Here is a 71,697-nt window from a genome sequence, read left to right as displayed (position 1 = left end):
CAGCACTTGGGAGGCAGAAGGATCTCTGTGAGTTCAGGGCCAGCCTGGTCTACAAGAGCTAGTTCCAGTACAAGCTCCAAAGTTACAGAGAAACCCAGTCTTGAGAAAAACAAACAAACAAACAAACAAAAATGTTAATTTTTTATGATGTTTGTATGTTTCTGCTCTTGTTTGGGATATTGTGTTCTGTATAGCTCACTTGAAAATGTAATGTATAATTAAGAAATACAGATTAATAGTCATCTATAATACCCAAACTTGTAGTCATATTAGGTATATTTTAAGGTTAAACAGATATATATTTAGATAAGTAGATATATGATCTTCACAAACTTTATTATTTATTTATTTTTCAAACACTTTAAAGATCTGCAGAATATGCCAATTGATATGTTTAATAACCTATAGCTTTTCTTTATGGTGTGACACATCTGCTCTTGACAGCACCAGTTTACTTCAAAAGATGATGGGTATTGAAGAAACTCCTTCTTACTACCCATCTCAACTGTCTGAACACACCCATAAACCCCATTTCTAACTCTCCATTAGCTTTGCATAGACCTCCCATCCTGAGAAGGGAGTGGGACCCCAGGGTCTGTGAACATTTCCTTACCTGATGAGTGATGGGAAGATATCTAAGGGACAAATATCCCTAAGGTCATTTAGTGACAGAGCTGTGGTAGGGTGCCTTGGGACAGTGCTGAATACATTAGAAACCGCTGTAAAATGTACATGAGGAAGATCTGGAGGCTAGGAATATTTAGGGACGTTTTGTTGTTGTTTTTAAAATATCTAGCCAACTCCTGAAAAAAATGAGTGGTTGTCATGGCAACCTTGGTTCCACATGGCACAGAGAAGTACATGCAAGGGGTTGTGAGGGAGCCAGAGAAAGCCGCCTGGTTTATAATTTAATTTGGGAGAATGAAATTCACCCAAAATGATTTATTAGATATGATTTATTTTTCTTACAAAATGGTTATAGTTTTTTTTTTAGTTTTTCTTTCAGTTTTGAAATTCAGACCTCTATGGATGAATTCCAGTGGAAATGCACAGAGAACTTTCCGGTCAAAGAACCCTGCCCCATTGCACAGGCATGCTCTTCAACCCCTCCTACCCTGTGGAGGGTTCTGAGGGAACGGTCCTCACTGACAGGTGTGACTGAGCACCTCTTCCCTGCCCCTTGGTGATTAGAACAGGGATTGAATGTCCTCTGCTCCCTGTGTGGTTACTCTACGAGTTCTTCTGTCCCTGTGTCTTCTACTCCCTGTATAGTTACCCTAGAAGCCCTGTGTCTTCCACTCCCTGTACAGTTACCCTAAGAAGTCCTGTGTCTTCCACGCCCTCCCTCTCCAGTCTGAAGAGCAGTCAGGATTCCCTGCCCTGTGGAAAGTCCAAAGTCCTCCCCCCTCCATCCTGGTCTAGGAAGGTGAACATCCAAACTGGCTAGGCTCCCACAAAGCCAGAACATGAAGTAGGATCAAAACCCAGTGCCATTGTCCTTGGCTTCTCAGCAGCCCTCATTGTCCGCCATATTCAGAGAGTCCGGTTTTATCCCATGCTTTTTCAGTCACAGTCCAGCTGGCCTTGGTGAGCTCCCAATAGATCAGCCCCACTGTCTCCATGGGTGGGTGCACCCCTTGTGGTCCTGACTTCTTTGCTCATGTTCTCCCTCCTTCTGCTCCTCATTGGAACATTGGGAGCTCAGTCTGGTGCTCCAGTGTGGGTCTCTTTCTCTATCTCCATCCATCGCCAGATGAAGGTTCTATGGTGATATGCAAGATATTCATCAGTATGGCTATAGGATAGGGTCATTTCAGGTTCCCTATCCTCAGCTGCCCCAGGAACTAACTGGGGGTATCGCCCTGGGCACCTGGGAGCCCCTCTAGGTCCATGTCTCTTGCCAACCCTAAGATGGCTCTCTTAATTAAGATATGTGCTTCCCTGCTCCCCTATCCAACCTTCCTTTATCCCAATCATCCTGTTTCCCCAAGTTCCCCCCATCCTCCCCTTCTCACTTTTCTCTCCCCATCTTCCCTTACACTCCTCCCAGTCCACCCCCCAAGATCCCAGATGTCATTTCTTTTAATGGCCGAGTAATACTCCATTAGGTAAATGTACCACATTTTCTCTATCCATTCTTCTATTGAGGGACATCTAGGTTGTTTCAAATTTCTTGCTATTATGAATAGAGCAGCAATGAGCATGCTTGTGCAGGTATCTTTCTGGTTGGATTAAGGATGGTTTGAGTACATGCTCAAGAATGATATAATAGGATTGTGAGGTAGATCAGTTCCCATCTTCCTGAGAAATCCCCCACATAGATTTTCAGTGACTGTACAAGTACTCTAGTCAGCAATGGATGGGTTTTTCACTTGCTAAACATCTTCACCAGCATGAGCTGCAACTGGTGTTATTAATCTTAGCTATTATGACAGGTGTAAGATGAAGTAATCTCAAAGTAGTTTTGATTTGCATTTCCATAATGGCTAAGGATATTGAACATTCTTTAAGTATTTCTTGGCCATTTGAGTTTCCTCTATTGAGAATTCATTGTTTAGATCTTTATGCAATTTTTCAATTGAATTATTTGATTTGTTGAAAGACAATGGCTCCCATAGGCTCACAGGGAATGACACTATTAGGAGGTATGGCCTTGCTGGAGGTGTGGCTTCTTTGGAGGTAGTGTGTCACTGTGGGTGGGTTTTGAGGTTACAGAAGAGCAAGCCAGGTCTAGTGGCTTGGTGACTCCTCCTGCTGACGTGGACCCAGATATAGAACTCCCAGCTACCTCTACCATGTTTACCCATGTGCCACCACGTTTCCTGCCATGACACAATAATGAACTAAACCTCTGAATTTAAGCCAGCCCCAATTAAGTGTTTTCCTTTATAAGAGTTGCTGTGGCCTTGGTCGCTCTTCACAGCAATAAAACCCTAAGACAATTTCCTTCAGTTGTCCTACTGCTCTATCTAGAACTTCAAGTTCTGTATTGAATAGAGTGTAGAGGGTAGACAGCCTTGTCTTGTTCCTAATTTTAGCAGAATTACTTTGAGTTTCTCTTAATGCTGGCTATAGACTTGCTGTAAACTGCCTTTATTATATTTAGGTACATCCCTAATCTCTCTAAGACTTTTATCATGAAGCAATGTTAGATTTTGTCAAAGGCCTTTCCTATATCTGAAGATATGATCCTGTTGGTTTTGTCTTTTTGTTTGTTTATTTGGAGGATTACATTTATTAATATATATATATATATATATATATATATATATATATATATATATATATATATATATATGGAACCATCTTTGCATCTCTGGGAAGTAAGTGACTTGATCATGGTAGATGATCTTAGATTTGTTTAGCACTTTTTTTTTTTTTTTAGAATTTTTGCATCTATCTTCATAAGGGAAATTGGTCCGTTGAGTTTTTGTGTGGCTTAGGTATTGGGGTAACTGTTGTCTCATGAAATGAATTGGGCAATATTCTTTTCCATTTTGGTTAGTAGAATAATTTGAGGAATATTAGCATTAATTCTTCTTTGAAAGTCTGGTAAAATTTTTGGTTGGAAGAGTTTTACTGCTTCTTTTTCACTAGGGGTTATAGGTCTGTTCAAATTACTTATCTGATATTGATTTAACTTGGGTAAGTGGTATGTATTGAGAAAAGTATCCATTTCTTTTAAATTTTCCAACTTGGTGGAATGCAGGTTTAAAGTGTGACCTGATGATTCTCTGGATTTCCACAGTGTTTGTTGTTATGTCCCCTTTTTCATTTTTGATTTTTGTTAACTTGGATATTCTCTCTCTGTCTTAGTAAGGGTTAGTCAATCTTACTGATTTTCTCAAAGGGCAAACTCTTTGTTTCATTAAATCTTTCTTTGTATTGTATTTTTTGCCTATTTGTTTGTCTCTAGTTTATTTATTTCAGTCATGAGTTTGATTATTTCTTGCTGTCACTCTTTTGGGGTATGATTTCTTCTCTTTGCTTTAAAGCTTTCGGGTATGCTGTTAAGTTGCTCGTATGAGATCTCTCCATTTTTTTTATGTAGGAATTTAGAGTTATGAGCTTGCATCTTAGAACTGCCTTCCTTGTATCTCTTAAGCTTGGGTATGTTGTGTATTAATTTTCATTCAACTCCAAGAAAGTGTTAATTTCTTCCTTGACCCATTTTTCACACAGTGGTGAGTTGTTCAGTTTCCAAGAGTTTATAAGTTTTCTGTGGTTTCTGTTGTTTTTGCTGTCCTGCTTTTTGTAGGAGCTAGCCATGATAAGCTAAATATGAACAGATCAACCAAAGGAAGTTCTTTACTTCCAACCATTATCACCTGCCAGAGTAGGACTCAGCCATCCATAAATTTAATGGAGGCCTGAATCTCAGTAGTTATACCTGGTTGCAGGAAGGACCATAAACTAAGATTAGCTGAGCACCATTCAAAGGAAATGCCTAAAGTTCCAACAGCTGTAGATAGGAACACCTGCCAGCACACACTCACCAGGACACCCCTAGACAAATGTCAGCCAATCAGGGGTCCTGAACCTCAGAAATCCCTCACCTCCACCACTCTAAAAACCCAACTCTAACTGAGCCCTGGGCTCTCTGTTTATTACAATACTTTGGACATGCGGAGAGACCGAGTTTGCAAAGTTGCATAAAATAAAGGCTCTTTGTTTTTACATACGGGGACTTGGTCTCCTTGTTGGCTTTTGGAGGACTTTGTGGATTTGGGCATAACACTTTTAATATATGATGGTCAGATAAGATTTACAGTGTCATTTCAATTTTGTTACATGTGTTGAGACTTGCTTTGTGTACCAGGATGTGGTCAGTTTTGGAGAAAGTTGTGTGAGGGGCTGAAAGGTATTCTGGAAGGAGGTATATTGTTTTGTGTTTGGGTCAAATGTTCTGTAATTATCTAAGTTCATTTTGCTTATAGCTTCACTTAACTCCTCTAGGACTGGGGCAGAGAGTGAGGAGAGGCCACAACTGGACGTCTGCTGAAGAGCTGCGGGTGAGACATGGTACTAGATTTGGAGAAGAAGCCTGAAAACCTGAGACTTGACCTTCTTCACTGGCCTTCTTGCTTATCTGGCAATCTTGACTGGTGGGTTCCCAGGGAGTGCAGGCTAAAGGTGGGGGCTGGGACGACAGGATGAGTGGAGGAAAAGATCTGATTGACAGAAAAGGGGGGCGGGAGGCAGAGCAGCGTGTGATTTATTACACAGTTCAGAAGACCGGCTATTTGTTTCCCTGACTGGAGTACCTGAGGGTTCCCAAGAAATGCCTGCTGGAGTCTGGGAAGAAGGGGGTCTGGAAGGTGGGAGGGTTGGGGTGTGGAGGGTGGGGGATTAGGAGGGTGGGGGAAGTGGAGGTGAGGGGGTGAGGGGGGTCTGGGAGGTGAGGGGGAGCTGGGATAATGCTATGAGTGTGGAAAGGGATTTTGGAGGGTAGGATCTGCGCCATCCATCCACTGGAGCTGGGGACAGGGTACTGTGGAGGAGAGGCCATGGCATCCTCATCCCTGCCTCACCTACTACCCCTTTCTAACTCCTCACCTTTTTATAAGAAATAAAAAGGGAGAAATGTTAGTATTCAGGCATCCATACTGGCCTGACCTTGGGGTCCTGACAAAATACCTCCTCAGCTGCAGCCACTAAGAGCACCTCCTGTGCACATTCGCTATGCACCCTTTTAAAGGGGCCCTGCCCACCTCCCATCTCTCTCTCTTTTTCTGTCTTCCCCCACTCTGCCTCTCTCTTCTCTTCTGCCACTCCTGTCCCCAGAGGCCAGTCTCTCCACCCTGCCCTTCCCTCGTTTTAAGTTCCCATTACCCTAATAAAAACCACTCCACATGAACTCTGTCACATGGTGTCTTTCTCTCTTGAAGCCCTTTTTAAATTACAACAGCACCCCTTCAAGGGCCATGAAACTGGCCTGCTTTTTTATCTTGTAAATGTATTCGAACTCTGTCTTGGGGAGAAAGACTTGAGTCTTCTGTCTCCACGCGTGCTCCCTTACAAATAAACTCCTTTGCCAAATTAGTTAGATTATTAAAGTGTGCAATAATAAAGCTGTCTGTCTTTTAAAGCAATGCATCACATTAAAATGTATTTCTAAATTTCCTGGGCCCACTAGGCTGGAGAGGTTGGATGGCTGAGCAGTTAACAGCACTTGCTGCTCTTCCAGACCACCTGAGTTCAGTTTTCAGCATCCCCATGACATGTACAAAACCTACTATAACTCCAGCTCCAGGGGATCTGATGCCCTCTTCTGGCCTTTCTGGCCACCCACAGGCACATGATGTACATGTAGAGAAACAACACACACACAGAGAGACACATATATACACAATAAATCTTTTTTAAAAAAAAGACTTAATGGGCCCATCTAAGTTATAGTGGGTTTACTGATGAAGACTTAGAATAAATGAGGAGGTACATATATATCTGTTGCAAACATAACGACTGTGGCTTTGATTCCCAGAGCCCATGTAGAAACTAGGCAGGTGTGACAACTACTTGCAACCCCAACACTTGGGAAGCAGAGTTAGGATCGCCGGGTAAGCTGGTTGTCAGTTCTGGGTTCAACCACAAACCCTGCTTTTTTGAATAAAGTATAAGGCATCTAAGGACGATACCTGATGTCAGCTTGGGCCTCCACCTACAAGCACACACATGCATCCACAGCCCCTGTGTACTCATTTGAATATGCATACATACATGCATGCATACCATGCACATGCCTACACACACACACACACACACACACACTGTGTTGTCTATTCCCTGTCTCTTCCAGTTCAGTCTAAGCAGCCAGTTCTTCCTGTTGTTCAGTGTCAAATGTTCCTTTGTCATTTTGTATGCCACCATCTTCCTTTGATTTGTTTTAAGACAGGATCTTATTACATAACTCACAGAGGTTCCCCCTGCCCTTGTCTCCTGAGTGCTGGGATTAAAGGCATGCACCCCCACATCTGGCTACAGTAGATTTTGTTTGCTTGTCTTAAGGCTATAAACTTGAACCAAGTTCCAACAGTCTTGGCAGCAGAAGTGCAGCAACAGAACAGTCCCGAGCCTTCAGTGTGGTTCAACCCTGGGAAACCAGCTCTGGAGGATTTAGGCAAGACTGTGAGTTTACAGCTAGCCTGAGCTATAGTATGAGAATTTGTGTTATAATAATAATAATAACAACAAATAACCATAAGAAAATTCTAAGTTTTATTACATTAAGTTCTATATTTCATTAAATTTATGAAATTAAGTCCTAAACATCTTCTTATTTTGTTAGTATGCATTTAAATATACACAATAATCAGTTCCTTATGACATTTTCCTACGTGTGTATGAGTTTGACCCTACTCACCTCCATTACCCTCTCTTGTCCCTCTCCTCCCACTGACCCCTTCCTCTTCCTAGTCAGATCCCCTTCTACTTTCATGTCCTGTGTGTACAGTAGGAGGTGGGGGGGACAGACAGACAGACAGACAGACAGACAGACAGACCTAATGGATTTCCTTAGGCTTAATTAAAGAGTCCACAGGTCTGTCCCACGATTCTACCTGAAGACCCTAAGAAAGTCCTATCCCGAGCTGCTGGATGTTCGGACAGCCCAACCTGGGTGCTGGGATGTAACGGGAATGCAGGGTCCTGCCCACTCTGCAGGCTGGGGATGCAGGCAGGAGTTGACATTTGAGGGTCAAGCGCCTGGAATCGCTGTCCATATGAGGGCGTAAAGTCCATGATGTAAGCTGCAATTCTACCCGGTTTCACCAGCGTGCCCCTTCCGATACCCTGCATGCTTCAGAGAAAGCTCAAAGGCCAGGCGCCCTGATGATCAGCTAAATTCAATAATAATCATTACCTCTTGTTCTGTCTGTAATAACCTGCTCTTTGGTTTGGGGGACAGATGAGAGATGCTTTGGGCTTTATGTTCAGAAAACAAAAGCAAATACACAACAAGAACAAAACCTTTCTCAAAGTATTTCAGTTAGTCTACTGGTGACTTTTTTCAAATGAAAGAACGGCAGAGTAGTCTTTCTTTCCCATGACAGGCCAGATTGATGTATGAACATACAGTCCATAAAGTCCCATAGAAATTGAGATTCCTTTAAGTTTTGTTTTTGTTTTATTTGTTCTTTTTTTTTTTTTTTTTTTTTTTTTTTTTTTTTTTTTTTTTTTTTTTTTTGCTGGGCATGCCTTTAATCCTGGCACTTGGGATGCAAATGCAGGGGCAGGCAGGTCTCTGAGTCAAGACCAGCTTAGTCTACAGAACAAGTTCCAGGAACAGCCAAAGTTTATACAGTGAATCCTGTCTCAAAAAAAAAAAGTGTGTATATGTATATATACATTTGCTATGACATTTGCTTTCCTACATTTCAAAAAAATGAAATATATATGTTGAAATTATCTTATAGTACACAGTTCTATTTTTGTTAACTGCCAACTAAAAGAAAATATATTTGTAGTTTACGAATGAAGCCTGTAGACTAAGGAGTGATGTATTTCTGTAATCCCAGTGTTCAGTCAGCTGAGGTTCTAGGAGTATCATTATTTCGGTACCAGCTTTAGCTACACAGTGATTTTGAGACAAGCCTCAGCTACACAGTGAGACTTTGGGGGTAGGGGGAGGCATCTATGAATCCAATAAAGCTAATATGAGCTCTTCCCTTTGCAGTGTGCAATACCTTAAAGTTGGATCGCATTGTATTTTATTTCCTTACAAACCATTATAGAGATGGATGATGGATTGATGGAAAGATGGGTAATTGATAGGTAGATAGATGGTAGATTCTAGGAGCAACAATTTTGCCTAAGTGGACTGCCAGTGCAGGTACAACCTTGTGCTAGAAACATCCTTGACGAGAACCCACTGCTTGTGGGATTCCTAAACTCTTGAGAAGTGTTGGTAGCGCCACCTCCGTACCACACTATCACCCTAGAATAAATTTCTATAGACTCAGTTGTTTTAAGAGATGTCAACTTATCATCATGTAGCTTATAAGAACTATATAAAATTCTTACCAATCTGATGTAGGTCCCTGTGGGTCAGCCGGGCTGTGTTCCTTCTGCTCCCTGTAGGAAGCATCTACATCTTTGCCTCTTTGTAGAGGAGACTCACGTTCTTTAGTTCACGGTACATCTGCGACACTGCACACTCACTAATTACCTTGCCTTTTCTTGGGTTGTGATATACTCCAAATTGAAACATTTGTTCCAGGAGGGAGGTTCCTCAAGATTTGGGAAGTAAACAATTCAAGAGTCCTGGGGAGCCCCAAAACTTACCTGTTTCACAAGATTTCTTCTTTCCCAAAGTTGCATAAACAGGATAGTGCAGAGAGTGCCAGGGTCTAGCTTCTTTAAGTTGTCACCCATGTGTGATGGATGGGCTTTTGGGTGATGCACTTGCCTTTGAGACACCCCTACTCCCATAAGCAACCCCTCACTTGTACCCCTCATCTAAAAATACTTAACTTGGTCACATTTGCAAAGTGTATCATTCCATAAAAATCACACTAACAAATGGCAAAGGATAGGATACGCTGGTCTTCAAGGATGAGTTCTGTGGCATCCTTTAGGTATGAAGATGAGGCTTAGGCAGAAAGAGGGGACTCAAATGTGACATATCACCTTCTTGGAGCCAAGGGTGAGGATGAGGTGACTGGGAACACGGCCAATGAGCCCTGTCCCTTGCTGCACAGCTCAGCACTGTGGAATGCAGGATGAGAAGTTGGGCAGCTGGGCCTGCACGCTGACTTCCCCACATAATATGATGTGCCCTTCAGTACTCGGCCTCGGCGTGTCTCAATGGTTTCGTTAATAAAACAGGAGAAGTTATTTGTTGTGTGATATTTTGATTGTGTTCTGACAAATAAAGCTTTCTTGGAGTCAGAGGGTGGAGCAAGCTACTAGCTGACCTTAGAGGTTTGCAGGATTGTAGACAGAGAGGAAACAGGAAGTAGAAAGGCAGGTCTGAGAGAGGATGGGGGGGGGGCTTTTGAATGGAGGAACGGAAGAGGTAGGAAGCAACTGGTGACTGCTCCCTGTTCTCTGATCTTTCAGGTTCTTACCCCAATATTTGATCCCCAATTTTTTATTGATAAAGATTAATTAGATTACCACTTCAGTTATTTTGTGAGTGTCAAACTGGCTGGATTCTGGAGACTGATGAATTACTTGTAACCTGGTAAAATAGTTGTACATATAGGCAAGTGCTCTGTTTGTGTAAGACTTTAAAAAATATATCTGTCGACCCTCACATTATTTGATGTCATTTTGTGAAGCTGCTTCCTAATATGTGACCCAATCTGCCTGATTTATAAGTCGCTGGCACATGGTGAGTGCCGTGAGCTACTTTCATCTCCTTAAATTGGGCCTTCAGTTATTCCGAATTCTTGAGACCCGAAGCGTTTTGTTTTGTTTTCAGGTTGGGGACATTTGTGTAGATTTCCTGGTCGAGCATTCCTAATCCATCGAGCTGCTGTTTTAAATGTTTCAAATTTTGGAGCTCTTCAGAGTTCTTTTTTTTTTTAATGTTTCATTTGTACTGTGGTCACTGACTACAGATAGGTGCCCATGCTCGTCAAAACCACGAGATGGCAGCAGAGGAAACCATACTTCAGGGGATGTGGTCTCCTTAGAGACTGACCTTAGAGACGCTATATCAGTCTTGAGCTTAGCACCGACAAATGATGTAGACCAAGAGCAATGTGGTTTGCCTGCCTAGAGCCACCATTCCTGGTTCCGTTCAGAAGTCATATCTGCGGACCGGACACCATCCAGCTCACATAACCAACCTTAAATCTGGCTTTCTCCAGGACTGCCACCCTGTTCTTTCTGAATCATATTTAAATTTTGTTATACTGCATTTTGAAACTAAAATTGTGTCTCTATACCTGGTATTTTTGGAGATAACATATATATATATATATATATATATATATATATATATATATATATATATGTTTTATTTAAGTGTGTGTGTGTGTGTATGTCTGTGTGTACACAGGCACATATGGGTCATTTATGTGCAGTAGCCCAAGGAGAGCAGAAGACGGTGACGGGTCCCCTGGGTCTAGAGTTACATGTGGTTATAAACTACCACACACAGGTGCTGGGAGCAGCATACAACTCCTCAACGTTGAGCCCCACACTGCCATTTCTAGTTACAATTATTCATTGGAATTTTTCAACAAAAGTGCAGCTGGAAACGAGCACAGAGGAGGATGGCAATGTGTAAGTAAGTTCTGTACAAATCAGCGTGGATAACGTAAAGCAGTCGGAATCCGCCATAGTTAAGCTTTGGGAAGGAGGTGGTCCAAATTCTGGTGGAGGAGTGGGGTTGGCAAAGCAGAAGTCAGCAAGTCTCTCTCTGCCAAGTCAGAAGCACTTGGCAGCAAAACACAAAGTAGGATTAGCACATATAATTGATCTTAATTATATGTTTTATAATTACGTAAATCCATTAAGCATAAAGGGGAGGAAGTGCCATGTTCTTAATGAAAAATGTTTTCCCTAACTAGTTATGGAACAAAAGAGTACAGCAAAAGCATGTGCATTGTGTATGTGGCGTGGGGGGGGTAAATTTATTTTACCTAAAATGCATGATACATAAAGCAATGAAATCCCAAGAATATATACTATTCTTCAAATGTTCATATAGACGCTAAGAATTCTTGGGAACTGTGTGGATGAGGTTTTTTCCATCTCCTTTACCAAAAAGCCATGGTCTTAACGATCTGGCTCAGAAGGTAAACCTTCTATGTTCTGCTCTGAGTGTGATATAGAAAGGGATTCAGAAGCCAGCACAGGGTGATTCCTTGTGTTGTTATAGACAACTATAAAAATTCCTGGTGATGTAACACTCTAACTTCATACATTCTTTGGTTGTGCTGTTAACTGAAAACCTTATTAGAGTCCCTTTTTATGGAAAAGGTCCTGAAAACGAATAGACCACTTCTGAGCATAGTGATAATGATTAATTTTGTAGTAAGTCCCAGCAGAGGAAATTCAAAAGCTCTTGTAGCCATGGAGACTGAGAATTCTAGAGCTTTGAGAGAAGGTTGAGAATAAAATAATGTTTTCTATATTTAATACTCTGGTATTAGAGGGAACCTGAATGGCCTTCTACAGCATACATTGTCTTTGTTTTCAAAATTGCCTGTGTAACATTGTATCATCACTGAGTACACAGTTAGTTGGTAAGGTAGAGTTAGCTTTCCAAGACCCCCTGAAATAAGTCACTCTCAATGCTCTCTCAAACATAGAATTCTAGTAGATGTTCCTCCAGAACGCTAAAGAGTCAACTTGGTGAGGAAGCAACACATTCTAGAAAACTCTATACACATTAATTAACTGTATAACAATAAACATAAACTTTTTATCAGATTAGGAAGGGACTTCAGTAGTTCATTTGGTTCAGCTCCTTTGCCTTGCAGAAGGATTCGTTATCCCCTCTTTATAAGTCAGAGGTAGGCCTCCAGAGCGATGGTTCGCCATTGCTAAGGTTGATGGTGGTTACTGGTGAGGACAGGGCAGTCTCCTGACCTAGCCCAGTGTTATACTCAACAGTCTTCCATTGGGGAAACTCCTGAAAAGGTTTTGTTTTCTCAGAAATTCTTTCTTGTTTCTATCAAGCCAAAATACCCAAAATTTGACATACAATATAATCCCCCATAACTGTATACAAAATTACTACTAAGAAATTGGTGGTGGCTGGGCAGTTGTGGTGTATGCCTTTAATCCCTGAAGTGGCATTTCAATTGTATTTTAATAAATAAAGCTTTTATTTATTTTTCTCTCTGAGGATCAGAAAAGTAAAATAGCCACACTGGCAAGACTTATAAACCAGTCAGAAATAACACACACCTTTAATCTCAGTAGACACACTAGCTTGCCATAGAAACCAGTTGGTAGTGGTTCATGTCTTTAATCCCAGCTCTGAAGAGGATTATAAAATGGGAGGAGACAGCTCTCAGTCAAAGTCTCACTCGAAGATTCCTGGAGGCAGGACCACCATTTTCAGACTGAGGTTGAAGTAAAAGCCAGTGGCTGGCTGCTTTGCTTTTTGGACCTCAGGTTGAACCCCAATTTCACTCTCTGAGTTTTTATTAATCATGCTTCAGTTCCCAGCACTAAGGAGGCAGAGGCAGGCAATTGTCTGAGTTCAAGGCCAGCCTGGTCTACAAAGTGAGTTTCAAGACTGCTAGGGCTGTTACACAGAGAAACCCTGTCTGAAAAAAATAATAATAAAGGAAAGAAAGAAAGAAAGAAACTGGTGGCATTTTAAATAATCCAGTTATTTGATCTCCTTGAGAGTAAAGCTGACCTTTGGCAGTTGGTTCTCTGGCAATCAAAAGTCATTTTGACTAAAGACAAGAATAAACCAAAGCTTTCAGATCTTTTCGTGATCCGGTGACGCGTGTGCTTAAGCGAACATAGCAGAAATCAGGTCTGAAGCAAACCTAATCAAGATATGCTAGACTAAGTCAGATGTTAAAGCTTACAGCTAGCAACGCCTGGCAGGGAAAACTGGTGCCCTCCTCGGGCTCTACTTCTTTATTTTTAGAGTTGTGTACATGCGTGAGTCTCTCTGGGGTTGCGATCCTGTGAGGCGGGGGCCTGCGGAGGACAGCGGCATTGGATGCTCTGGATCTGGAGCGCTAAGGAGTTCTCCGAGGCCATTTTATTCTACCTTCCCCTCTAGTAGGCTACATATTCCGATTCGAGAAAAGAGAAGAAGGCAATAGAATGTTTCATTTAAATGAAGACATGGAGAAAACCAAAGACTAGAGTGAGGAAAGACAGTGGTAGAAGACAGAATTCAGAGCGGAAGGAGGAACCTCGATTTTGGTTTGCGTTCATTGAATCGCTTTCCATCTTCGCAACAGCTCTCTGAGGTCGTTAATATGGGCGTGTGGCAAAATACCACTCGCACTGATTTTCACACGGGTACCCACTGACAGAGCTAAATGCCTATTTGACATGACTTGAAATTCCGTGCCCATTTAAAATGGACCAACATGACGCAATAGTCATCATGACCCCATGTTGATATTTCATAAGAATGGGAGGTTGTCTCTCTATAAATTGGTTTTAGAATTAAGATGTTGGGTGGACTTCTGTAAATAGTGTCAGAGAGATAGAAAAGGAAGAGTTTGCACTGGAACCTTAGCATCAGAAAATCAAGCGCCCTGAACTTTGAAAGGTGCAGCTATCAAGGCTTCAGTTCAATACCTTCTTGTCTGTCTTCCTCATTTTCCTCAACCACCCTTTCTCCGAGGAAGCTATAGGGACCCTGTGTGGTGTCACCCACACATAGAATATTGGGTATGGAAATATCTCTCCAGTCCTGGCACGAAGGAATGCGAATATGTTTGATGTCTTCACTCCCAGGAATGAAACCAAACACTTTCTTGATGCGATGTCTGATGAGAAGTCGTGAGTGTTCCTCGGCGGCTTGTTCAAAGAGCGCCCTCTCACTCTGGAGGTGGTTGGACCAGTAGTGATGCTGCATAGAGGTGAGGGGAGAGCAGCATCTTCCCAGACATTTGGAGACCAGAAAAGCAATGGTTGCCAAAATGATCAAAATCCAGCCCAGCATCTACGCATAATTAGTAGGAAGATAATTAGTAGGCACAAGCATCCATCAATACATCACATATTCCAGAAGCAGTCACGGTACGAGGGAGTCCTACAAACCTCAGAACTAAAATGTGGGTCTTTCCTTCCAGTTTTTAATATATAATATATAGTGATGGTCATTTGATGAGGAAATAGCTGTGATGGGAGGACAGTGCCGCCTTCATATGGCAGAGGAATGTGACCTTTTCATGTGGGATGGGTTCTAAGTACTGCCCTTGAAGTGATAGACGCTATAAACCACCAATCAACCTTATATAAAATGCTAAAGCCTTGTCTTTTGCTAGGACCCAATTTCGCTTCTCAATCATTAGGTACAGACCTACACGTTTGTTGGGGGCTTAATTAGTATTAGATAATGATGCTGTCAGAGGCACTAATGGCAGCCTCCCAAGCTGTCCTCAACGACCTGCTCCCAAGCACTCATAGACTTATCTCCCTGCATTCTTCTTATCTTTGCAGTCAAAAAAGTCAGGAAACAACTATAGGCTCTCCCTTAAAGTTCCTTATTGTTTTCTTTGTTTAGATAAACTAGCTTTATTTGTGACTACTTAGTATCTGCTTTTTATTTTTATATTTATTATTATTATTTATTTATTTATTTTTGAGACAGGGTTTCTCTGTGTAAAGCCCTAGCTGTCCTGAAACTAGATCTGTAGATCAGACTGACCTCGAACTCACTGCAATCCCCCTGCCTCTGCCTCCCAAGTGCTAGGATTAAAGGCAGTGTACCACCACTGGCACTGGCAGTATCTGACTTTTTCCTTTCTTTCTTTTTTCTTTTTGTCTTAGAATCATTTTGTTCCCTTCTGTACCATTCTTTAAGAAATATTTGGCAACTGGAAGGTAAAGTGAAGACAGACTTTTAGGCATGCTAACAGTACACAGTCACAGGTGGGCATTACAAATGTCTTTCTCCTACAAGCTTTCCCAAGCTCTTCTGGCTGAGCTGGTTTTATGACTAGTCAGAATGAAATAAACAAACAACACTAAAGAAAACCCCAAAATCAATTGTGACAGAGTATATCTTAGTGAAAATTTTCTTTTCTTTTTCTCCATTCGAATATTATTGCAGTATTTCAGGATTCTGTGTCTTGGTAGTAATTTTTCTAACAGAACAGTATCAAAATAACTGAAGGAGAGCAGGTCAAAAGCCAGGGAAGTCTTTGCAATTAGTACCTTAAGATAGATGAAGCTTTTATGATATTTCAGTGCCTTGAAAATATGTTTTAACTCAGCCCCTAGAGAAACTGATGACTTTTTCTTGCCAAAATGAAAAATTGCACTTCTGAAATTGAACCTAAAAGTATTCCAGGCTCATGTCTTCCTCCTAGCCCATCCCACTCTCTGCCGCCACTAATTTGTTCATGAACATTATATTTAGAGCCACCATTGGACATTTTAAAACTATAATTGAGCTTCCTCAATTTTAGAAATTTCAGAAGAGATTTTAAATATAGAAGAACACAAATGTAAAAAAAAACAGAAAAATGAGATTTAGTAATACGGCACTATTCTGATAATATAATAATTCTAACATTCATTATTTTAACGAACTGGACACAGTCATGAGCTCTTTAAATGTGTTAGTTAATTTTCTTATTCACAACCATTTAGGTGGCATATTCTATTATTAGCTTTCTTTCACAGCTGAGGAAAGTTGGTACAACTTAATAAACAACGTGCCAGTCATGAGTGATAAAGCAATAGGAGAGAAGCTGGCCTACTGACTTCCAGCAGCTTAACTCTGTGTGCAGCTGCCGAGTGGGATTCATTCAGTTGCATGGGATCTAGCATGTGCTGTGTAATCAGATAACAGGAGAAACAGCAGACACGGGATACCTTCATAGGAACCATAATAGGTTTGAGATAGTACCACAGAAAAGGAAGTCATAAACTCACTTGTGACTGGTATCTGTGGAGAAGAGCCACTTCGTCTCTTACTGGCATCACATCAGAAGGAGCAGACGTGTAGCATGGAAACCCAGCTAGGATCTCTTCCCGTTTGCTGGCAGTGACATTAGCGAACATTGGGTACTGGTCCACAGAGGCATACTCACTTGCCGCACATTCATAGTAGGTGCCTGTCATCAGGGTCACTGTCAGCCACGTCAGTGGAGCAACCAGCGCCCTCCCAGTGATGTTGAAGAACATGAGGCAGGCCAGCCTCCTCTCGAGCGGGCTGCTTCTCCGGTACGGAGGGGTACAGCTGCAGCAGCAGTATTCGCTGGCGACCGTCCACATCTGGCCTCTGAGAGCATAGCCGGCAATCAGAAGGATCAAGGCAGGAACCAGGAGGAAAGCCGAACCGTAGTAGAAGTTCTTTCCGGCTTGACAGGGACAACTGAATGTGTAAGAGGAGAACAGTTGCTGCACACAAATAGTCAAGACCGCAATCAAAGAATTGGTGCACGTTCCGCTTCTCTGTAGGGACGAGAGAAGACAATTGAGACTTGGGCTCATGGCGGAAGCTCTGACCCAGCTAGCTGGTGGCCCTTTCTGATCTCTGGACTCCACCAGCTGGGACCATTTTATAGGATTACACTGGTTTGACTGGTTGTGTCAAGTGACCCATCATCCTGATGTGTTTAAAGGATCCGTAGACTCTTCTCATGTTCTTTGTAAATCCCGAGCTAATAAATTCATACCAGATAGTAGCTGTGAGAAAGAGGAGGGACCTGAGTTCTGTGGGAAAAGAGAACTTTGCAACGTCCCTTCATGGACGACCACGGCACACTTGCCAGACTGACACCCTCCATCTTGCTATGCAGCACTTTGTAAAACACAAAATGTTAAACATCAGTCAACACAGCCTAGGAAGCGAAACAGAGGCACTCTTAAGGCAGTGACAGATTCTATTGCCAAAGCATCACAAAACACAGAGAAACAGAAACTAACAAATATTAGAGAAATCCAAAATTTCAAGGTGGTCCCAAAATGTTGTCTAAAAGAAAGGGGGCGAGGCATAACAAAACCTCTCCTAAACAAATATGTTTGTCGACAGAATGTTGCCATATGGTGATTTAAAAGTTAAATTGCAAACTTATTTTGATGATATCCTTTGCTTGTATGAAAATGTGATTATTTGTAATAGTTGTATAGTTTTAAATAAGAATATAATGACCAAACATGTAAGCTGTTTGTGCTATTTAATTAGGAAATATTTACCATACAATTTCTTCGTACAGGGTACTGGACAGAGTTTGGTTGGATTTATAAATCTTTTTTTCTCAGACTCTAGGGTAGATGTGGTAAAGCATATCTTTAGTAAAATGAGACAGTATAATGAGAAATTCGAGGTGCAATACAGAATAAACAATATAGTAAAAAAGCATACGAGGACACATGACATAGAAAATATAATTAGGCCCGAGCCACAGGGCTTGAATTCCAGTACTTGGGAGGCAGAGGCAGGCAGAACTCTGAGTTCAAACCCAGCCTGGTCTTTGTAGTAAGTTCCAGCACAGCCAGGACTACGGGAGAGACTCTGTCTCTAAAGACCAAGAAAATGAACTCTAGAAATACAAATGTATACCAACAGAAAGTGGACATGTGTTGTTGCGAGAGTGGAGAAGGAGGAATATGAAGAGAGGTGAAGAGCCACGAGAAAACCTTTGGGAAGTATACATTTCTACCTCAGTGTTCGGATTTGTAGAAGAAATGCCAACACTATCAAAAGACTTTTTCTTTTCCCAAGAAAGTAGGCCAGGGAATTCCAAACAAGGTCACACCAGGAAGTAGCAGCCTAGGTCAGAAGGTGGGAGAAGGAAGAGAAAGCCTAGACCACAACCTTTACTAGAGTATCTGTGGGGAAGATAAGGCAGGGCAGGGAATACTTAAGCTTGGTTTTTAAACAAATCTATTGACTTTGGGGTGTAGAGATTATCCTTATATATCTGCAGCCTGGCAAGGGTTGATTAGGGCAGGAGAATATTAATTCAATTTGTGAGCATTCGATAAGGTAATGGCTCTGGCATTTGACCTCTGGCTCACTGGGGAAATACAAATAGCTTATTATTTGGTCCTATAATTAATGGATACCAAATAGATAAACATAGGACAGGGTGATAGCAATGTTAACTACACTGACTAAAAATGATCTCTGTACTTATCAAACTATGTATCAAATATGTCTTAATCAACCATAAACATTTAAATTGTGATCACTGAAAGACTAGATATACCATCTTTAGACCACTTAAAACATAGAGGGAATAAAAGGAAAATCTTTATAGGAAAGGAGAGAGTAAGCAAAGACAAAAGAATGATAATGAGAAAAGACAAAACCACAGTATAAATGAGACCAGGTGCATCAATAATAACAATAAAATATTTTCAATAGCTATCCATGACTGCCTACTCTCTGCGAGGCATTGTGTCAAGAACACTGAATCTCCTCAACAGTCCAGTGTTGAGATATGACAAGATTAAAGAACTTGCCTAGCACCACACACAGATGAATGGAGGAGTGAAGACTAGGACCCAGGTAGCCTGGGACATGTCTTTATCCACCACATCAGAACTAGTTTAAACCTGCCCACGCTGTGCTGCTTACAAGTGACACTCCCCAAACGACCACACACAAAGCGTGAAAGCAAAGACATGGGATCACGGGTCACTGGGAGTAACAGAATCAGGAGACAGCAAGACTGGCTAACTGCATGCTCCATCATCATTAAAACAATACATCACAAAGATAGGAAAATGTCAATGTGTACATCCATGATCGCATCACTCTAAATGATATGAAAGGAAGATCTGGCCTAATAAAAAAGAAAGACTTTTAATGTAACACTAAACAAGTGAGATGCACCTGCGCGGTTTCGGCGTAATGCCGAAAGCAAAATTTCAGACAGAGACTATGGGAGTCCGGACCTCCCTTCTCCAACCAGATCCACGTATCTTTCCGACACGGGTTGAGCCCCGAAGGCTCCAGACGCCCCTGGAACGTCTTCCAAGGCTGCGAGGGAAAGTCCGAACTCGTCAGTTCCTTTCTACCTCGCCAGATTCAGAGCACTCAGATCTGAGCGTACAGAGCTTAACAAAGAACACAAATGACACAGACACAGACTAACAAATCGGTGCTGGCCAGCTTACCTCCCGGTGGTGGGTCAGTAGCTCCTGGGTGGAGGTCTTCAATTCCCGGCCAATGCACCAAATGAAAGACCCTCAGAGAGGACCTTTCCTCTCTGATGAAGACCCCAGAACCAGGACACTCCGAGACCAGGCCACAGGATGCAATTAGCAAGAGGTTTATTGAGTAAACACAGGTACCTGCGGGCAGCAAGTCTTTCGGAGGACTTGCGCACCTGCCAACTGGAGGGCGGGCTTTTTATAGGGAAGAGCAAAAAGCAAGTTTACAGAAGCAAAAGCGTGGTTATCGATCGACCGGAATGAGGCGGGGGCATGAATGGTTTCCCCTCTCAGCATGGGTGTCAGCAAGAAGCAAGTTTTCAGAAGCAAAAGCGTGGTTATCGGAATGCGGCGGGGGGGGGGGGGGGCATGAAAGGTTTCCTCTCTCAGCATGGATGCCTGGCAACAGTCATCCTGTTCCTATCTTATAGCTAACCTGCTTTGTTGATATCCTATCTTATTGACATCTTGCCTTACAGTCTTCCTATCTCTATCTCCTGCTCTCTCAGGCACCTGGGATGTTCTAACGGGAGCAGGCTGGCTGCTGATCTGGAGATTTGTTTAAAACAAACAGGACGTTCCCCCGGGAGCATGCTAGCTGCGGGTTTTGAGGAGGGGGTCTGTAGGGTCTTTCAATAATAAAAAAGAAAGACTTTTAATGTAACACTAAACAAGTGAGTTGATCAAATAATCAAAAATAGTTAAAAGATTAAAAAGAATAAATTTAGCAGGTTTGGCCTAAGTCAGATTGTGAAAGATACATGGCATTCTATGACCTAAAAACAGAGGATAAATATTTTATTTTGTAAGTCTCACAAATCTTTTCCCTCTAAATTGTGTGGGTGAAGCAAGGGGTCACCAAGGAACTCTAGGTCTTGGCATCCAATAACAAGGAGATGGATTCAGAAGCCATGACAATGATATACCACAGAGACGGGGTTAGTAAAGGACGGTGTAGGAGCTAAATTGGTCACTGCTTGTTTTGTCTGGCTTAGGAGTTAAGAGTGACTTTTGCATTTTAAAATGGTTGAAAAAAATCTGTGACATGAAAATTAAACTAAGTTCAAATGTCAGTGCTTATTAATAAAGTTTTATTGGAAAATAGCCATGTCTGCTTGGGGAATGGCTGCTTTTGTCGTCACAGCAGTATGGAGTTATCATTACAGAACCTGTATGACTGCATAACTTAACTTACTCTCTGGTTCTTTATAGAAGAGTTTTCTGACCTGGTGTTAATCTGTATAAATAAATCATCTACAACGGCAGGTATCACTGTGGATAAACGTCAACAAACAACCTTGAGGAAAAAGTTCTGGCCATGAGGTGTGAGCTGTACGGCACCGCTACAATGTAAAGTTGCAAGCGCTACTACTTATTCTGTATGGGTAGTAACATATGTGGAACTTTAAAACGTGCATAGGAGTGATAAATACCAAAGTCCACAGAGTGATAACCACTAAGAAGGAAAAGAAGATAGAGTCTGAGAGATTCCGGGACATTTTAGCTGCTTCAGCCCAAAACATATATAGCCAAACCGTTTTTTTTATTAATTAACCAATGACCTTCCTCCATCACCAGGTGACAGCAGCCATGGCTGTGTTTGCCCATGGTGTATACTGTGTGCCTGCCAGGCACTCAGCTCCTTCCTCAGTCAGGTCCTGAGTCTGACCTGGAGGGCCATGGGCTAGCAAACAGCCTTGTCAGTCTGGAGGAAGAAGCCACCTTTTCTAAGGTGTCAGTGACATCTCAAGCTTTGTAGTGGTCTTGATATGCCCACAACACAGCCATGGTCACATATGGTTGCTAATTGCAGCGCCACTTTTCCCACTACAAGTGCATAGACCTGTCCTGTTTCTCTCGGGAATCTCTTACCTTTGAAGCCCAAATTATCTCTACATTGGCAGCAGGCTGTCAAGTGCACACATGGTTTAGCGCCTAGTTCTAAAATTTGTTTTATCGACTATGTTAAAATGTGTACAATAGACAAAGGAAGGGGGTGTGATAATTGGGAATCTGCAAATGTAGCTCTGATCCCTACTCTCCAGATCATTTTGGAGAGCTTTATCAATCTTTTTATTTTTATACTCCTATCCTGTAAAATCGCAATGAATGTCATACTGACTACTTCACCAGCTGTAGTTGAATTAAAATGATATGACAGCGAAAACCAAGGTGTGACCTGTGAAGTGGTAAATGTAAGTTATTAGTGTGCCCCTAAGAAAGCTGTCAAATCCCCAAGCCCAGTATTACTGATTTCCCTGAGACCATGGTTTTACAGACCATAAACAGCGTGGCGCTACTTCACATGGCGTAGAATTCCAACCCATATATTCACCTCTAAGAAGAGCCTGCAGTAATTAGTTTTTATACGGTGCATTATAATATGTTTTACGGTGCATGCCATCTCTTTGATAGCCAAATTATTCTGTGAGGTAGGTATTAGCATTGTCATTTCACAGATGTGGAAACTGAGCCATGGAGCAATAAAGTGGCTTGTCCAAGGCCACATAGCCAGTAATCAGGAGAACAGCAACTAAATCGGAGCCTTGCCAACCATCCTGGGCTCTTTCAACTGTGCCACACTCTTCTTCAAAGTGCTCGCCCATCTTCACCTTGCAGGAAGAGTGCACTGGAACCAAGAGGGCTCATTGTCTCAAGATGGAAGAAGCAGAAGGCCGCCTTCTCAACCGAGGTTTCCATGTCTATTTCTGGAACAGCTTTGGACTCACGCACCCTGCCTGCATTTGTCACGATGAGGGTTCTTATTTGAACTTTAAATATGTGTACTTTTGCATAAATAAAGAGAGCCTCCAATAGCTCAGGAACTATCAAAAGAAAGCCAAGGGCTTGCTCTCTCTGCCAGAATCTTTATACATTATTGAACTACAGAACACCCATTCTGAGCAACAACTCTGTAAGAAAGTATCAGCTTTATGCCTCCTTTAAAGTTGCTGATTGCCGTTAGGAAAAGTTACCTTTTCAACGCTGTAAACACACATGATGGGGGCAGGAAGTGCTCTGGGGACAATGCAAAACTCATTTGTTGATGAGGTTTAAACTCAGGATTTCATGCCCGAAGATTGCTGATCCCATCTCTGTAACGCATAGAACAATCAATACCAAGTGAATAATGCTAACGTTAAATCTGTCTTGGATTGCAAAGATTTCTGTTTGTGATTTTAAAACAATGCCTTGGCATTCGAACAAAACACCACTCATCAACTCCCTGGGGCTAGAGAGTTTTTAGTGTCTTGGTGCTTTTGCTCTGACTTCACACCCACTGTGAGCTTTTATGGGCCTGGATTACAAGTGAGGCTGTTTCTTGATCAGTAGCAGGTTACAGAGATACAAGACAGTGCTGCTGTTCATGTATTTTGGTGGGGTTTTTGTTTGCTTGTTTTTTTCTCTTCCATTCAGCAAAGAGCAAAGGCAGGAGAGAAGGCTCCTGCACCAAGGCCAGGAAGAAATTGCTAAGACAAAAGGAAAGAGAGGACCACTCTTTTGATATACACTGAAGTCACAGACCAAAGGAAAGAACCGAAGATCACTCTTTACTTTCCAGGAGAGATGTCTCGCCCTGCACCCAAAAAACCAGAATATCAAAAAATAGTAAGACTTTTTATTTTTTTTCAAATAGCTTTGCTTCTACTTCCCAGTATATGTGTCCTTTGGGTTTGTTTTATGAATTTTGGAAAATAATGCTACAAGTAGAAGATTTCAGTGAAGCAAAGATGATGTTAAGTGAATGAACCTTCTGGGAAGAGTTACAAGTATCTTTTAATAGTGTAGCAGAATAATCAATTCTTTATACAGATTTTTAGGATCTTCTTTTCTGATGGATGACTTGTATACAGGCATCAAATATTCCTTTTGCTTCTAAGATAAAATGTGAAAACATCAATCATTTGCATTTATGTTATATTAAATAGCAAAGGAAATGTATAATCAATTATGTGTAAAATTAAATAGGAGAAGAGCATCGATACACTAGGAATCAAAAGATTGTCATTAAAAACACGTTACCTACTCTTAAATGTTTGCATTTGGTGTGCGTTATTGTCCTTTCTATAACTTTGACACTGATTCATTTCTAAAATGTTTTGGTTTGGTACATTTAATTTGAAGCAATATTCATTTTTTAAAATAAACCTCTTCATTTAGCTTTACTAATTCAGATATTACAGGTGGGAAAACTTAGAGTTATGATTAATGCTGTTTTAGTTATTACAGGGACTGGTGGACGTTTAATGTTAAGTAGGTGATTTCAGCCCTGTGCTCTCAAGGCTGCATTGACTAATTGCTGTGCATCTCAGTTGGAAATGCCCATGAATACCTCGTCTGGCATTCTGGAATCTTGAACCACTTTGTTGAACTAGCAGATGGCAAAAACGTACAGCACATAATTCATATTGTGCCTAAATCACTACACACACACACACACACACACACACACACACACACACCACAGTTTAAGCCTTTTTATATGGGTGCACCCAAAACCTCAGGGAAAAAATTACAGGAGTTCTATTTTTCATATGAAAGTGGTTTTTTATTGTTTTAAAGAAATTCCGGTTGCTATCTTGGGATCTGTAGTATGGCTTCGTAGACTTACAGAGAACGCTAGATATGTCGTTCACAGTGTAACCTCTGGTCATGAAGCAGGATGCAGAAATGGACCTTTATGGATAGTATATTTGAAACTCAGATGGAATTTAACATGTTTCGAGATGTATTAGTATATCCCATGGCAGGTGGTGGAGAGGGAGAGAGAGAGAGAGAGAGAGAGAGAGAGAGAGAGAGAGAGAGAGAGACAATTTCTTCTCTCTTCTTCATACAAATTCTTTGTGTAGTGTAGTGACACATTCCTTGTCTTCCTCTCTCTTCCTCTCCCTCTCCCCTTTCCTCTCTCTCTCTCTCTTCTCCCTCTTCCTCTCCTTCCTACCTACCCCCTGTCACCCCTCATTCTCTTTTGTTTATTTCTCTACTATAGCATTAATACATAGCAATGTTTAGTTTTCTGTTGTGGCTTCTATATTAGGCAGAAGCGTTGTGTATAATACATTGGTATTTGGTGTGTTCTGTGTTGAGCCTCTTAGAAAGTTTATATCACAAGAGCAGGAATAAAACTGAACATTTGTGACCCTCAGTATTAGGTTCATATTATTTTTGTTCAAATCCCTTGCTTACATCCCTTATTTCCTGGAAAAAGTATTAACATATTATTTTCCTAGATCTGAATTGTATGCATTGTTATAATACCAATTAACATGCAATATAAATTAGTTTATGTCTATTCTACATATACTTACTAAGTTTTGTTTCCGTTTTCACATAAATTGCTACAAATGTACCAATATTTAGATTCCTTTCTTTTAAAATGTATCAATAATAAATATATCCAATTGGCAACGAGGCATGTTTGCCATGATATAAACCCACACATCTCATTCAGATGTCCCCCAGTGGGGACACTGAGGCACTGGGTTAACTTTGAAATCATTTGCATCAAAATTCATGGTATTTTACAGAAGCTATTTGGTTGAGTAAATAATTTTACTGTTTTATGAAAAAGACGTTTACATCCATGTTTAAAGTAAAAACCCATCCATTCTCGGGTCTGCTCCCCTACATATGAAGACCCTTGATGGGAGAGGGAAGGATGACTCTCCTAGCTTGAAATCCACAGTGACCTCTCATGGAAATCTAGTCCTTTGTGAAACATGCTTGCTTTCACTAGTGTTCCCCTTCCCTCTTCCGTTTTCCTCTGCCCCCTCCACATTAGTACCTCATTGATTAATGCTGTGTAGAGTTGGAGCCTGGAGTTGGAGGGGGCTCTGGCTCCAGACGGCTGGGCGAGTATCTGCGTCATTTGGGTCCTCCTTTGGCTCCGTAGGACGGACAGTGTAGAATACGTTCTCCACAGGTTTCCTTCCCTTTCAGAAGGAACATTTCTTGGCAGGAACAAGACAGACGTTTTCAAATTAAAAACTTGGCCAAACTTTCTTTTCTGCTTTTATTTTCATCCTCTCTGTACTAAAGGAAGCCTGACTGGACCTCAGTTTTAATTTTTGCTTGTAATTCGCTCTAAAAAAAATGGAACATAATTTGAAGTTCTATTTTTAAAACAGAGGCAGTAACATTTATATTTGGGTTCTCGAAAAATCTCCTCTTTTCTCTAAGCATATTGCAAACAACAATTCCTGCCAGATTGCTACTGTGGCTGGGATCATTCCCAAGCCCCCTGGCGTATCTGGGTCTCAGAAGAGGCTACATGTACTCACAATTAGTCTCACCAGCTATTCCTTCCAGCTGAGAATAGGCAACGTAAAGAACAAGGCGTTCCAGAATAATAATAATTGTATCAGAAGTTAGTAGTTAAAAATAAAAACCCCTTTCTCCACTTCTCCATGAAAATACGCATCAAGGTATCAACAGACACAAACCCGTCAGAAGATGTTCTCATGGGAGAACCTAGACCGCTCTGCTCTTCTCCCAGTCTAGCCGTGTGTGCAAATAAGTGCAAGTTACGACTCAAGAGTGCAAATGCTGCAGTCCTGGGGGAGTGGGAAAGGTGAAGAAATGATCTCTGGGTGTGATTTCAACCCATAGACTAAAATAAATAATATAGCGATCTACTGTCAGAACCGTCTGTAATAAAAACCATGCACGTTTTCCCCACAGAACAAAGACCTTTTCGTACTCACCTACGGAGCTCTGGTTGCCCAGCTATGCAAGGATTATGAAAATGATGAAGATGTGAACAAATACTTAGATAGAATGTAAGTAGATGTCTCTTTGCTGTAGAATATCTATTGCTTGCTAATGTCACCTGCGCTTTCCGGCTCCTCATGCCTCGCTCCACCTCCCCAGCTCCTCCTTGACTGCTACAAACCACATGTGAAAGTGGAACATAATTTCTTACAGCTCAACTTAAAATAATAGGGAGGAACTTTTCTCTATTTCTATCAAATATAGAATTCTCTTTTTCCAGGTTGGAAATGATGTCTTTATTAGCTACATATAAGCATCTGAGGTAATGGAACAGAAGTGTACTTTTAGTAAGATGATGGAATATTCAGTTTGATTTCGAGTTTTCACAATTCCTTACAATGAAAATGTTTGTTTTCATAAGCATAGGCCTCCTATTGGGGCCTATGCAATAAACAAGCAAACAAAAAGCTAAGAGTTGTCGCCCAACAAGAAGACAGATGTATAAGAAACTCTATTGAAAGGGGATTGTCTTTCTCTTATATAGTACTTTCATTGCTTGTTTAAAAAAAGATTTCTAATATAAAAAACCAATCATTTCTTTTTAAATAAAGCCCATTTCCCCTTTTTATTTTGTTAGTGAAAATTCCTCTAGTTTATATTCAACCTTCTATATTTGTAATTATATGATCACCAAATTATTGCAATCTTGTCATTATTTTTAACTTTTTTGAGTGTTTTATGAGCGTGCATTTATTACAATCATAACAGGTTTTATTGCATCGCTTTTATACATGTTTTCGGTGTATTCTGATCCCATTCACTCCTTTATCCTCTCTACCCCTCTCTCGTCCCCTCAACCCCCTTCCTCTCTCTCGCCTAACCCTCCCCACTTCTTTCATGTCTTCTTTATATCTGGCGAGTTTCGGTGGGGTTGTTTACAGGAGAATGGGCACTTTGCCAGTGGCTGCACCACTGAAAAAAATGTCCCTCCCTCCTCCAACATCCATTCCCTGCATCAAAACAGAAGGAAAGGAGCCCAGGAACCTCTCCCCTACCGTAACAGACTGTTGATTGGCGCACTTTTGTAGAAATCGTGTGTGGGTAGTTACAGCTGCCAGGAGTGCAACAGTCTCCCCATGCCCAGATGTCAGCATTCCACACCTCTCCCCATCCCTCCAGCTCTTACCGTCTTTCTGCATCTTCATCGTCCATGTTCTCTAAGCCTTGAAAGGAGTGATAATGAGGCTCCATTTCTGGATGGCCATTCAATAGTTACTTATTTGTTTTCAGTATTTTGAGTATGAACAAGTCACTGCTGACAACTTAAAAAAAAAAAGCTTCTCTTACCATAGCTGGCAGCAGTACCATTTTGTTGCTATAAGCATGGTCATTTATAAAGCAGTTTGATGTCTGCATCACACCACTTAGCAAAGCAACGACAGAAGCTTTCTTACCAGGGTCTCGGACCTGTCCAGCCACAGACTTTTGAATGGGTTTACAGTCTTAAATATAATTTCCTTCCCATGGAGAATGTTCACAATTCCTTACAATGAAAATGTTTGCTTTCATAAGCGTGGGCCACCTACTGGGGCCTATGCAATAAACAAGCAAACAAAAAACTAATAGTCGCCTGGCAAGAAGACGGACGTATGAGGAACTCGATGGAAAAGGGATTATCTTTTCCAAACCCAGTCAGAAAGTGGTTACCTCATAACAGACGTGCCCTGACTGCACCAGTGTGCTCACCTTGCCTCACTGGTCAGTGTTGCTGCACACAGGACCCACGGCTGAGGAAGACCGCTAATGACGATTCCCTCAGCTGCCTGCGTAGCACCTACTTCTGTAAGGGTGGCCGGTGGGGAGGAAGCTTTTCACCCAGTTCCAGCTCGATTTATCTTGCAACTAAGAGGTATGTTTTTTTTTCACCAATAATTCCTGACTAGGATATCTTAGTTTTGTTGAAAATCCAACAGCAATTGCTTTAGGACTTCAAGAACCTCTATGATTCATAGGGAGGTAGCCCAACCTTGGCTATTTTTGTTTAATAACTCATGGCTTCCAGTAACAGTTTTATCCAGTCACATGGGGATACAGTCCTTTAAACTTGTTTTTAAATTTACTTATTTAGATTTGTGTGTGTGTGTGTGTGTGTGTGTGTGTGTGTGTGTGTGTGTGTGTGTCTGACACAGCAAGAACATGGAGGTCAAAGGACAATTCTGGGGAATTATTTCAACTCTTCCACTTTATGGGCTCTGGGAACCAAACACAGGTCAGGATCCCTGTACCCTAGCACCTCTACCTACTAAGCTATCTTGCCAATTCTTTTTTTTTTAAGACAGGCTTTCTCACTGAATACACTGATGGTTAAATATACTGCATATGTACAGTGTACATGCTGCTCATTACATTCTTCTCATCCCTGTCACCCGTAGCTGAGAGCATATATATATATATATATATATATATATATATATATATATATATATAATATTGGACTTTTATAAGGCCCCTACTCAGCTGTCTTTTGGAGAAAATATCCTGCTCTTATCTTTTTTGCGTAGCCTTGAACGGCTGAGCCATCTCTCTCTCCTGCATAGATGCCATTCTCTTAATAAACAAACTATCTCAGTAGATTTAGTGAATTATTAAGGACTCTGACCTCAGAGCCATTTCCCCATAATTGCCCAACTACCAGAGATCTTCCCACTTCAGGTTCCAAGAACAAATATTGCCTTGGAAAGCTCCCGCCCTGATTCTCTTGGGTTTTCTGGTGCTGTCTCCAAATGGTTTCCCTTGTCTATTTGTAAATGGCTGTGAAAGGAAAGACCATTTTCTGACTGGTGGTTAGGAAAAATAATATTCCTTTTCACTTCTAGTTTAAGGTCTTATTTCTGTAACTGGATTAGAAGCTCTTATAAGACAGAGACTCCAGCATCTCCTGGGTCCATCTTAGCAATTTAGAGTTTCTCAGGCCACCTTACTCAAGGAGGCTGCTGGGCCATCTACGGCAAGACTCAGCTATGTTATGCCATCTTTGTAAAGGACTTGTTCAATTGTGCTTCAGCTACGGCTGCAGGTAGTTGCTTGAGAGGATTTAGGAGGTAGCTATTACCTTCCCTGGACCCATCACTCCAGTTTCTATGGCCTGAAAATGTGTCTTTAGAAGTTGCTTGCCCACCTCTTGTGCACACGCGCGCGCACGCACACACACACACACACACACACACACACACACACACACACACACAAGAGGAGAAAGGTGGAAAGAGGAGGCTGATAAACTTAAGAAACTGAAATGCTGAAACTTTCACTGACAGTGAAAGACTATTCCTCTGTTCCTTCCCCTCTTCCTTATACAGCCCTCCTGTAAAGCTGTTCCCCTGCCGTGGCATGTCTACTAAGAAAGACCAGAGTATCCAGGTGCCACCTCTGCAGCAGAAAAGTTAGCAACCATCTTTCCTCTGTTTCACAACAGCTAACAATTAGAAAAATATTAGTCTGCAGGCAACCACCCTTCTTTGAATTTACAGCCAAGTTTGGGCCAGTCTCAACTCCAGTCAGACTCTTCTCCTTGCAGAGACTAAGTAATATCTCCTAGCTATGCTGACCTCTGCGTCTGTGGAACACACACAAACACATTAACTAAAACAATTTGGCCTGTTACCTTGGGTTCAGCTTGTTATCTACTATGCAAATCACACTTTCCTTCATCCACAGGGGTTACGGTATTGGAACACGGCTGGTAGAAGATTTTTTGGCTCGATCCTGTGTGAGAAGATGCCACAGTTATTCGGAAATCATAGACATAATTGCCCAGGTAAATACTGGAGGATGCAGCCATGGGAGCCCTGCTTGTCTCTTTTTTTGCTATTTCTTAGAGGCACAAGGCAATGAGGAAAGGTCAGACTCTAAAGTCTTTAGGTCTCATCATCTGCAGGCCAAGCCTCCAGTCCAGCATCTGGGCTCTGATATTTTCCTTTCTGCTTCCTTCTGTAGATCTGAGGTGGTTCAGGTTCGGAAGCCCCAGAGGACTTGAGCGTCTAGAAGACAAGCTAGGCCCCTAGTAGGCTGAACGTGGGTGGAAAAATGAGACCAATTAAAAAAGAGCTGTCAAAACTGGTGATGGGAGGATGATTCTAAACCACCTAAGAGCTGCCAGAAGTTCACAGTCAAGTCGCTTCTGCCTCTGCAGAAGAGGGGAAGAATATACCTTTTATCCTTTGTCAGTTCCTAGTTTCTACGGACATTTTTGCAGGCTGTTCTCTGCTTCCCAGCCGTGGGCTTTAGCTGTTGATTTCTTTCCATTGGGGATTCTGTCCATTGGTTGTATTTCCTTTGCTTCCTTTACATAAAACAAATCATTGGCAAGAGCTTTGTGAAGGCAGATAGAGTGTTATGGGCAACCTTACAGCAGCTGTGCCCCAAGCCAGTGCCTGGTGTGGAAGGGAGTAGCGTTTCCTAGCGTCAGAGGTTATGGCTGGAGCGTTATGTCCCTGAGACAAAGTAAAGCTTCCTGTGGTTTACGTGCTATGTGATGCAAACTATGTGCCGCATGTGCTAGAGCCTCGCAGTTGGCGATGTGTGGAAGACAGCTTGGAATCATCCAGGAATAGCCTATCTTTCTTAGAATAACACATCTTAGCCAGCGTCCTTTCATCTCACACCTGTGGTTATCAGGCTAGTGTTGGTACGTTGTTAGCTAGTAAGTCCTTGACGACACAAGATGCGTAGGAGGTCTTGGTATGCTGCCGAATCCAGCTCACACAACAGACCTACTAAGCCGGTTTCCTCCTCTTTTCCACTGAGACCTGATATTTACATACACGACAGAACTGACTCTTCACATGAATGACTGCCACACAGCACTGGCTCTATGATTCTTATTGTAGGCACTGCCTTTGGTCCTTCAGTCTGAGAGCATCCTCCTGAGAAGGCAGAACTGGAGTTGATGGTTGCCATTTTTCAAATAAAAGTTCTAGAAAGAATATGATGGAAATGAGTAATCTATGTGAAAAGGTAAACTTTCAAAACTATAATCCAAATGAAAGTTGGTTCCACATTATTATTATTATAGTGGTTAATGAATCATGAACCTGAGACTAGAACCCAGCTGTCTTCCAACTTCAGCACAGTGAATTTAACACTCCATTAAGCAGGCTATAAAGAACAGAAAAGAAATCCCTTTCCATGTTTATTGGCAGAAGATAAGCGAGATCCAGCGGCTGTGTTGTGTGTGTGCCCATTTGTATGTAGGAGCACATGTATATGTAGGCATCCATGCATAGAGTCCAGAGGTCAACCCCAGATGTCATTTTTCCTGCCGAGATGGGGATCCCGCATTAGCAGGGAATGCCTCCATTTAGCTAGGTGCCCTGGCCAGGGAGCTCCAGGGATGCCAGCCTCATCCTCTGCAGCATCTGGGATGCGTGCTCTCACATCTGCCTTTTCACACGCTGTCACGCCTGGCTTTTTGTGTGGACACCGGGGATCCAACTCAGTTCCTTATGCTTGCATTGCAGGCACTTGGTCAGCGGAGTGTCTCCCCAAACCTTGAAAACAGAAGTTTTATAAATAAAATAACTTTTCACTAAACAAATTATATATGTCTGGGGAGGGGTATACTCTAAAAATACTTGTCATTTTAATGTAAATTGAATACTGTAATTATTATACTAACATATATGGCCTTGTTTATTGTAGTCCTGGTGGTAGCTTCCCTGTCCTTTAGAATAATGTCACTGTATTGCAGTAATGATGATTCTGATTGCTTTGGATATGACTTCACTTGACCTAGATCTGAATTCATCTCATTGTCTTATATGTGCACATAAAACTAAATATAAAATAAAACAAAAACAAAAAAACCAAGCCAAACAAAAAGAATATGGGGAATAAAATCTCTCATATTTAAAGTTGTTTGTTGTCTGAAGAAGAAAATAATTCTAAAAGCTGACATGCTAGTAGAACAGTAGACATTTTAATTTATTCTGGATCTGTTCATATGATCTACACATTTTATTTAAATAATGTAATGTACTCAAGTTTAAAAAGACATATTTAGTAGATTAATTTAAAAATCAGTTAATAGCAATACCCATTTGGGAGTGGAGGTTTGTGTAAACTGTTATTGAGAATCAGGGATTATGCACTGTTATGCACTGAAGTACTGGAATGCATCTGATCTGTGCTCAATACTTGAGGGATACAGGGGGATACCAAGAGATATGGGATACCCGGAGATACTGGGGGATACTGGAGAATACTGGTAGTTGGTTTAAGTGAGCTCCAGTCTGATCAATGTAGCAGCACAGGGCCCTTCCATTTTCTCCGGGTGTTATTCTTAGCTCTGTGACTCTAGGGTGCTGATCCCGCCTATTCATCTGAATCGGAAAATCAAAAGGAAACTGGGCTTCTCTAGTAGGAAAAATAAATCCATGTAAAACCTTTGAGAGAGGTGTAATGACATAAACTGTATCCCAGCATTTGAGAGGTTGAGATTTAAGGCCAGTCTAAGCTACACAGAAATCAAAGCTAGCTTGGGCTACGGAAGGAGATGCTGCCTCAAAACAAAGCAAAACAAAACAGAAAGAAATAACTTTTCCTAATCAAAATTAGACTCCAAAGGAGCCCTAACAAATAATTTATGAAAGTTATTCTTGGAGGTGGCTATAGCGACGAAAGCCTCCCACGGAATGGTCTTGTTACCTGTGCTCTGGTCTGGGGAATGTTGTCTGTGTGCTATTGACTACAGGAAGATTACAAAGGCAAAGCCCAAAATAACAATTCCAGTACAAACTATGGTGCATGTTTGGTAGTTTATGTTTAGGGGTCTAAGCCAGAAGTTGGTACTTTTCAAACTAAATATTAGTTGGAAAATGAGGGGTGGGGATAAAAAGGAAGAAGGGGAGGAAGGAGGGAGAAGAAATGAAAACAAGCTTTCGTTGAAGGCCTTTGGAAGAGAGTTTTTCTCTAGCAGGGAGGGGCGTGGGAATGTGCCTCAGATGCCAGGCTCTCTCAGCCCCTTTCATGAGCATCTGCTGCATTCCTACCTGGTGGTGAAATTAAACAAGAACCATTTTAATGTACTAGGTTAGAGAGGACTGGTGGGAAATGTTATTCCGAGAGTGAAAAAGAAAAGAAGGAAGGAAAGAAATAAAAAAGAAAGAGAAGAAAGGAAAAAGAAAGCAAACAAAAACAGAGAAAAGGATCCACAGGCAATTTCCCCACTGTGAAAGCATGTTCCGTTTTTAGCAGAAATAAAGCAGCTTCAACAGAGAGCAGCTTCTAAACCACATCATTTTCCACAGGCTAGACACAAGACTGTCCTGTCTAAAATTAACAACGTGTAGGATGTCAGCTTTCTGTCTCTGTCTTCTCTAAATGTTTCAGCATCTTCTCAGCCATCCTGTCATGTGTAAACTCTCCTCTTCCATCTTCTGTCCTCAGTGTAGCTGCGTTTCCACTCACGCACAACTTTTCTTAACAATGAAGAAACTTGTTGCTATTTTCATAGACAAGCAGCTGCCTCCTGGATACCTCTTCCTTCCAAGGCCTGATTTCTGTTTCTTAATCAATTTTACTTGGGGGGGGGGACAGAGAGAGAGGAAGGAGGAGGAGGAGGAGAAGGAGGAGGAAGAGAAAGAGGAAGAAGAAGAAGAAGAAGAAGAAGAAGAAGAAGAAGAAGAAGAAGAAGAAGAAGAAGAAGAAGAAGAAGAAGAAGAAGCAGAAGCAGCAGCTCTTACCTAGGGTGATGATGTCACCTGCTTCTGGAGCATTTTGACACACTTGCAAGGTCAGGCTTTAGCTATGTACACGCCCACTGATGCTTCCCTTATAATTAGCAGCTTTCATTAAAAGATCTGGCCTTTGGCAGCATTATCTCTTTAACCCTGTAAACTCTCTTCAGAAGAAGCAGGTGGTAAATGTGGCTGAGTCAGTTTTAGAGAACTGGGACAAATTCAGAGGGCATTTAATCATAGCTTATGCCGGGAGAGCACAGCAGAGTCAGGAAAGGGAGCAGGGGTTGTCTTTTGCTTAGCTGACCTCTCAGACCGAGCACCGTGCAGAGCATTCTGCCCCGCTAAAGTGCTGAACATCTGTATCCCTCAGCCTGCACAGAACCCACAGCAGCTGTCCTGGTTTCAGAGAAAGGGAAAGAAAGGATACATTCCAAGCGAATCTGCTAGACAGAGAAGTGTACCTCCGGACACGAAAGTGACATCTCTGCGTGAGTTAGGAGAAAGTTGGGTGAGAAAAAGGTCTTCTGAATTCCCTGCACTGTTCTGCCCTTCAGAAAGGAGGCCTGAACGGCTTCAAGTCTTAACAGCATTCTCTCTTTCTCTTATTCTCCTCACTTGGGACTTTCCAGAGGGAAGGTCATCCATTGCTAGACATCAGCTGCTTCTCAAAGTTTGCCATCTAGTGGCCTAAAGAAAAATCTCCTGGGTGAGGAGGATAACACATCTTACACTTTTTTTGTTTAAGATAATAGGCTAACCCTAAGTTTAATTTTCTGCAACATTAAAATAGACCCAGTTTTAAAATGTGACTTTCACCTGCAAGTTTAATTTCTTTATTTCATCCGAGTATACCTACAAATAATTAATCTAGATGCTTTCATAGCCATATGTCCTAGCTGCATTCTTTGTCAAGTTAACACAGCTAGAGCAGCAATTCTCAACCTGTAGGTCTTGTCCCTTTAAGGGTCAAACGACCCTTTTACAGGGGATGCCCAAGAACACTGGAAAACACAGATATCGACATTACAATTCGTAAGCAGTAGCAAAATTACAATTAAGAAGTAGCAGTGAAGTCGGGTGGTGGTGGTGGCTCACGCCTTTAATCCAAGCACTCGGAAGGCAAAGTCAGGCAGATCTCTGTGAATTCTAGGCCAGCCTGGTCTACAAGAGATAGTTCCAGGACAGGCTCCAAAGCTACAGAAAAAACGCTGTCAAAACAAAACACCAACGACAAAAGAAGTAACAGTGAAAATTAGGGGGGTTACCACAACCTAAGGAATTGTATGAAAGGGTCACAGCATTAGGAAAGTTGAGAACCACTGGTCTAGAGTTATCTGGGAAGAAGAACCTATGCTGGGAAAATGTCTCCAAGATATTGCTTGTAGGTCTGTGGGGCATTTTCTTATTAATGATTGGTGTGAAAAAGCCCAGTGCACAGTTGGCACTGTTATCCCTGGGCAGGTGGTCCTAGAATGAATAGAAAGGCACGCTGAGCAAGCCAGTAAAGTGTGTCCCTCCATGGTGTCTGGTCAGTTCCTGCCTCCTTCCATGAGGGACTGTGATTTAGAAGTGTAACCCAGCATACTCTCTCCTCTTTAAGTAGCTTTTGGTTGTTTTATAACAACACTAGAGACTGAATTAGGCTTCCATGGCCACCACAACACAACTGTAGATTTAATAAACCACAGATCAAAAATCTTAAAAAAAAACAAATCAAACTGTGTCAGTACTGGCTAACGGATATTTATTTATGTAGCACTTACATTGTAGTAGATTTTAAGAGTGGCCTGGGGATGATTTTAAGGAATAGGAGGATGTGCATAGGTGAACAAATTATTTGCTGAGTCTGCTCGGTATCCATGAGAACCCTGGAGCCAATCTTTCTGCAGATACCATAGGACAGCTGTCATTTCCAGTGGGTGTCAGTAGTACTATAACATGGCATTGGACAAACTTCAACAATAAATATTTTCTTCATGAAAGTTCAAGATAATGCTCATCTGTTATTTATATATTCCCTACAAGACCCTTGTAGGATTGTTATGAAAGAGCATGAATCATGAGCCAAATGGATTGAGGGTGTAACTGAGATACGTATTATATTATCAGACACACATAAGAAAAGCTCCCTTAGAATTTAATTTGTTTGGTTCCTTCTACTGCTATTTTTGTTTTTTGCTTGTTTGTTTGTTTTGTTTTGGCTTTTACAAATTGTTTCTTCGAAATATGGATTTGAAAGTTTTTCTTATTTTAATTACTCTGAGACTCTAAATGAAAACATGTAAGTTGCAATAGAACGAGCAGAGCTGAATTCGGTCATTGCAAAGCAACATTAGGGAATGAATCTGTTGCTTATGGGTTACATATCTTCCAGTTTACTGTAAGAGAAAGTAAGAAATACAGCCGTACTTGGCTGTGCTCTCGTGACTAGAAACACTTCCTTAGTGACACAATATATATTGGGTGCACAAGCACATTTATTGTGAGACCTTTTAATTGCTCCAAGAAGCTAATTAGAAATTAACTTGATTTTTGAAATAAAGGTGTTTATGCAGACCAGGCTTGACCAGGACTAGCATCGTATTTTAGAAAGTCCCTTGGTGCTGGGATGCAATATCTCCCAGCCTCTGTGAGCCTTAGGTTTGATTCATTGCACGGGTGCTCTGAGTGCTAACTTAACCATGTCCAGTAATGGAGGGATTAGAAGAGAGGCCATATCCTGCTTAATCATAAGCCTGCTGTGTGATCTCCAAGTTACTCAGGCTGTTGGAGCTTGTTTTCCTGCTTGTCAGCGGAGACCTCTCTCTGCTGTTAGCCTGATGACCAGAGAGTTTTTCCTTAGCTGGATTCTCTGAATGCCTGCTTCTGGCATATATCTGATTGATGCCAACTTCCAGCATGTACCTGATTGATGCCAACTTCCAGTATGTACCTGATTGATGCCAACTTCCAGTGTGTACCTGATTGATGCCAACTTCCAGTGTGTACCTGATTGATGCCAACTTCCAGCATGTACCTGATTGATGCCAACTTTCAGTATAGCTGATCGAAGCTGACTTCAGTTACATATTTGACTGATGCCGACTTCTGGTACATATCTGATCGAGGCCGACTTCCGATACATACCTGATCTAGGCCGAATTCCAGTACATATCTGACTTTGTTAGGGAAGGCTTCTGAAACCTCCCTCGCAGCATCCACATTGTTTGGTTACTGACTGTATTTCTCATTGCTTGGCCTTGAACAGGTTCTTTTCATTAAGACAGTTTTTACTATCGGATGAGGGTCAACATGATGGTTTCTCTGGGGTGCCATAGACAGAAATTATCATTTGCCAGGGTAATTAATATATCTTCATGCTGTCATACTAACAATTTTCCTAATTAGAGAAAAATTACAGTGTAAAAAGACTGGTTTAACTTGAAGCTTTGATCTCAGGCTTAAAATATTAAACCCTAATATACTGTACTTGTTGAAAATGCCAGAAAGAAGAAAAAAAAGATCTTTTATAGTATAATTTGAAATTAATTAAATATATGAGCAGTGACTTTTTTGGAGAGTGATATTAAAATCAATGAAATAATTGAAAAGAAATGATTATAGGAAGCAAGGTAAGGATGTATAAGCAAGAGAGGAATCTACATAGTGAATGTGGTAAGCATATGTTCTAGAGAGTGGTCCTCAACCTTCCTAATGCTGCAACCCTTTAATACATCTCCTCATGTTGTAGAGACCCCAACCATAAAGTCATTTCATTGCTGCTTCATAATTGTAATCTTGCTACTGTTATGAATCATAACATAAATATCTGTGCTTTCCTATGGTCTTAGGCTACACCTGTGAAAGGGACAGTCGACCTCACGAAGTCAGGGCCTGCAGGTAGAGAAACCACTGTGCTAGGGTAGAAAGATGTGGGGGACACACTCCAGAGAGGAGTCTGCATAGCAGAAGAATACTCTTCCCAAGTCAAATTGTTTTTATTTTTAAAAAGAAGTTTGTATAAGACTGCAGTTGGATCTACATATGAGAATCGTAATAAATTACACTAGTCATATTTTAAAAAAAAACTCTTATGACCTGAGGGCATAACACTTTCATGGCCACATCTACAAGGAGAACCTTTGAAGTTTCTTATTCTCAGGCTGCCTTAGAATGGGAATGGCACCATAGCTATCTACTGCCAAGCCAATCAAAATTTGAAGATTGAGGCTACAGCCCAGCAGTAGAGCATTGACTTGCATGCCTGAAGTGCTGGGTTTAACTTCTATTGCCAGCAATAAATAAATAACAGACTACTCAGAAACTGTTATTTATTGCTTTAACAGAAGTATTGAAAGCAGATGTTATGAGGTATTTTTGGATAGAAGAGCCATGGATGGAAAGGCCTCAGCATTTTTTGTTGAAATGCTAGGAAAGGGGACCCCAAACCATCCAATGATTCCATCAAGATATGATATACATATAAGATATATATATACATATATATATGTATATATATATATACACACACACACATATATATATATATAAATGTTTAAGCTGTCTACAAGGATTAGCTACCAAGGAAGGAACAACACATATCAAAGACCTGAGGGGTAAGACAGAATATACAAAGAAAAGACACAATTTGAAGGAAGAAAGCTTGAAGCTGAAATTGGGGTGAAGAAAGGAAGATTCGACCACAGGCAGTAGAAAAGATTGCTGGGTGTTCAGGAGAGACTGATGGTGGCTATTGTGCATGACTTTCCTGGGGAGACATGAATGAACATATGTCCTCTCTAGATACCATCCAAATGCAACTTCGGGAACCAAGGCGTTTATTGGGGTATGGGTAAGAGGTTTCTCAAAGGAGCATGAGTGACTTGGGCGGCTGCATCATGGAAGAGCCTACCCCAGCATAGGTGATGCTCCTGCATGGCTTGCAGGTAGCTACACCACTGAAGGACGCAGCCTCCACATACAAGGTAGTTTCTGCTTATATATATCCCTGGGAAGGGACCTCTTGAGGTTGCTCAGTCAGAACTTTCTTCTGCATTTCACCAGCCTTGTGAGCCTCTTGTAGGAAGAAGTGTTTCAAATCCAGAGGAAACAGCTACTTAACAGGTAGGCAGGGAACTCTAAGGCCAAACTGTAGGACATCCTCCATCAAAAGTCAGTGGTCTGAGGCTGGCATTAGAAAGGGGAGACGTCCCACACACTTCCAGTTACCAGGGTGGGTGCCAACCAAGAAAGGATTAGCTAGAGCAGGTGCCCCTCCATCTGTCCCTACTGTATCTTCTGCTTGTAACGGAGGCCTGTGTACCTGTTCTAGATGGAGCCTCACAGAGCTGTGGAAAGTTGCTCTTGTGGTCAGAGGCAGTTGAAAATGCAGAAAGCATGGACCAAGCTGATGATCAATATTTCTATAACCATTGCTATGGCACCTGCTACTTTTGTGGCCTTATGTTTGACCTCACCCTGACTAGTTCATGCCTTTCTGGACAACTCAAGCTAGGTGGTGGGAGGAGCAAAGGAAGCCACATTTTTTTTTCCTTTTCCAGGAACCTGCCCCTGAAACAGGGAGGCCAAGGTGTACTAGTCGTAATCAGTAAACTTTTCTTTAGAAATCAGGAATTCTCATGAAACATTGTGAAATTTGTCAAACATAGCCACTGCCTCTGGTATCAATGACTTTCTCAACTCAAATAAACAACTGTAAGCACCCATGCTTACTAACTGAGCCAATATCACCTGATACGGCTATGAGAAATGAAATCAGGTCAATTTGAAGGGAGCCACAGCACAACAGAGGCTGTGACAATTTTATTGAGAGCAATCAGACTGTTTATACCTTTATCAGAAACATAATACAATGTCAATTGCCAGGATTGATACAGTTGTAGTTGCTAGGATACAGTGATGTTTGCAAGCCACACAGGGCACACAAGATTAATGTCTAAGACCAATTGTCCTGTCAAATTTCCATGTTCCTTGACTTGTAAGAGAACATACAGAGAAACACAAAGCAGCCTGTAGTGGTTTGAAAGAAAATGACCCCCCCAAAAGGAATGGCACTATTAGGGGGTGTGGCCTTGTTAAAGGAAGTATGTCACTGTAGGGGCACGCTTTGAGGCCTCATACATGCTCAAATCACACCCAGTATCTCAGTCAACTTCTTGTTGCTTGTGAGTCAAGATATAAAAACTCTCAGCAAATAGCACTGTGCCAGCCTGCATGCTGCCTTGTTTCCCACCATGATGATAAAAGACTAAACAAAGGTTTGTTCTTTGATAAAAGTTGTTGTGGTCATGATGTCTCTTCACAGCAATAGATACCCTAACTAGGGCACAGGCTGAATGCTTCACTGCCTAAGGGAGTACATTAGTCTCTTGGTAACTGGAAGGCACATGGTGCCCAGAAGTGATGGACTCCTAGCCTGAAAAACCTATGAAGTGTGCCTCTTAATTAAGGGGGTTAGGCCAAGGCAACTCCATGATTCCGAAAGGTGACCAATTATCTTTCTAAATCACTCCCATGGTTATTAATTCCAATGTCCATTTTACTATTGTTAGAGGTCCGACTACATGGTGGACTGGCCAAGAACCCCAGGATACCGCTGACCGAATCATTTGTAGTCTTCTCTCTATAAGACCAAAGACATGGCTTGCAAGAAACTGTGGCAGACAGTGCCCATAGCAAGTGCACTTTGAGCTTGGGATCAGACTTAATGATTGTGTGAGTGCATCATAGACTTTTGAGTCAGAGTCACCTCCTGAAGTATTTGTCTGTTTCATGGTGGCCAAAGGATGCAATGGAGTTTGTAGGGCAGAAGTTACAGCACGGAGGCATGGAAGCAAAGACCCACCTTAGAAGGGGAAGCCATGATTCCCTCCTTAAACACCTTCACCATGAAAAGAGAGCAACACAAATGTACATTTTAGCCTAAGGTTTTAACCAGCCTGAGAAATAGTGATTTTGCTTTTGATCTGCCACAGGTTCTCTGTTTATTAGTTTCTTTCCTCTGTATTTCAATTCTCCATCTTACCAGAGCAAAAAAAAAATGTCTTGGGAAGAACAGAAACAGTTGATGCAGTGGTCAGGTTAAACGTCCCAGATCCTCAGCAGGTTGATGTGGAGGATGCCCTGAGCCAGGGAGGCTAGGCTAGGCATCAACGTGAGAGTCTGATCAAAGAAAATAGCTTCCCAAGTTATTACGGTGCATGTAAGCTTTAAGTTGCCACATTATTGTATTGTCCAGTGAAATCTTCCATTTCTAGGCAATTTCATTTCTCTGTTATATGAGTCAGCTTTTTAAAGGGAGGAAATTTTCCAGCATTGCTAGGGTTTCACCTGCCATGCCAAACATTATGGACTTCATTAACTGTTAATAATGTGAACTAAGAAAAAAGTGGAAAAGCCACACACACACCTATGCAGGGTATCTTTTTTCCTGTTTTGTCGACTGCGGTTTACATTCATCTATAGTTGAAGATCACCACCCTCTCCTGTTCTACCCTAATTCTTACCTCTGATCTAAGCAATATTTGCTACATTGAAAGCCCAGTGCTCCAGACATACCTGGTAATTCATGGTGACAAACCACAGCAGCAAGATTTAAACTAGAGCAGAATCCAGAGAGGAAGGGATCTGATTCTTATTAAATAATAGACAGTGAATTCATCTTGATAATTTTATCAAAATGTTTATTTTTACCACTGCCATCTCTATGACTATGGAAAATTACAGAAGAGAGAGGGAGATTAATTCCTCTACTCTGAGGTCATTCACAATTACAAAATGTAAACATTAAATAGGTAATTATATAATTACTAATTATATTTCATGTTATTCTGGAAAATGTTTGACATGTATCCTAAATGTAGTAGGTAGACTCCTCCCAGTTGCTAGCATTAGGGCTTTTCAGGTCATAAGGCTTACTGAAAAATATTCTGGGATGTGAAATTCAGGCCCCAAGAACAGGATTGGAAAACTGATAGATCAGTTTTATCATCTTTGTGACTTCCTGCATCAGTTCCTTTCTGTCTCGGTGACTGTTAGCTTCTTGTCTCTTCTTGCAGGTGGCTGCTAGTATTTTCCACCTTCCTTCTTTCTTCCCTCCCTCCCTCCCTCCCTCCCTCCCTTCCTTTCTTTTTTCTATGCTTTTGATGCTGCACAGGATTTTCTGTCTTGTATCTTTTGCCCAATCTTTTTCTTTAAAAAAAAAAAACCTGTATGTACACTTGTGGTGTGCATGTGTGTGATGTAAGTGCTGAGACCCATGTGGAGGTAAGAGGCCCACTTTGAAGAGTTAGTCCTTTCCTTCAATTGTGAGTTCCAGGTTTTAAATTCGGGCCACCAAGCTTATGCAGCAAGAACCACTCTTTTCTCTGGTTATGTTTGCCCAGTCTGTCATCCACTGCATATCGCATGTTTGGAGGTCTGAAAAGAACGTCTCTAATCTGCCCGTTCAATCACTGGACCCCTGGATAAAGTGTTATGCTGGGTCATTTCCAGACTCCTAGGGAAACAATAGACCGACTGCCAGACTCTCAAATGTCCACAGGAGCCCATTAAGAATGACCACAACGGCAGGAGCATGAGGCGGAGCATGGCATCATAGGAATCCCTCAGAAATAGTTCTTGGGTATTAAAAACATTCTGAGATTTGCCAAATGGAGCAAAACCATTGGTGTCTCCTTCCTAGGAAATAGTAAAATATAACTCATACCTCCTCAGAACCCCCTGCCCACTTTATTCATTTCAGGGGCTGTTGTTTACTTCTCTTTATTTCAGAGGCTAGACTTTGCAGGGAGCCTTAGTGTAGCAGGTGGCATTGGCGCTTACCATGAGGTATTACAGTGGAGAGAACTGCCCTCATTATGTGTTTTGCAGATAATAATCAAGTAAGTAAATCTTTAAAAAAAAATGCTTCCCCTAGGAAACTATCCAAGCGAAACCACATTGTTTGTTGAAAGTAAGTATTTTAGACCATTAGTGGGAGTGAGTGGACATTTCTCAGAACAGTCAAGTCAAGGCGATGCCGTGGGAGCAGAGAAGCAGACAGCCTCCTAAGTCAGGCTATGATGCAGGGGACAGGCTGGGTTCTCTCAGGAGTTTAGAAAGGAAGTAAACATACAAGCTAGCCCTGGGCCTCTACTTCTGTGGAGCTTTTCTTTGTTTCTCTCTCCTTTTTTTCCTAAATGTTTTCCAGTCCTGTCTGTGAGTATTCTGCTTTTTATTTCCCCAAATGGTGTTGCCTGAGATGACCTGATTTTTTTTTTTAATGTGACTAGGAAAACTGCCCAGATAAAAAGAATTTGACCCAGACTACTGAAGTCACAAACATCATCATATCTGAGGTTGTTTAATTTTTTTTGGCTGTTGTTTTTGTTTTTTAAGCTATCTTCTTAAAATAAAAGGCCATTGTGCCATATACTTCTGCGTTTTACTTACTCTCCTTTAAAAAAATTTATATTTGGCTTCCTTCCCTTTCTAAACAATTAGATTTTTTTTTTAATGACTTACCATGAAAACTGCTGTGTTTCACAAGTCCTGCTTCCTTCTGTTACCCAGCAATTGCACTGTGCTCCATCACTGCCCTGTAGTCCAAGAGCAGCCTGTGTCTGACCTCTGGATAGTCTTTCTTTTCTCAAGATAGGAATCTTTATTTCCATTTTACAGCTGCTCGCTACTCCGTCCTAATTGCCTCCTCCTTGCATGCACTCCCTTGCACTTGTGAAGCATGCATGCACACGCATGCGCACACACACACACCTTTTCTTACAACACCAAACTAGACCACTCCATGGGTAGAAAGAAAAGCTTCTTGTGGGAATCAAACTGCCAGAGAATAAAGGACAACACCTTGCAGGAAAAGCTTTGTCAGTTATGCGGACCCGTAGCAGCAGTAGGAGGGGTGCAGGCTGGAAGAGCCTGGGAGCTAGCATGGGGGCTCTTTGGGTCAATCAGAAACTAGAGGCCCTTGGTCTAAAGTGGTTGACCACTGAGGGCAGATACGGAAAGTAATGGCCTTCCTGACACACTGGACCCTGTCTCCTGAGATTCCTGAGAAATGCTGAGTTTAGGTTTCTGTTCACATGATAGCAGTCCTTCTTTCTGCCAGTCAGGGTCCTCCCTGGGTTGGTCCCAAGCTGTCATTAAGACACTGTCAGCAGCTCTGCCATTTGGGATGGTTTGGACCCAAGAGAACCTCTCTCTTTCCCTGCTGTTTCTGCTCCTTTCTTTGTTAAAGTCTGTCGCTGATGGATAGAACTGATTTTTTCCTGATGATTTTCCCAAAACATGACCGTCTGCCGTCACGAGCACATTATTGTGGCTGCCTAGCCATCAGTTTCTCCAGGTGATAATGTGACCTCTGTCTTCTAGAGGGGACTCTGGCTCCCCCACATAACTAACTACCTAGGGCAGATATGAACACAGGATGCAGAACATTTCCACACAGATGGGACCTAGCCATCTTGGGAACTCAGTGGTCTAGCCACGACAACCTGCTAATGAGGAGGATGGGAGGAGTGTGTACCACGTATTTCATAGAGTTCAGCCCAGATCTTAAATTATTTGGATGTCTTGCTACTATCTTATATAAGAAAAACTTTTGGATATTATATGCTGTTCCATGCACTTCCCATGAAGCCTAAGATTGGAATAGAAAAATGAGACACTGGAATAATACCAAGAGTTCTGAGTATAAAACCCAGGCGTTCCTTACCATACTTGGAGCTGAGGACTCGGGGAGTAGGGGTGGGAGGGGTAGAAATTAATTTGTTAAGACAGAGAGTTTGTACAGATGTGGAGAATGCAGGCTCACAGCAAACTGGATGGAAACTGCAGGCCAGGCCAGAGAAAGCGCTTCTCAGCACAGTGCAGGCAGACGCATCATGTGTGCCCCATTCTAACCCTGGGCTGGGTTCCCCGCTTCCTCTAATTCTTCAGCTGGAAAAACTGGACGCTAATGAAATTAAGTTTAAGCTTAACATCTTCTTTGGCCACCGCTATTTGGCAAAGCCTAACTCACAACCTAAATGAGCTGTTTGCCTTTCTTCTTCTTTTTCTTCCTAACATATATTAAAATAAGTGGGAGCCCTTGGTAAACGGGATTGAATTCCATAGAAGTCACAGCCCAACATAACACAGCATTCCAGAGAAGGTTGGCATCGGAGTTAGCTAAATGTCGGGCCGTTTTTCTACTTAACATTTTTGGGCAGAGAAGAAAGGGGGTAGAAATAAATTAAAAGGAAAGAAAAATTCTTTGCGGTCATAAAATTTTCAATATTTTAAAAATGGTAGTATTAATAACCAAACTGTCTCATAAAATATTTTAAGAACTTTTACTATTTAGGCTAGAAATGTCGTAGATAGGTTATTAAAAAAAAGAAACTTAAAAAAATATGTAGCCACTTAAAATTTTCTCCCATTAAGTAGGAAAAAACCTGTTATATAATCTAACACACACTTGATCTGCTCTGCTGTACACCTCAGGAATGGGGAGAAGAGATCTGTGGGGAACTGTTTCTTGTGGGAAATATGTGTGCAGGCGCACTGGGCTACAGGTCTTAGAATTCAGATTTAGGAGGAACCCAGAGGCCATATGAGCAGCTTCATTAGAGTTCCAATATGAAGAAAAGGTGCCTTCAGGGAAATTATTTTTAAACTGTAAGGATTGTGTTTGAGAACAATGTGTTTCCTTTGATCCCAGAGAAGTATGTGCTAAGGCCTGATGGTCAGGGAATTCTGAAAGTCCCTAAAGAAAAACCCCTGCTTCCTTTCACCTTATTGAATAAATGTCTGTCCTCCCCTTCTGCTTGTGATCAGGTCTCATAGCAGTAAGTCAGGCTTCCTCCCAGCTTCTGTCCTTGACTCTATTACTAAATACTCAGTGGCAGAAGTTTTAAATGTTCCATGCCAGTGTCTGTAAACTAGGCTGCCTCATTCTGCATAGGGGCCTGTTAGTGTGACTCATTTATTCAGTGTGCCTATGGTATGAATGCACACGGACACATATTCATACGTCTTTGTGCATGCATGCACACCTGTGAGTATGTATGCGGAGGCCAGAGGACAACTTAAGAGTCATTAGCATCGTTTTTCCCAAAGGGTCTCTCATTGGCCTGAAGCTCCCCGAGTAGGATAGACCAGCTGGCCAGCAAGCCCCAGTGACCTCTTTTGTCTCTACCTCCCCAGCTCTGAGACTGTATGTGCACCACACTGTCTGGCATTTTTATGTGGGTTCTGGGGCTCGAACTCAGGTCTTCATGCCTCAGCAAACACTTTCTCAACTGGGCTATCTCTAGCTACAGGATTTTATTTCTTTGTTTGTTGTTTATATAAATATAATGTTTAACTTCTCTCAAATTCATTTAAAATCAATTCAGGGAAGTCAAATCTTTACCTCTAAGTCCTTAGGTTTTCTAGTTGTTTGTTTTACATTGAGCCTGAATTATAATTGAAGTCATTACACAAAGCACCTGAACTTATGTAAACACAAGTGTTACAATGCATGGGAGCCTTCATTAAGAAACTGGAGCAAAAGGATCGAATACTTACATACTAATTAGACAAGAATAGTTTGTTGCCAAAGAGCAAGAGAATTAGGCAAGGAGGCTGGGAGGGGATAGCTACATTAACACAGTCTGTAGTTTTCTCTGTCTCCATCTTGTGTTTAGGGATCCCATCTCCTGCTTTTAAAAACACCGTGGAAAGTCAAAGTGGCGTTTTGTCTCTGATATGCAGGTACCATTAATTCAACATGCCACAGTGACACATTCGGGGAATATGGCTTAGCCCCAAAATCTTTTAACCATACCTACGCCTGTGGGTTGAAAATAGTAACAGCTTTGGAAGCATTGCAACAGGGTAGCTATTTATAATGAATTTATCAAGAGAAAACTATGGAGCAAATGTTTTGAGAAACAAAACCCTGCAGAGTTTTCTGCGCATAAAGAAGCAGAGACACCTGGAAGGCCAGCTGAATTCCGGGCCATCCCGGCTTGTCTGGATTTCGAGTTGTTTCAAAAGGAAAACTTGGTCCAGACGTGCCCTGACCTCTCCAGGATCTCCAGGCAGTGGTTCTTAACTACAGCCGCCCTATAAAAACCCCCTGAGTATAAAACCCCCTTGAGCATTACAGAATGTTCAGTGCTCGAAGCTAACTTTCTACCAGTTAAAAGATGGTCTCTCAACAGGACAAAGGCAATAGAACATTTAAAGGACCCCTTGTGTTTTTAATGAGTATTTGTGTTTAGAGCGACCGTGTCCCGTGTCACTGTGGAGCAACTGCTGTAGGGTGAGGTGGACCTTTCGTTTCATATCCTTTCAACACTTCAAATAAAATAATAAGATACACTGAAGTTAAAAAGTGAAAGCATTCCAAAGATGTGACACAGGCTGAAGAGCTGGGTTAAAATGAAGCCCGTTCTTTCGTGCTCCTGGAGGTGGGCGGATCGCAGAGAAGGAAGGACAAGAGCCAGCACTCTCTATACATTTGCTCCAAGATGATGGAAACCGTTCAAGCTCGAATTCAGAAACACATTTTAAAAACGGCTTTGCTTCCCATCCCGGGTCAGTGAACTTCTGAAAGTCAGCCAACTGTTTAAGGAATAAAACTTTTGTTAAGCCCTGATTGCTGTCCCTTATGTTTCCTCCTGCCATGGAGATCCCAATGAAGCCCTTGGGAGAAATAACCCTGTTCTGTTTAAGCCATCAGAGCTTGCATTATTGCAGATGCACATTTCTTTATGTTAACATCTAGGGCTCAAAATGTTTTTACAATACAACCTATCACCATGTTCCAAGACTTAGGTTATATACTCTACCAAGGATGAATACATTTTGAAGTTTTGTCCTTACAATCATTTGTTAGCACCAGGTTCTCTTTTGTGAAACCAGGCTCTCTTTTTTGTCCTCATCTTTGAAATAATCTAGTGAATGTAATTAGGTAAATTAATTAATTTTCTCTACTTTAATCTTTTTTCATTATAATTTACATAGCATTATAATTTGTAAATATTTTTTCTTGATACTGATATAGCTATAGGTTTAGGAAATTATGAAAAATGAACTGGTGAGGCAGATAAAGGTAGCTATATAAAATTTAAAGTCTAGGGAGAATTCTAAACTTTTTATGAACTTCCTACCAAAGCAAATTTTATCAGTTGTCATTTTTAACTAACAAGAATAAGCAAGCTGAGACTATGATCTCATTGATATAGTGGAAACAGACTTGAGCAATAACTGTCCCAAATGTCCAGACACTGAATGCAGAAGGGTCCAGTGCTCCTGACAGAGGCCAAGACACTTGAAGAGAGACATTTATTCCCAGAAACATGTCAGAAAGCCACTCTGGGGACCCGTGTGCTATTGCCCATAATTTAAGGTGGCAGATTCAGAGATGTACTTATTCAAGATCTCCACATTATAAATGAGAACACGTGCTTTTGATGGTAGCTACATGAGAAAGCAGTGTGTGTGTGTGTGTTACCAGTCAAATAAGGGTTCAAATTCATTTCTGATACCTCAACAATGGACTAGCCATGTTAACCTTTTTTAATGTTGATGTGTTTTATAAAAAATGAAAATATTAATAGTCTTCCCCACAAGTATGCTTGAGAAATTTAGGTGAGACAAAAAAAAATCCCAGCACTACAACATTAGCTAAGTGTTAAAAGTGAATTTACTGGAATACCAACAGGAACAGAGCCATAGTTTGGTTCTGAATCCAAAGAAAGCAGTTCTTGAGAATGATACAGAGCAAGAGCATAAGGAGGGGACTCACCAGTTTCCTTAAGATTAAAGAAGATGGTTCTTCACAACAACAGAGCAGAACTTGTCCAGCAACTCTTCCTATCTGAATTATCAGATATTAAATATGAAAGGTCACCTTCGAGAATTTAGTCAGATACTCTGCTACTAGCAGGAATATATCAGGTGCAGAGTCCTAATGTTTCTTTCCCGGACTTTCCCCCAGGGATATTAGGGACTCTTTCCTAAAGGGTCTGTTTCCAACAGCAACAAATACAAAGTAGGGTCATCTAAATGGGAATTCGTCTGGTTGTTTCCTTATTATATTAATTACTTGCCTCATTTTTCTACAATTTCCCGTAAACCCGATTATTGTCGGGTTTCATTTTTTGTAAACAATACTTCCCAAGTAGTATTCTGTGTTTAACTCTTATCTTGCATCCCAAGATACTGAGTGTCTGCTTGCTGTTTTTGAGGATGCTAATGTAGATTGGAGGCTTCAAGTTGCATAGAATTAGGCTCTTATTTTCACCTAATAGACTAGAACTTAATATTTATTGTCTACATCCATTATGTCATTAGGAGTTGTAAAGGTTTCTCTTTTCTAGTTCTGAAAAGCAATCAAAAGATCAATAAGGGGACACAAAATGGCATGAAATAATAGCTTTCAGGTACTCGGATAACAGACCCTTTGAAGATGTAATGGAAAGAGACACAATTGAGAATAGCAGTGAAGAACACCGACAAATAGATGGTGGGAGAAACTTATGAGAGATAAGCTCTGAAGCATCAAGAGTATCCTTAGACAAATGGAACGGCTCCCGGGCTCTTGGTCAGGCTGATAGAACAAAGATGTTTGAGTGAGTAAGTCTGCGGCAGAATCCAAAACTATGAATTCTATCTAGTCTTCTTCCCCAGAATGGCTGGCTCCTCACATTGGAGCCATCTCAAATTCCCCAAATGCAGTCATTGACCCAGTGACATCAGCACCGCCAGAGAACCTGCTTGCTTTTGCCTCTCCCTAAACCTCTTGATTCGGACACCTGGAAAGGGAATCCAGACCGCTTTACTTCACCAAGCCTTCCAGATGATTTCAGCATGAGCTAAGTTTGAGAACCGCTGTTCTAAGATCAAATTTAACTCGCATTGGCAAGCCTTCGTGCTTCCAGTCCAGACTCGATCCTGCAGATGTGGAGCCCGACTCTAACTTGTAACATGCTCCCCTCTGGAAGCTGATGCTGCGGGTCTGAGCAATGCATGGATTAGCAAGATGAGGGTTAGTCCATCTGTTCCAGCTCACTCAAAACCATTCTATCCTGTAACCTCCCCCGTGCTCATTTTTGACCCAGGTGTTAATGATAACTAATAGTTTAGTGTGTGAGTCCTCCCAACACTGTGTTTACTTCAGATGGAATTTAACCCGAAGCTCTATGTTCTTTTCAGCTATAATTTAACCAAAAATATTTTGAAAATGCATTTCAAGCTTTGGTGGAGATATTTTGGAGAGGCACTAGTTCATGTTTTTAAACCATGACACGTAGCTATGGTACTACGTCAAGAAAATGTCAAGAGAAAAGCAAGGGAGGATCTTTGTATAAATTATATTTTGTGGGTTTTTTCTAAGTTCATACTATGTCTTGTTTCAGGTTTCCCTCCAATTTAGTCGCTTAGCACATTAAGTATTTGCTAGAGCTCATGGTTTTCCTGGCTCAACAATCTGAACAGGACACAGTCCCATGTGGAGTAGCTCACATGTGTAGAAATGGCTTGTACTGGTTTGGTGCGGGTCTCACATCGCAGACGTTTCAAAGCTTTCTGATCATTTTTTATGCCATGCCTGCTGTGTGAGAACCAGACTTTCCCGAAGGTCTCTCCACTTACTGGCTTGCCGGCTGATCTCTAACGACAGAACCACATTCTCCTTTCCCTCTGTTCCTTTCTCGACACTTGACTAACTTGGGTTTCCTACATGGTGGCTGATTTTGACAGATCATTGGACACTGCGAAAGATGAGTGAACAACCTTAACACCTTGTATGGGCCCAGCTTTCATATCTATTTTTTTTTGTCTGAGGAGGGGCCTTGGATCAGGAAGTTCCATCTTTTATCTGGAGTTATCAATTCTATTTCATTTACCATGTGTGGTGGTTAATTTTGGATGCCAACCTGATTAGATTAACACTCATTTAGTAAATCTTTATTTTGGGGATATGTCTATTAGGGTGTTTCTGGGTAAAGGTAGTATTTGAATTGGTGGACTGGATGTTAAAGTCCTCCCGCACCCAATGGGAGTGGGCACCATCCAATCTACTAATGGCTTGGAGAATACAAAAGAGACAGGTGGGGGATATATTTGCATTTTCTCTCCAACTTTCCCTTAATTAGCTTACTGTCGATCTCTCTTTACTCCAAGTTCTCTTCTGTCCTCCTCTTCATTACCCACTCCCATTCTTCTCACACTGAAAAACTGGTGCAATCTTCTCCTGCCCTCCAGTATCAGAACTCCATCTTCTCTGTCCTTTGGCCCCAAACTGAGTTATAGCATCAGCTCCTCTACTTCTCAGACCTTGAGCTTGAACTGAACCATATTGCCCACTTCTCTAATTCTCTAGCTTGAAGATCAGAAGTTTAAGGTCAGCTTTGGTGACAGTGACGTGGGGAGTCCAGTGCCAATCTAGGCTACACGGCACAAACAAACAAACACCGTTGTTATTTCTTCCTACCTATTCATTTAATGGTATCACACTGGCAACTTAAAATTGCACCAGTGCACATGTCAAATAGTTCTAATTAGAGCTTTCCCCTACCTGGAGACATAAGGTCTGGACATAAGTCACTATTCGAAAACCAGATGGTATTGCAAATATCACACATTCATGCCCCTGTCACTACCATGAATTCCTTGAAAACAGTTATGTGGATAGTTTTCAAAACCCCAAGATCCAGTTACAAGAAGAAAAATGTATATGGGGATATATGGAGTGGGCCAGACAATGAGATTTTCAAAGCCCCAGGTTATTGGAAAGTATGAGCAAACGAGACACAGTAATGAACAGAGCTTGGATTTAGCCTTAATGTTTTTCCTAATGAGTTTAAGGTTATAAAAGAGAGAGACACTAGTCTTGCTCCCAAAGAAACTAAATATCCTCTAACTCATACCACAGAAGACAAAGAGGGAATGTTGGGGAAATTAAGAGATCTGTCTTAGAGAATTCAGTAACCCCAAAGTCTAAGTCTGATAATACTACTGTGCTACAGTCTGCACCTGTAATGTCCTGCAAAGGCCCGGGAAAGGGTTGAGCTCCAGTTTTTCATGGTTTGGAGGCGCTGTTGGGAAGAGGTGGGGTGTAGTGGGAGGACTTAGATTATCGAAGGCATGCGTTAAGTGGGAACGCGGGAAGCACAGCCCATCGCTCTTCCTCTCTATTGCTTCCTGAGGTAAGTGGCTTTGCTATGCCATGAACCTCACATGATGTGCGACGGGGCCACAGGCCTGAGGTGGGACAAGCCTGTCATGAATGCTAACTCCCGAGATCATGAGCCAAGACAAGCCTTATGCTTTTGACAGCTGACTTATCTTAGGTGTTTGTCATAGTGACAAAAAGTGAACGACATGACAGTTACTAGTTGAAATCCTTGAAATGAGCCGTGGAGGGAAGGGATGGCTTTTCTGCCGTCTGCTGACTCCTAGAGTCGTAGCCAGTTGCTATGGCAAAGCTCGGGATCATTAGCTTGTGAACTATTGTACCGCATTTCAAGTGGATAGCTGCATTAGTTTCCTACTAGGTGTGTGCACACTTAGCAGTGTTTTACATGTATAAGAAGAAAATAATATATACTTTTAAAAACATAGCCTGAGAACATATATTATATGCAAAATATGTATGAAATTCTTTAGCTACTTGTCTATCAAGACTTTGTAAGTTTTGCTAGATACTTTGTTCCATTCCTATTGGAAATTAATAAGCTGGATGCGTCCTAAAACTGCAAGGCTTATTAATTGGGTCTGAACAAAAAGCTAGGAATGCACAGGAGAAAAAGAACCTTATGTACTTGTGATTAGATTTTTAGGGGATAATTAAATTACACAAATGAAAATCAAATATCTTCGCATTTTCTTGTATCGACCCCTTGTCTGGGGAGACATCAGACCCTTTCACAGAGCGCACTGTCCTTTCTCTGATGTAACACAGCAGCGGCGGGAGGAGAAGGCAGCTGCCCACATTTGTTGCTGTGGCTTCAGGGAAATTAGAAGTTGGAAGGGGCAGTGAGCCTGGGCTTGGGTGGGTCCTGAGATGTCTTCCATTCATGTCATTTCTGAGTCTAAAGGAAAGCTTCATAGCACACATTGGGGGACCCTTCTGTCACCTCCAGATATCTAATTCCAGAGTGATGATCTCCCAAATGCTCCTGTATAAACTTTCCTTAAAAGTCACCCCGGACCACTAGCTGATTCTTGCTTGGGTATTTCTCCTCCTGTTATGGGAAAAGGTCTCTCTTACCTTGAAGAGCTCAGAGCCTCATCTGAAGCCTTTGGAACTGATGCAGATGGCTCCAAAACATGGACTAAGGGAATTGGTAGGGCCGACACCTTACTTGAAACCCCATCTACTTACATTTATTATGTTAGTGGGTTTTTCCTGAGTCCATTCCCTTTGGAAGGTCATTTAAGTTTGGTGTTCTTTCTATAGAGCCCGTCTATGATAACAAATTGTTCACACTTTTAAAGCTCTCTACACAGACATCTTGTCTCCACACGTCTGGAGACCCGCACCCTTTAGACACAAAAGAACAGATGCCAATTCATGCTCCCTGTCTCCAGCCATCCCCTTCCAAGGCTGTTGAGGAAACAGATAAGGTGTCTTAGACTTGTTTATGTCCTGCACTAAATACCACTCCACTGGTATCGGACCAGGAGTCAGGAAGAGGACCTGGCTCATCTCAGGGTGACTTGTCAGAGTAGGAGGGTCAGCTCTTCTCCTATTTACTCAGCAAAAAGTAGAGGCTGCTAGCTTGTCGGCTTGGATAACTTTGAAGGAGACGTCCATAATCCCGAGTGTACTGAATACAAAAAGGCTCCGAGGTTGGGAGAGATGGACCCCAGGGATTTCTCCTCACTCCCAGCCTCCACTAAGCTACTTTTGTAGAACTGCTGCCTCCACCTTTGGCCCAACCCAAGAGCTGCATGGTTATGGGCTGAGTTCTATCTGCTTTCTAGGTCTCAGTAGACAGTGGTGGGTAAGCTCCTAGTCAAGAAGGGGTAAGGAGAGTCACTCATATTCTTTTTACTGGTATATTTATCCTCATTTTGTCATCTCTGCCAATCTCTATGTCTCCATACCTAATACACACTCCCGATGCTGCCCCTCTGAAACCTGAAGGAGAGTGTTATATATGTGTGTGTGTGTGTGTGTGTGTGTGTATGTGTGTGTGTGTGTGTGTGTGTGTGTATTAACACTTCTGGACTACAAAGAGTGGGTGTTTTCTCTCATACTGATAAATTCTCCAATGTAAAGTAAATGCCCTACACCTTAGCTCATTTTTGACACTAACTGGAGTTAAGCATGTGTCCCACGAAGGTTTAGAACCCATTTCCCAAGAATTTTTCCTGACTTTGGATGCCATTTGGATGAGTGACTTTGGATTCTATTTCTTCATGGGCAGTAGGTGCCCAGGCTGCTTACAGCTTGTGCCGGGTCAGCAGCTACCAGTTAGAGGCGCTCTTGATTCTTTCTTCACAATGGTTGATTCACTAGGGTAGCTCACGCGACTCAGGAAAGTGTTATACTTATTACCTGTTTGGACTTTTCGTTACATTTGCTATGTGTGTGAACATGTATGAGTGTGTATCTGGAGCATTTATGTGTAAATGTGTGTATGTATACGTGAATATGTGTGTGTAGGTATGCGTATGAGTGGAGTGTGTGTGCTTGTATGAGTGTGTGGTGTGTGAGTATAAGTGGTGTGGTGTGTGTGTGTGTGTGTGTGTGTGTGTGTGCGCGCACACACGTGTGTTCATCCCCTGATTTCCCAGCCCATACCTACTCTCTGGAAGTCAGAGGATGAGGTTGAAATGTCAGCCTTTTAATCACCTGGTTGTTCCTGACAGCCACCCTATCTACAGATGTTTAGGAGTCACATCATTAGTAAAAGGACACGTGATAAGAATCCAAGGGTCTCTCTGGGCAATGGTTGTGCACTCCTTTAATCCCAGGATTTGGGAGGCAAAAGCAGGTGGATCTCTGTGAGTTCAAGGCCAGCCTGGTCTACAAAGCTAGTCCTAGGACAGCCAGGGCTACACAGAGAGAAACCCTGTCTTGAAAAGCAAAACAAATGAACAACAGCAACAAAAAGAATCCAAGGGTTCTAGAAACTTTGGGCCAAGGAGAGACACAAAAGCAAAACGTATTTCTCATTATAAATCATAATATCAGGATTTTCCGGGGCTCTTGGACCTATAGGATTCCCCTGAAGTCTCTCGTCACCTTTTTTTTTTAATTTTTATTTTTATTGAAAAAATTTCGGCCTCCTCCTCGCCTCCCATTTCCCTCCCCTCCCCCCACTCTTCTCCCCCTCCCTCTCCAGTCCAAAGAGCAGTCAGGGTTCCCTGCCCTGTGGGAAGTCCAAGGTCTTCCCCCTTCCACCCAGGTCTAGGAAGGTGAGCATCCAAACAGGCTAGGCTCCCCCAAAGCCAGTACATGCAGAAGGATCAAAACCCAGTGCCATTGTCCATGGATCAGCCCTCATTGTCCGCCATGTTCAGAGAGTCTGGTTTTATCCCATACTTTTTCAGTCACAGTCCAGCTGGCTTTGGTGAGCTCCCAATAGATCAGCCCCACTGTCTCAGTGGGTGGGTGCACCCCTCATGGTTCTGACTTCCTTGCTCATGTTCTCCCTCCTTCTGCTCCTCATTGGGACCTTGGGAGCTCAGTCCGGTGCTCCAATGTGGGTCTCTGTCTCTATCTCCATCCATCGCCAGATGAAGGTTCTATGGTGATATGTAAGATATTCATCAGTATGGCTATAGAATAGGGCCATTTCAGATTCCCTCTCCTCAGCTGCCCAAGGAACTAGCTGAGGACATCTCCCTGGACACCTGGGAACCCCTCTAGAGTCAAGTCTCTTGCCAACCCTAAAATGGCTCCCTTAATTAGGATATATACTTCCCTGCTCCCATATCCACCCTTCCTTTATCCCAACTATCCCATTTCCCCAAGATCTCCCCATCCTCCCCTTCTCACTTTTCTCTCCCCATTTCCCCTTACCTCCATCCCACTCTACCCCAAAGTTCCCAATTTTTGCCCAGCAATCTTGTCTCCTTCCAATATCCAGGAGGATAACTGTATGTTTTTCTTTGGGTTCACCTTCTTATTTAGCTTCTCTAGGATCACGAATTATAGGCTTAATGTCCTTTATTTATCTCATCACCTTTTATGTTAATGGAGATCCAAGATGAAGCCTTCTTAGATCTGGGAACACAAAGAGCTAGTGACATAAGGTGTGAGCTACTGACAAATGTGGATACTGTGGCTTAGCACCGATCTCAGAGATTTATAGGAATTTACACACATACACACAAACACGGACAGATACACACTTACACACACAGTAAATGTTGCATAGTAACACTCACATTATTTCTGATAATTATAAAATAAAACACAATTTTATGCTAGGACTACTGTGGATAGTCTCCCAAGACCTATATCAAGTCATCACCAATCTATTCTATAGTATGTTTATAGCCCTCTAAAATTCATATAGTGAAATCTAACCTCAAAGGTAATGTCATTATGAGGTGGTCTTTTGGGAGTCCCTTGATGAGGGCAGAACCTACAGCGTGGGCTGAGCTCCCTCAGAAAAGATGCCCTAGAGAGCTTATTGGCTCTTCTCACCACGTGACTCACAGTGGGGTATCAACAGACAGTGACCTGAAGAAAATCCGTCACCAGGTCCTCCCTGTGCTGCTACCCTGACCTCAAAAGTTTATCCTCTCAAATTGTGAGAACTATTGTTCACCAGCCACACTGTCTGTGGCGTTTGGTTATAGTAGCCCAGTGAAACTGAGCCATACCCACAACATAGTAGGCTCCATGCCTGCACCTAGGATTTTAGTAGGGACCCATAAAAGTGATTTTCAATTACAAAACAGGGGGGAGGGATGGAATTTTTATTGAGAAATATTTTAATATACAATATTAATGTATTGGTCTTTATATCAATGCAGTCTTGCATGTGGGCCTTCTATGATTGTCTTTTAGACATTAGAAATTGGCCTGTGAGGGCATAAGTGCCTTCCGCATACAGCAATCATGAGGTAGCCCTGCCCCAGAGATAGACTTCCACGACCTGGCAGCCATGTGGAAACCTCTGAGTTTTAGACATTATATTCTTTCAGTTGGTGATTTTTGAGAATGGAGTTCTTCCAAGGAAAGGAATGTTTAATGTTAGAATTCCTTCATCTTGAAAGGTGTTGGATATATTTGTGAAAGGCTTCCTGATGGCCACTCTGCAGATGCCACTGTGCACAGACCCTCTCCCCCCATACCACAACAGATACTTGCAATGAGCGGCAGACCACTTTGCCAGAGTCTGCCGGCTGAGTCATAAAATCTTAGCATCTTAGCGCTTACAGTAACTGTCGGACCTCTTAGGCCCAACCCTCCACCAACTCAGGGTGTCTTTGTCCTCACTCAGCATCTCAGTTTTCTCTGTGTTATCATCTTCTGAAGAAGCTCTGTTGGCGAGAAAACATAGAGGCTTAGGTTGCTGTGGAGACAGCAGGACACTCTCAGAATTAGTGTACCTCTGTCCACCTGAGCCAGCGATGGTTGGCGATTCACAGCCCCTGGGCGGAGCCCACCAGGATCATTGTTGTCTCTTCCTCTTGGGGGGATTGTTCCAGACCATCATCTACCACCTTGTGGAGAGCACTGTAGTGTTCCCGGTCTTGGTGGAATGCATGTAGCTCGGAAGCCGCCTCCCAGGCAGCAAAAGAGGGCATGGGAAAGGGATCCGGCCTCTTGTTTTCAAAAAAGCATTTCAGGTTCCTCTCACTCAGCTTGTTGGCACATTCCAGGAGTTTGTTTTCCAATTGTTCCTTCTCACTTTGTGCATACGTCTTCCAAAAATTCAGCTGCAGATAGCTGACTTTAGATTTGCAACGTGCATAGCAAGTGGTCAGCAGAGAGAAGAAGGATGCCGAACAAATCAGACACCATCCTAGAATCTTAGGGAAAAAGAGATATTAAGGACACAGAAAAGCAAAATGACATCTCAGAGAGCTGGGTACTATTCCGGGAGAGAATATAACCATGCTAATACCACAGTCGTTACTGCCATCTCATCTCAAATTATTCACCTTAACTCTAAATGCTTTTTGACAGTCAAAATAAAGATGAAGTTGACTCAACGTTGTTGCTCTGCAAAGCAATAACCAGAAAGCTGACAGATGGAAAGAGTGATTACCGAATAACTCACTCCTAAAGCACTTCCAATGGTATGGCTAGAAGGAAGAATTCTTTCTAATGCATCGTGGTTGTTATTTGAATGAACAAGCGGTTTGTGAGCCAGGTGTCCAGGCGTTCATCAACTCATTCACACACTCCTGAGCAACGTTTCCCATGGGGCTTTGTAGAGAGCAGCAGCCACTCTATGAATCCCAAGTGCATTGCTCACAGTGAAAAAAAAAACAGACAAGCAGAAACAATACAATAATTACAGCAGTACACAGAAACTTTAAGAATTTAAAGCTGTTCTAAATGTTTAGAGATAAAAAGGGGGAGGGTCAGGTCATTTCAAACTTTGAGGATTGTTTGTTCTTAATTTCTGAAGTTAGAAAAAGCAAGCAGTTTCCTAAACACGAATGCTCTTATTGGTGTTTTAACTTTAAAACCAAAAGTCTATAGTTAACATATCTTCTAAATTTGCTGGTCCAATTTTGAACTTTTCATAATTCAAGTTAATTTTATATTTGAACAACTAATCAATTTCTTGAAATCATCTTTCGATTTCAGTTCAAAGGACGCTCGACAGATGGTCACAACTGAGCACATGAGCAATAGCCTGCAGTTGGATCCACTCAGATCATAGGAGAGCCAAAATGAGCTTTAACTCAGTGGTTCCCAAACTCAGGGGTTACTAGAAGGGTCTCACCCTGTATAAGTGCCATTTCTGAGTTGGTATTCCTCAGGCGAAACACCTGGCTTTCTCCTCACCATGGGTGTTTCCTGTACCTCTTTCTCTATTATGATTTTAATGTTACCCATCTCAGAAGATATTTGGGGGAACCCAAAGAAATAATACTGGGCAAGAAGCTGGTGAGTTTCACCTGCTATCCACTCGTTTGCAAGCGTCTCTGTCCTCTGGTAGCAGGTGAGGCACAGTCACTATGTGACAGGAGTCATAGCGTCCTCCTGTTCTCCAGTCATCGGTGGGCTTGTGGCTGACTCCCTCCGACCTTCCTTTCTTTCAGCATCCCTTCTTCATTGTGACTGGGCCTCCTGCGATTGAAGCTACCTCCCCACACCTACCTGAGCTAATCCTGATGAGATAGAAACTATGTGATCGACTCAGATCGGCTCTTGCTTTCTGTACAACCTCAGCATTGGCTGTTTCTCAATGCTGAGTCTTCTCCTCCTCCCAGGCCCACAACACCTAGAACTCCAGCTAGAATGAGGAGATTTTGCCACATCCAGCCCTGAATAGTATCCTATTTGTCTCTTTCCCCAAATCCTGCCAGTTTTCTTTGCATCTTGAAATATTTAATAATGTCCTAGAAACTTTATGCCTCTTTATGTCCATTAACTCTAAGTAACTTTCCAGAGTAAGTGTCACCATCCCGCACTGTGAGAAGAATGGGATGGAGAGTTCTACACCACAGAGCTGGGGAGTGGCAGCATCAGGATTCAAAGTCAGCTGACTGCAAGGCTGAGCTCTTTCCACTACTCCGTTCCACCATCCTGAAGAACAGAGAGTCACCCAGCTGGGTTTCTTGTTGCTCTGCCCCACCCACCCATGAATGAATGCACTTTTCCACCTCCGCCCACATGGCCAATTATTGTTTTGAACTGTGTGGTGCTTGCTGCCATCTGAACCTCACAGTCAGCACCTGCTATTGCCACATCTCCCTTCATCCACATCTCTCGGATATCCTCCTGTAGGTCTTAACCCCAAGTCCTTATGCTACCGAAAATTCAAAAGGTCGTTGTGGCCAAGCTAAGTTATAACCAGATGTGCATATTTTCTTTGGGCTTAGATTTAAAGAGCTTACACAGTGATGAGCGTTTGGACTTGGCATTGGCTGGATGGAGCCTGGTGACTGTGGATGTCAACCATGTGTCATTTGTACTATGATAACATTAGTAATTAATACCTTCCCTCAACAAAAGACGGAATGCACTCAGGAGCCTGACATGTTCCATCTAACCTATGCTTTGTGCATTAAACAAAGGAGTTTATTTAGGAACATTTTTTGGCTTATTAGTTTATGAAGAATATGATTTTATTACTATTTTAGATGGTACGAGCCAACTTTGCTTCAAAGCACTTGTTATAACTGCAAGTTCTTTCTAAAATAGTAAAAGTATAGTGTGCCTGTGCTAATAGCATTCCTGAGAAATGGTGACTCCGTTTGCTCCTATCTACTCCTATTGCTTCGTCTGACCTCAGAAATAGGAAATCAACTTTATCTCAAGGCCAGGCCAGCGCTATGCATCGAGATCTGTGCTCATATAGCTGGCCAAATGACAAGTTCCTTCCCTGTGTTGATTAGCTGGAGCTGTAAATTACTTCTCGAAAGTAAAGCAATACTCCAAATTCCGAGCTTCTAAAGGATGGCGAGAGCATCTTTAGCTGTACAGCATAGAGAGAAAAGTCATCATCTCTCTAGGGAATATGGTCACTCTTCACTGAAGGCCTTTTAAAGACTGCTTGGTCCCTCTTTCGTTTGGGAAACTCTTGATCCCGGCAGTATCCACGCACACAAGGAGCAGTGGCCAGTGTGGTCACTCAAGCGAGTTTCCATGCTAATGACACCACAAGCTACTTTGAGAAGGAGAAGCTGATTTGGCTCGGCTGTGTTTCAGTGGATGAAGAAGTTGTGTCTGCGATTTTTGAGAAACCAGCTTGAAAATTAAGTAATCGATAGAAGGCAATAATGCTTAATTACAGCTTGGGGTTGGCACTCAGTGTGTGGCTTTTCGTTCTGCATTATTTACAAAGTCAACCGAGAGATGGTTTTGAGCACTTAAGTATTTACATATGCATAACCCAGAGGGTATTTTCTTTTTGGAAATGGAGACTACACTATCCAATCAGCAATTTTACTGATCCATCCTGTCCCTGAAAAGCTTCTCCTGAGATTGTCTTAATGCGCCGTCCTGTTTTAATTTCCACTTAGTGTCAAAATATTCCGGCAAGACTCAAACTCTGGCCTGGCAGACAGGAAGACAGAGAGGAATCTCCACGTTCACACTTGGAACAAAGAGTGACATTTGTCCTTACCTGAGACTGGGCTTGCAGGGACAACTTCACCTCCTCGTTGTCCGTGGGTGCCATGCTGCTTCTGCCACAGGAGACTTTGTACAGCTCTTCCCAGCACTCTTTGGGCTTGCCCTTGCAAATCATCTCCAGGAGACTTGTGCTCCTTGTCCCGCTCATGGCACATTCGTAAAACGTCCCATTCAGCAAAGCCACAGAGAGCCACATCACTGGAGCCACCAAGGAACTCAGTGTGATGTGGCCCAGGACGTAGAAGAAGCGGCAGCAGCGTTTCTTGGGGAAGATTTTCTTGGGATTTATACAGCAGCCGGTGAAGAGTCTCCACGCCTTGTTATTTAGAAAGAATCCAAGGATCAGTAACACCCAGGCAGGGGCAAAGAGGAAAACCAGCCCATAGGCTGTGTTCTCCGTGCTGCAGGGACACTTAAAGGCCACTAGTGAGAAGAGACGCTCACTTCCCAGGGTCAGCAAAGCCATGAAGCTGTAGCCAATAGCCGTCTTTTGGTTAAGAAAGAATTTCAGAATACTCTGAAAAGCATCCATGTTGGAGACACACGACGACGAGGGGGAAGAGGAAAGAGCGCTTGCCTTGGTTGTAGCACAGCAGCTGTGGCTGTGGAGGGTGGAGCCCTTTTGAAACAACAGTCCTCCTCTGTCTGCCTCCAGCCAGATAAGGAAACAATGTCATTCCCCAGGAATGCTAATTTCCCAACAACGTTCAGATAATGCCTCCTACTGGTGAATGCTGACACTTGAGGGCTGAGACGCTGAAGAGGAAAAGCGGCGTGCACAGGTTCCTATTAATATTCTTCCGGTGGGCTTTTGATTGCAAATCGAAAGTTCTCGCACAAATTATGGTACAGAAAATTTCCAGCAGGAGACTTGACCCTCGCGGAAATGGGTTTCAGCCATTGACTGACTGGTTGTCAATCCAGTCTCCAAACCCAGCATTTCACAATAGGTTTCTTCTCTTGCTCTATGCTCTATGTCTGGTAGACAGCGGTTCAGGTGTCCTAAAAAGGCTTGCACTAAAGACTTGAAACACCGTTTAGAATTGGGATGATTGGAATTTATGAGGGAAGTCTGGTAACTAACTGAACTTTCAGAGAAAAAGAGGAACCCTCACTTCTCTTCATGTGACTCCTTGATTCAGATCTTGATCATTTGACACAAAGAAAACCCTTCTAGAGCAGCCGTGGAGTCTACATGAGGATGTCTTCAGGCCTCCCAGCTGCCCACCAGGTGGTAGATTTGGACCTTTGCTGAACCTCAACATGGCGTTTCATGCCAAGACATGTTTCTGTCTAAAGTGTCTCTGCCCCCATCTGCACCCCACTTTGTCCCCTTGTCAAATGCTAGCTCTCTCCATGCTCATGTGTTCTAGGTCTGATTCTGGTGTCGAACATAGACTTCAAACTCATTCAGTAGCTTGATTTGCAAGTGACGACTGAACTTACACTGTGGCAGGCCCTTGAGAGACAGGTGCTCCTCCATAAGAGCCTATTAAATTGAACCAAATGAGCAAATGAATGGACATTTTTCACCTTCAAATTATAAATAATTTAAGAAAATTGCTTCCATTTCTCCCATGCTGCTCTTAATTTTAAAATTAAGCTAATTAAGGCCTTTGAATGACGGCAGCACATCAAGCTGACAAATTTCCATTAATAAGCTTTAGAAGCTGGGCCTAGGTGTTTGGTGAAATTGCCTTGGATTAGGAGCCAGGAACTAAAAGGTCAGTCTTTACTTCTCTAAATACCAGATCACACATTTGTGAAACTTGTGCTTCCAAAGAAGCAGTGGAGCCCATGAGAGAGAGGGCTGATGGGTAAAGGTGAATTCCAGTAAGCCTGAGGATCCGAGTTCTATCCTTAGAACCCACATGGTAGGAAAGGGGAACCAGCTTCTCCTCATCCACTGATGTGTGCCAACCACACACATGCACACACACAACAAATAAATGTAAAATAATGTTTCAAACAGAAGTGAGTCCCAGCCCTGCTTAAGATCTGCATAAAAACAAAGACAGACAGAAAGCAAAGGCTGTGGAGGACAGTTGGAGTGTCTAAGGTCTCTCCTGGCTCTGTGCTGCGGGGTTCTTGGCGTCCTACACTGCAGCAGACACTTTCGACAATTGCGTTATCACACATTTATGTTGCTCCCACCACTGCGTCTTGCTCCTCCTCAAAGATCAACATCTACAGTATAATTCTGTGTCCAAAACCACATCCTCATGCCTAATCTGCCCCATGGCACAGTATGTTCTCAGACCAGTGCCCTCCTATTATGGAATATGCCCGGAACCTCTGAACTCTTAATCTCAGGGTCTGCCACGATCAGTGTGGCATATACCACAATGTTGTGTTGATGCATTTTCTCCAAGGGTTTTTAGAAATAATATTTTCTGTTTTACAAACCATATTGTTCCACAAAACCTAGTACTGTAGGATATTCTAGAAGAATTAAAAAATAATTTAAGAGTCTCCCATGGCAGATGGCCAGTAAACTGCAAAGAAAAGTGTGGGCACAGATACCCTGGCTGCAGCCTCAGCTTGGCAAGCTTGATGCCGTGCTGCAATTCCCGGGAAATGGACTTCGGTCTGAGACTAAATGTTGTCATCTTCTCGCTCTTTATCAGGTTGCTTTCAAGATGTACTTGGGCATCACGCCGAGCGTGGCCTGTCACAATTCAAGCCGAAACAAATTCTCCCTGATTCTAGACAAGAATCCTCTGGCTGAGTTTGTGGAAGAGCTGCCTGCAGGACGATCTGCGCTGTGCTACTGCAGCCTGCTCTGTGGGGTCATCCGAGGCGGCCTGGAGATGGTAAAGCACGTGCTTCATCTTTGTCATGCGTGTTAGCCATCCAGTGTTGTTCTCAAAGTGTACCAGCCTAAAAGGAATGCACAGTCTCTAAAGATGCGATGTCCGGGACAGAGCAAGGCCTGTTACTGCAAGTCTGTCAGCTCAGCTCCTTGGGAGGTACCAATCATAGGAAGATCAGGATTGTAGGTTCAGGGCCAAGTTTGTGCTATAGAAAGCAAATTCAGCACCATCCTGGGCAACTCAGTCCGGTTCCGTATTAAAATTTTAAAAGTGAAATGGAAGACTAAGGACTTTTGCGGGAGAGAAAGAAAAGAAATCTGGGAGACGGCTCGGCATGTGCCCTTAAGCCTGAGAGCCTGAATGCGATTCTTAGAACCCACATTGTATAAGGACCGAGCTGACGCCTGCAGGTTGACTTTCCTTCACACTCTGCAGAACATGCGTATGTGAGAGCACACACACATGCTAAACTGATTAGTAAAAAGGGAAAGAGCCCCAGGAGTAGGTCACGCAGTTGTGGCTGATGAGGATTTCTCGCAGCTTAGTTTACAAGTAGCCTCTGCAGACTTGCTGATGCTAGACAAACCACCCACAGGTTCACACAGTGTCGGTGCCTTGCAGGCCACTGTGTGGACGCGCCAGAAAGTTCCTTGCCACTTAGACCTCTTTGTAGATATAATCATAGCATGGCAGTCTGAGCTGCCAACCTTGGGGCTATGTGGGAGGGGACTAGCTGAGGACTTGTGGTACAGGAGGTACAGGTCAGTGCAGGCTGACTTTCACACCTAAGGTATTCATTGGTTTAACTGAGACAGTTATTAGCATCCGTAAGGTGCCTGGGACTGAGCCTGCAAAGATGGACAAGATACAGAGAATCTCCTGTCTAGTTTAAGAAGTCATGTGCAGGTAAGTGTGATACAGGGGTCGAGGGAGACCTGGAGTAGGAGAGAATCTGTATAGTCTTGATAGAAACTCTGAACTGACTTTCTAAGGAACCATGGGAGTTAGGTGAAGGCTTTCGTAAAGCGAACAGGAAAAGAGTAATATTTCAGGTAGAAGGGACAGAATGTTCAAAGGATCCTCAAAAATAAAAGAACCAGAAACTCAGATAGTTCAGGACTGACATGAAGACTAAGGGAGGGACTGCCATGGGAAATGCTTGAATTCTTTAAAGATAAAAGAAGGGATCCACATGACAAGCCGGGAAATTCAATATTTCTATATTGAAAGTACCAAAGCAGTGCATACAGGTTTATAATCAAGGCAATAAGAGTCTGAAATTTACGTTCTAGAAATTCCAGTCCCTTGTCAATCAGATGAGAGTGTACACTGAAGAGAGAATGCTGAGGGAGGGAGGAGAGCAGACATAAAGCTGGTGCTGGGAACCTCAACGAAAACCAGAAGGCATCCCTGGCAGCAGTAATCAAGAGGCAACTCACTGGACCAGTACTTGTCAGGGCAGAACAGTCAAAACTCAGATGTCAGCTGGCAGAAAGGGACGCAATTGAAAAAAGAAAGATTGAAAAATGGCCTTCAGGTTTCTGAACAAACCTGTAGGGAAAATTACAATATTAACCAACAGAACAAAACTAAAAGGGTTGAAATTGACAAGGGGGAGCTCAGTTTTGAACCTGTTAATGCTGAGATGTTCAGCAAACACACAGTGAGGATTTCCGAAAGAAGTTGTCTCTTTTTTTTTTATTCATTTATTTACAGACAAGGTCTCATCATGTAGTACAGGGTGGCCTCAAGCTCATGATCCTCCTGCCTCAGCCTCAGAGTCCTGGGATTACGGGTGTTTACTGCCATGCCTTGCCCCCGTTTTTTATATGTGCCTGTGGAATATGATTGACGAGGTGTCAGAACTGACAGAAATACCTAAGGAGATTCTGTGTAGTGGGAAGAAAAGCAAGCATCGTTAGAACTCTAGGAAACAGAACAAAATTATAGAGTTAAACAGAGCACCCAAAGACTACAAAGGGCAGCAACATGGAGTATTCAGAAGAAGGAAACTGATAGAGAGTGATGGATGGGGTCACAGAAACCAGAAAGCAGAGTATTTCAAGAAAACTAACAAGACCAACTCAATACAGTTAGCTCTGCAGGTAGGGTTTTTCATCAGAACCACCTGCTTCCAAATAACCACACAGATTTATTATTAATTATAAATGCTTGGTCAATAGCTTAGGCTTATTACTGACTAGCTCTCACATCTTAATTGACCCAAATTTCTTATCTACACTCTACCATGTGGTGGTACCTCTTTTCACCGTGGCACATTCACCTCCTACTTCCTCTGCATCTAGTTGGTAACTCCCGTGACTCTGCTCTCCTTCCCTGCATCCCCTCTGCCCCCAAAATCCTGCCTAGCTATTAAATGTTCAGCTTTTTATTAAACAAATCAGAGGGCAAAGACACATCTTCACAGTGTACAAAAGATTATTCCATAATATACTACCAATTACCAAGGCTTTGGAGCGGGCCTTGGTAGAGGTTGTGATGAAGAAAATATGAGAAATAAGAGAATCTGTCAGGCTGGTGAGGCTGCAGCAGCTGACGAAGAGGCAACAACCAGCAGTCTTGTTTTTCCAGAATCTTCTCTATTAGAATGAGCTCTTAACCATTCTAAACCTGTGTTATTGATCTGCTCAATAAGGATCCATGCATATAATTTTATCTATGGAAATTAAGGGAGGGATAAAGTAACTGATACCCCCAAAGTGTAAGACAATGGAGATAATTGCATGTATCTTCCTTGTAGATCATTCATGATGTAGTACCCTAGATTATGTTAGATTTTATCTGCATCAGTAGGCATTATATCAAGGAAAGGGAAGAGAAGAATTATAGGAGGCTACACTGAAAGGGGTAACTATATAACTCAAACAAAAATAAGATAAAGAAGTCACCAGCTTTCATGGGTAATTATTTTGACCATATGCGTTGACCACGAGTGATCTCACATGTCCAAAGAGCTTCAGCAGAAGCAGTCTGTGTGTTTCTTTAAAGGATTTTCTGTTATATATTTTAAGACATAAAAAACCATAGAGAAGAAAATTCAGAGATTAATTATAGGCCCTATATTTCAAAAACATCCACTCTCTTTCATTGGATGACGGGTGTGGTAGTTTGAATGTAATTGGCCCTCATAAGACTTTGTTGAGTAGGTGTAAAGTGACTTTGTTGGAGTAGGTGTGGCCTTGTTGGAGGAAGTGTGTCACTGCGGGGGCAGGCTTTAAAGTCTCCTTTGCTCAAGCTTTATTCAGTGTGACACACAGTCTTCTTCCTGTTGCCTGCAAGACGTAGGACTCTCAGCTACTTCTCCAGCACCATGTGTGCCTGCATGTCCCCATGTCCCACTATAATGATAACTGAACCTCTGAACTGTAAGCCACCACCCCAGTTAAATGTTTTCCTTTATAAGAACTGCTGTGGCCATGGTGTCTCTTCACAGCAATAGAAACCGTAACTAAGGCAGTGGGTTCCATGAGGCAAGGACTTTGCACTCTTTGTGAGCCAGCTGATCTGACATTTGGAGGCCTGTGGATTAGAAAATCCAGGTTCATTGCCTAGGAGTTCTTTATCTGGGAGGGGTGAGTCAGGTAAGGTTCAATAAATATTAATTAATTGCTGGCTAGACCCAGGAGCCTTTCACTTACTCCTCTCTTCTACCAGCTCCCCTCACTTATTTATCTTCTTTATCCCAATGGTCAGAAATACCATGCTGTTCTTACATGAACACATTTTAATGAATAGAGAAGTAAGCCCTTGGGTTTACTTCATTGTCTGGGAAATGGGAAATGCTTTCAAGTTGAAAAGTAGGCCTGGCCATCAAATATTCATGTCTGTAATTCAATATCTAATCTTATATTTATAATGTATTTAGTCAGTATTTTTCAAAGCTCTCAAGGCCATAGGCAATTGCTAAATGTTGTTAGAATAAGCAATTATATTGTTTAGCTAATGACAGAATGTTTTATGGCAAGTCAGCTTGAGAGAAATCCTATAAAGACCCATTTCTCTTCTGAAGTTCCGCTTGGCCAGGGACCCAGAGAGAGGTCTATCTTTGAGTCAGAAATTTGCTTTCTTTCTGAGATGGGTAGGATGGTTCACCCTTCCTCCAGTGCTCACGCCATACTGATGATGTGTGGTCCAGATATCTCTGGAGAGCACAGTTCAAGGTTCTTTATTCACAAAACAGATGTTTCTTATCAAAAGAGAAAGATAGGAAAAAATAGATTTTGAAAAAAAATTGTTTTTTTTTTAAATGACACAAGCCTGTTTTTTTTTTAATTTTCTTTCCTAGGTTCATTTGGCTGCTGAAGTTACATTCTTGCAAGACAGACTAAAAGGCGACAGTGTGACAGAAATTGGAATAACTTTTCTAAAAAAGCTGGACGAGAAAAAATATAGACGGAAAAAATGAAGACAAGCACGTAGAGTGCCATGGGTGGTTAGCTGACCAGCGAGGATTAGCTACATACACCGCCGCAGAAGTTCTGCATTGCCTGATGGCATGGGCTTGGACAGGCTTATAAACTTGCCGTGTATCACACAATTTTGCCATTTCAAATGCAAATAACTCCTTATAAAACAGCAAGCATGAATTCCACATATTACTCAATCCCTCCTCAGCCAGTCTACCCATCCACTTACCTGTGGCAATAGGGGAAAAAAGAAGCACCACCATTAGGGGATTATCTCTTTTCAATAAAAAAAAATGGACGAAATGATACAGCATTAGAGAGAGAGAGACTCAGCTAGGAGGTGGTGCATGCTTTTAATCCCAGCACTCATGAAGCAGAGGTATGTGGATCTCTGTGAGTTCGAGGCCAGCCTGATCTGCAGAGCAAGTTCTAGAACAGCCAGGACTACACAGAGAAACTGTCTCAAAAAACCAAAAGGAAAAGAAAAAAAATATATATATATAATTTATTTATATATACATACATACACATATTTGCAACACTTTAGTTTTTATAGATGATGAATATGCTTTTTCTCATATATTGTCTTGGCTTATGGCTTCAGCCACTCCCCAGTTATAATCACCAAGGCCACCTATTTATCTGGATGCCAGTTCTGAAGCATTAAACCTTATTATGTTTTAACTCATCTAGCTTTCAATCTTACTTTCTCTAATTTGGAGATAGCTAGTATTGAGCAAATATCATTAGTGCCTCATGACATTTGGCTGGCGGAAGCCATGGAGATCAAATCTGAAAGTCTTCCACTTAAATCAGCACACTCTAGGCCCTTTGAATACGTTCTGGACCCTGGAATGTGCCCTTATTTGATTATACCATCTCTTCTGTTCTGCCAACCCAGTCATCAAACCCACCACCCTGAAGGCAGCTTTATCTGATATTCTCATGGGTACTACATAAAGAACTGGTGATGACACCAAGATAAGTATCATTTTTGTAACTTTTACTTCATATACCCGGAGAGAGAGGAGTGTCTTGGAATTGAATTTATGCTATCAAAGTTGAGCCTTATACCTACAGCCTGGCTTCCCTGTGTTCACTGCTTCATCCTGATCACTGTGAGACCCCCTGAAAGCCACTTATATAGTGGCTTATATTCCCCCCCCCGCTTCTTCCTCCTCTTCCTCTTCTTTCACTTTAATGAGATATCATATTGCCCAGTCTGCACTGCAGTGCTGATTCTCCCATCTCAAATTTCCAAGTGCTGGGATTTCAAGCATCATGTTTCAGATAATTTAAATTTTTCCTGTACCCACATTAAATAAGCATAAAGAAATCAGTAACATTCATTTTTAGTAATAAATTTAATTTATATTTATATATGAATTATTTATAATAATATTATCCTACATAATATCCTACATAATTTATAATATTTATCATCCTACATAATTTATAATAATATTTATTATCCTATATAATTTATAATAATATTTATTATCCTACATTATAAGTTTTAGCATGGACATTTTATATTCCTTTCTGATATAGTTTTTAAAAATATACCTTAGCACATATCAATTCAATGAATTTAATCTAATTGAGTTTAAATAACTCAATAGAGTTTAAAGTAACTTGTACTCCTTCCAAAATGATAAATTTATAATTAGTGGTGTTTAACAGCTTTGGTTTTTAAAATCTGAATTCATTTAACTAAGTGGAAAGAAATGCCACAATAATCACCCAGGAAGTCTTCAGTAATGATGTGTGCTTTGCAGTTGCTGCAATGGGCTGCATAAATTCAAAGTTGAACGTTCAGTAAGTCTCCTTCCGGTGATCTGGAAAGCCAGAAAAGAATGAGACAGCAGTCCTTGCCAAGTTGTCCTTGAGACCTGAGAGGTGACCCAGAGAAGCAATAAATAAGGGTGTGTTTTCACTGTTGTGGGAAGTTCCATCATTGTGGTGAAGGGATACAGGAAGTTTTTTGACAGAGCTGCAGGCTTTTTATTGTTTCCATTTCACAAAACCCTTTAGCTTGACCCCTAAACTTTGATCAAAATGGATTCTTAATATAGTGAAAAGAAGAAAAAAGAGGAAAGGACATGACAGCTCCTAGGTGTGGCGGAGGAGGAAGTTTATTATAGATATGTGGAAAACCATAGACAGAGACAGGGACATCTGGGAGCATCCAGAGCAGTCATGACCTTGAGCCCCAAGGAGAGATGGGAGGGGGAATGGGGAAGAGGAGAGATGAGAACCAGAAGCAGCAGCCAGGAGGCCTAAAAGGCCTAGGTATCCAAAACAGTAGAATTATAAGGGAAGGGCAGCTAGGGAAAGGGCAGCCCAGCCCTTGGGCTAAAGAAGTTCAGGGTGAGAGGCCCAGGACCCCACAGATTCAGTGAGTCAGTAGCCCTAGCACAATCCCCAAGCAGCCTGGCTCCCGGTTCAGATCCAGGGAAAAGAACACACCCTGAAAACAGTACAAGCGCCAGAGGAAAAAACACTTTATCCCTGAACCTAGAGCCAGAGAAAAATCCCCAGACCCTGAAACCAGGACCAAAGAACGCCCTAAGCCCCTAGATTCAGAGCATATCAAAGATATTTGCCTCGTCCAAAAATTACAACCAAAAAGGTAAAAAGAACCAAAGAAACACTATTTGGCTCCAGAATCCAATCAGAGCGATCTCGGCCTCTGACACAAAACCAGCCAATCCCTGTGCGGGGGGGGGGGGGGGGGGGGGAAGTAGACCAATCACTGAGCGGCTAGAAGCTTGTACTTCCCCTCAGGCAATTACTGACAATTGGGAATTCCCCTCAGGTCTAGAAATCCCCTTACATCCTGGGGCAACGAATCCCAAATCTGGAAATCTGGAATCCTCTTCCCCCACCCCACAACCAACTGGGGGAGGGGGGCAGTGAATCACAAGCCCAAAGGCTTGGAATTAACCCTCCCCACTTTTTGCCACTGGGGGCTCTCTTGGACTGTTCCT

The 71,697-nt window shown here is 42.1% G+C and overlaps 3 protein-coding genes across 3 annotated transcripts; 1 reads left to right on the top strand and 2 right to left on the bottom strand.

The window, feature by feature from the left end:
• Window positions 1–13,588: 13,588 nt before the first annotated feature.
• On the bottom strand, window positions 13,589–17,100 carry Calhm4 (calcium homeostasis modulator family member 4). Its single transcript, XM_075959227.1, has 2 exons — window positions 16,540–17,100; window positions 13,589–14,599 (listed from the first exon to the last, which is right to left on the bottom strand). The coding sequence occupies exons 1-2, from the start codon at window positions 17,098–17,100 to the stop codon at window positions 14,213–14,215; spliced, it is 948 nt and encodes a 315-aa protein (XP_075815342.1). The 3' UTR covers window positions 13,589–14,212.
• A 6,140-nt stretch (window positions 17,101–23,240) lies between these two features.
• Window positions 23,241–68,706, top strand: Trappc3l (trafficking protein particle complex subunit 3L). The gene is made up of 5 exons (XM_075959226.1): window positions 23,241–23,379; window positions 26,452–26,549; window positions 30,199–30,298; window positions 64,095–64,280; window positions 68,587–68,706. Exons 1-5 carry the CDS (start codon window positions 23,338–23,340, stop codon window positions 68,704–68,706), a joined length of 546 nt encoding a protein of 181 aa, XP_075815341.1. The 5' UTR covers window positions 23,241–23,337.
• Calhm5 (calcium homeostasis modulator family member 5) lies at window positions 56,231–62,077 on the bottom strand. The gene is made up of 2 exons (XM_075959225.1): window positions 61,460–62,077; window positions 56,231–58,184 (listed from the first exon to the last, which is right to left on the bottom strand). The coding sequence occupies exons 1-2, from the start codon at window positions 61,997–61,999 to the stop codon at window positions 57,795–57,797; spliced, it is 930 nt and encodes a 309-aa protein (XP_075815340.1). The 5' UTR covers window positions 62,000–62,077; the 3' UTR covers window positions 56,231–57,794.
• Window positions 68,707–71,697: the final 2,991 nt, after the last annotated feature.

Source organism: Microtus pennsylvanicus, chromosome 1 (assembly GCF_037038515.1).
Source record: "Microtus pennsylvanicus isolate mMicPen1 chromosome 1, mMicPen1.hap1, whole genome shotgun sequence".
Taxonomy (NCBI): domain Eukaryota; kingdom Metazoa; phylum Chordata; class Mammalia; order Rodentia; family Cricetidae; genus Microtus; species Microtus pennsylvanicus.
This window is presented reverse-complemented; position numbering and strand designations above follow the sequence as displayed.

What these genes read in the sequence shown, in the direction of transcription:
- Calhm5 (XM_075959225.1), bottom strand. Translation starts at nt 61,999, where the DNA reads ATGGATGCTTTTCAGAGTATTCTGAAATTCTTTCTTAACCAAAAGACG. An exon ending in CCCTGCAAGCCCAGTCTCAG is followed by an intron (nt 58,185 to 61,459) that starts GTAAGGACAAAT and finishes TTTTTCCCTAAG; the next exon opens with ATTCTAGGATGGTGTCTGAT.
- Trappc3l (XM_075959226.1), top strand. Translation starts at nt 23,338, where the DNA reads ATGTCTCGCCCTGCACCCAAAAAACCAGAATATCAAAAAATA. An exon ending in AACCAGAATATCAAAAAATA is followed by an intron (nt 23,380 to 26,451) that starts GTAAGACTTTTT and finishes TTTTCCCCACAG; the next exon opens with AACAAAGACCTTTTCGTACT. An exon ending in AACAAATACTTAGATAGAAT is followed by an intron (nt 26,550 to 30,198) that starts GTAAGTAGATGT and finishes CTTCATCCACAG; the next exon opens with GGGTTACGGTATTGGAACAC.
- Calhm4 (XM_075959227.1), bottom strand. Translation starts at nt 17,100, where the DNA reads ATGAGCCCAAGTCTCAATTGTCTTCTCTCGTCCCTACAGAGAAGCGGA. An exon ending in TCCACAGATACCAGTCACAA is followed by an intron (nt 14,600 to 16,539) that starts GTGAGTTTATGA and finishes AATTATGCGTAG; the next exon opens with ATGCTGGGCTGGATTTTGAT.